The sequence below is a fragment of the Bidens hawaiensis genome, unplaced genomic scaffold (assembly GCF_021521415.1).
Source record: "Bidens hawaiensis isolate Kalapana, Puna unplaced genomic scaffold, B.hawaiensis_p1.1 tig00419448_1, whole genome shotgun sequence".
Taxonomy (NCBI): Eukaryota; Viridiplantae; Streptophyta; class Magnoliopsida; order Asterales; family Asteraceae; genus Bidens; species Bidens hawaiensis.
Window position 1 is genome coordinate 35399 of NW_027504865.1, and position 72089 is coordinate 107487.

At 35.8% G+C, this 72089-nt stretch overlaps 6 protein-coding genes and 3 pseudogenes across 6 annotated transcripts in view; 4 read left to right on the top strand and 5 right to left on the bottom strand.

Annotated features, from left to right (window-relative positions):
- Positions 1-971, top strand: part of LOC143608897 (eukaryotic translation initiation factor 3 subunit I-like) — a 2783-nt gene extending 1812 nt beyond the window's left edge. The window contains exons 4-8 of the mRNA XM_077083805.1: positions 1-86; positions 186-275; positions 377-463; positions 543-622; positions 730-971. The exon at positions 1-86 is cut by the window's left edge and continues 34 nt beyond it. Of these exons, the coding sequence (XP_076939920.1) occupies positions 1-86; positions 186-275; positions 377-463; positions 543-622; positions 730-808 (422 nt within the window). The 3' untranslated portion in view covers positions 809-971. The remainder of the gene's footprint in view (positions 87-185; positions 276-376; positions 464-542; positions 623-729) is intronic.
- Positions 972-23852: 22881 nt separating this feature from the next.
- LOC143608905 (endoglucanase 9-like) lies at positions 23853-26118 on the bottom strand. Its single transcript, XM_077083811.1, has 6 exons — positions 25909-26118; positions 25298-25801; positions 25068-25217; positions 24869-24980; positions 24347-24510; positions 23853-24256 (listed from the first exon to the last, which is right to left on the bottom strand). The coding sequence occupies exons 2-6, from the start codon at positions 25742-25744 to the stop codon at positions 23933-23935; spliced, it is 1197 nt and encodes a 398-aa protein (XP_076939926.1). The 5' UTR covers positions 25745-25801; positions 25909-26118; the 3' UTR covers positions 23853-23932.
- Positions 26119-37109: 10991 nt separating this feature from the next.
- On the bottom strand, positions 37110-39193 carry LOC143608908 (mannan endo-1,4-beta-mannosidase 5-like; annotated as a pseudogene).
- Positions 39194-42083: 2890 nt separating this feature from the next.
- LOC143608898 (uncharacterized) lies at positions 42084-43367 on the bottom strand. Its single transcript, XM_077083806.1, has one exon. It carries the CDS (start codon positions 43365-43367, stop codon positions 42084-42086), a length of 1284 nt encoding a protein of 427 aa, XP_076939921.1.
- An 18-nt stretch (positions 43368-43385) lies between these two features.
- Positions 43386-44164, bottom strand: LOC143608899 (uncharacterized). The gene is made up of 2 exons (XM_077083807.1): positions 44103-44164; positions 43386-44019 (listed from the first exon to the last, which is right to left on the bottom strand). The coding sequence occupies exons 1-2, from the start codon at positions 44162-44164 to the stop codon at positions 43386-43388; spliced, it is 696 nt and encodes a 231-aa protein (XP_076939922.1).
- Positions 44165-45829: 1665 nt separating this feature from the next.
- On the top strand, positions 45830-47592 carry LOC143608900 (mannan endo-1,4-beta-mannosidase 5-like; annotated as a pseudogene).
- Positions 47593-51064: 3472 nt separating this feature from the next.
- Positions 51065-52401, top strand: LOC143608901 (mannan endo-1,4-beta-mannosidase 5-like; annotated as a pseudogene).
- An 8306-nt stretch (positions 52402-60707) lies between these two features.
- On the bottom strand, positions 60708-62902 carry LOC143608904 (mannan endo-1,4-beta-mannosidase 5-like). Its single transcript, XM_077083809.1, has 5 exons — positions 62361-62902; positions 62092-62286; positions 61885-62007; positions 61575-61777; positions 60708-61472 (listed from the first exon to the last, which is right to left on the bottom strand). Exons 1-5 carry the CDS (start codon positions 62748-62750, stop codon positions 61028-61030), a joined length of 1356 nt encoding a protein of 451 aa, XP_076939924.1. The 5' UTR covers positions 62751-62902; the 3' UTR covers positions 60708-61027.
- A 6316-nt stretch (positions 62903-69218) lies between these two features.
- Positions 69219-71132, top strand: LOC143608903 (mannan endo-1,4-beta-mannosidase 5-like). Its single transcript, XM_077083808.1, has 5 exons — positions 69219-69743; positions 69818-70012; positions 70096-70212; positions 70303-70505; positions 70610-71132. Exons 1-5 carry the CDS (start codon positions 69354-69356, stop codon positions 71130-71132), a joined length of 1428 nt encoding a protein of 475 aa, XP_076939923.1. The 5' UTR covers positions 69219-69353.
- The last annotated feature ends 957 nt before the right edge of the window (positions 71133-72089 follow it).

Genomic DNA, 72089 nt, shown 5'->3' on the forward strand with positions numbered 1-72089 from the left:
TTGGTCACAAGAAGACGATTACATCACTTGCCAAATCAACCGATGGCTCACACTTTCTCACAGGGTCACTAGATAAGTCAGCGAAGGTAATGTTGTCTATGTGACTGTTATATTTGTTTCTACTTAATGATATTTTATCATATAAATGAATCGTGTTTTTATTTCCATCATTTGTAAATTCTTAGCTCTGGGACAGTAGAACGTTGACATTGATCAAGACATATGTTACTGAACGGCCAGTCAATGCTGTTGCAATGTCTCCACTTCTTAATCATGTAAGTTTAATTGTACAATCTCCTTTCCATATATTTTGAAATTTTCATCATACAGGAGATTTTGCAATTAATTTGATTGGAACGCTTTTGGTACGTTATAGGTGGTGCTTGGAGGTGGTCAGGATGCATCATCTGTTACCACAACTGATCATCGTGCTGGGAAGTTTGAAGCCAAATTTTATGACAAGGTAAAATATTATTTGTACAATCTTGTCTTTTAACTGAGTTAACTCTTAGTAATCATCTACTGGTAATTGTGGCAAATAGATTCTACAAGAGGAGATTGGAGGCGTGAAAGGACATTTTGGTCCTATAAATGCTTTGGCATTCAATCCCGATGGTAAAAGGTACATTTTTTTTCTTCTTTTTTAACCAACTAAATTTTGAAAAAAATCATTTCTTTCGTCGGAATTGTTTTGTGTTACCAATCTTTTGTGGTTTGAATGCATTGTAGTTTTTCTAGCGGAGGTGAAGATGGGTATGTGAGGTTGCATCATTTTGATCCAGATTACTTCAAGATCCCGTCAATTTGATTCAACATCAAAAGACTTTAAAACTTGAGGCAGAATCATTTTCTTTAAAACTTATAGTGTAGGATTTGAGTTGTGATTCTTATGTTCGTTATTTTTCTTGTAATGTGATCATGATTTTCTAATTGATTTTTGTTGTCAATTTTGGAAGTAAAACTATCTTGTTATTCAATGATGTAAAGTTATATTATTCTAATTAGGTGCTTTACATTTACATAAACAAAGAAACTTAACAAAGCTATGTTTATATTTATATAAAATATTACTCACTCCGTCCCAATTTAAATGTCCAATTTTGACTTTTCAAGTATTTCTTTTGCAACTTTGACCGTAAATATTTTTGTTCGTGTCATATAATACTTGATGAAAATTATATCAATGTAAAATACATTTAAAACTCAATCCATTCATATAATTTTCATCAAGAATTATATGACACGAACAAAAATACTTATGGTCAAAGTTGTAAAAGAAAGACTTGAAAAGTCAAACTAGGACATTTAAATTGGGACGGAGGGAGTATGAATTATTAAACACAATTCTGCATGATTTTGGGTTTTAGTTTTCTATTACAAACAAAACCATCCATGTCATAATACTTTTAAACAAGTTTTCAAATTCTGGATCAAAATTCCTTAGGTTCTAACAATTGATATGATCATTACAAGACCTTTCAGCAAAAAGAATGACCAACTGATCTGCACTTGACCACAAAAAACAACTGAAGGGCAATGTAATAAAACAAAAAACTAATGTACAAACCGAGCTTCTTCATAGAAACAAAGTAGTGTTTCTTCTTCCTGCTACAATCTTTACTTCCATCACTTTTCTTCTTCTTCCTCTCCTTCAAATTCTCATTGTTTCCTTCATGAGCACCAGAACTCCTGTTAAAATTCAAAATATTATCGGCTTGTAAGATCAACATATACATGATTATAAACAGTATACACCATCATACACAATACAGATTACCGTAAATCATCAACATATTCGCTGCTTGTAGCCTCACAATTATTTTGTTTCCGTTTCTTTTTCCTGTTCCTGTTCCGCTTTATCTTCTTTTCAGTAGCTTGTCTACTACATTAGAAGAAAAAAATATATAATACAAAAACAAAAAATATAATCATTTTTCTAAACTGATTTTAACAACAAAATCAATACCTTTTCTTTTCAAGAAGTCTACCAAACGCTGAATGTGTTTTCACAGCGATCGTTTTCTCTTAATCTTCGTTGCCATCCTTTCTGATTTCAATATTCAAACTAAATTTATATGTTCAAGCATATACATATTCCACTATTATAACTAATTACCGGCAATAGAAGCATACCCTGTTTTCTGGTCAAGAGTTATGATCTTTTTGTTTCTAGAATATTTTAGCAGACGTTTCCCACCTTTAATGTTTTCTTCAGTACGTTCAATGCCTGTGTTTTGAGCGTCGATAGACTCTTTAACGGGATCTGACAAAATACATTGTTACTACACAATTAGGAAATCTTAAAAAAGAGCATATAATAAATTAATAATCAGACTTATAGTATCTTAAATGTCACAACTTTTAGTAAATCAAAGAGCATACCTGTTACAATAAAATCAATATCATCTTTGTGCAAATCATGATCGCTAACAAGTAACAAATAACAATCATATCAAACTAACCGCTTTACAAAAGACCAATTCGTGTTCTTAGAAAAGTCACATAGAACGCTGATGAGCATCGCGGCCAGGAGCGACTAAATAACCCGCAAGATACACGCCTCGTGGGCCCATGACAGAGAAAACAACATCATGGGATTCCTCAAATTCAAGGTCTAGCTGACAGCAAGTCAACTCTTTTACCGACAACGAACAGATAGCTATCGTAGGCTTATCACCTACCGAACATTTTACTACGCTCCTAGCTGGCGAATTACGCGTAGCATCTCCAAGTGTAGCCTGTTGGCAGCAGCCCATTAATCAAAATAAAAATATATTAATAATAAATAAAAAAATACCCATAAATCTTTTAACTCATTTTGCACAAAATATATATATATATATATATATATATATATATATATGGGATTGATTTGTACCTGAGTAATACGAAGTCTATTTGGAACATTGTGATCATCATGGTGAAGAGTGTAAGGTTCACTGGGCTTCAAATAAACCACTAATCAATCGTAAAAGATTATGAACAAGATTACAATTATAAAGACGATAAATGATCAAGATTACATACCCCAGAACGCCATTTGAGTAATGGTTGCAGAACCCGTTTGAAGGCAGATTCAATTTCAGGGGTGAATTTGAAATGAGTGTGTTTTGGCGGCAAGAAATATAAAGGTTGAATAAGCTGTCAAATCCAAAGTACAAACTACAGGAGTTGAGAGGAGTACAGATTCATTGCCTGTTGTGTTTTTCATGAATTTGGAAATACTCGAAAAGGCATGAATGAGTCGGGCCGGGCCGGGTCGGGTCAGCCTGTTCATTTACGGTGTTCAACGAATCGAATTTCGAATATTCGAATTTTTTCTAATCGAATTATTCGAATTTTGAAATTTTGAAGTTGTATTCGAATTTGAAATAGATTCGACGAATTCGATTCGATTTGAATTCAGAATAGCTCATTCGAAATTCGATTCGAAAATGAAGTGCGAATCGAATTCGAATCGGTTCGAATTCATTTAAAAAATATATTTTAATTTCAAAGCCACTATAAATTTGAGTTTTTTAACAACAAAAAGTACAAGTCTATAAAATAAATAAATCATTTAAAGTTATAACATCCTAAGTATTCAAAATTGTAACGCCCAATTACATTAATTATTAACCGAAATGATGAACTTTCTATTTATAATCTCTATAATTCAAAAGATTTATTTAGTTTATCTTTTCAAAAGTATGTATATATATAATAAAAACAAAATGTATAATTTGAATTCGAATTTCGAATCGAATACGAATTTATGATTATAAATTCGTATTCGATTCGAAATTCGATTACTAAAATCGAGTTCGAACTGAACCGAATTCGAATGACTGAAAATCGAATTCGAACCGTCAAATTCGAATGCGAGCCGAATTGAATTTCGAGTTATTCGAGTCCGATTCGAATACTGAACACCCCTACTCTTGAGTCTTTTGAGGCAACCGATGTTTAAGAGAAAATATAATTAAGCTGTAGAAATTAAATAATAATATTTTTTAAAAACACACACACACATATATATATATATATATATATATATATATATTATCAAATTAAATTGTTTATAAGTTCAAATTATATTTCCAAATTGAATACCTCATACGAATATGTGGCGTCGTGGTGTATTCTCACGCAATTTTTTCGTAATCACGAAAATGATTCACATGGTGATTTTATAAGTTGTGATTATATTTTTTAATGGAATAACGAATTTTAACAAAAGATGATAAGATATTTCATTATGAATGACATATAAACAGTACCTCATATATAAAACTAGCATGAATAAATCACACTTTTGAATTATAGTTTCGGAAGAGAGAGATGAAAACTCAATGGAGGTTGAACGAATATGTGAGAATAAAAATATTATTCATTGATAATTTCTTCTATCTTAGACCTATAAATATCATTCATTGAAAATTACCGCATTTGTCTCCTACACTCAAAAGTGTATATAAATTGATTTAATAAAAAATGGAGATCTAATATCATTAAAGATGTGGATATTTTGATTATATTGACATAAATAGTGACATATTTTTAATATTTATTATTTGATTAAAGGATTGATTGATTTGATTTCACTTACATAAATATATTTTCATAAAAGTAAAAGAATAGTTTGAGCGAGAAATTTAGGCTAGTAATGAATCCTCAAGTGACATGTGTCTCAGTTATTTTCCATTATTAATTAAAATAGTTAGAATAGCATATGTAGGAGGGGTTAATTCTCATGTTTATATACCTTCTTAGTTTACTTCTTATGGTTTTAATCTTAGTTTTATATGATAATGTATAGGTATATACTAGACTTATTGCTTTCACAAATTCCAAAGTCAACGTTCACTTACGCTAGTTGTTTTAACACTTAAATGGAAAGTGATTTTACAAGGTTTTTGATCGAAGTGATTACTAAGAATTACACATAGAATCGGACCAATTATCACTTATTTAGTTTCAGTCAGTCCAGTGTTGGTTGTCGATTATTTAATTGGGTAACGACCAAAATGCATAAACAATGTTTGGTTATATTAGTTGGAGCGACACTAAAATGCGGAAAATAATGTATCGTGCAAAAGTTTAAACAATGCTTAGACCATCCACGATGACAAATGTTTGTTTTGTTGTTTTCGGGATGTTTACCTAGCACTTAGCCAAGTAATTCCTATTCTTCTTTTCTTTTGCCATCCTCATAAGTTGTGTGTAGTGGTTTAAGTTAAAGGAATATGTTAAAGTGTCACGTAAATAATGGAGCCTTTAACTAGCATTTACTAACTCACCCTTAACAATGGTGTAGTGGTTTTAACTTAACACCCCTCCCATAACAAAAAAAGGTTATAACCTTTCTTTCTTTCATTCTTTCTCCTTCATGCTCGTTAAGAGCTTGGTGAAGAAAGGGCTAGCACCCCTCCATGGTAGTCATGTAGTCGTTTTAGCCCCCGAACACGGTGACATGGCCACACCTTGGTGCCCCACTAATAACCACTACATAGAGCCTCAAATCTTTATCTCACTATAAGCTATAATTTCTCCTTCCATCCTCTCACATTGTTGTTTTTATCCATTCTTGACATTGAACTTTATCAGGCAATGTGTAATGGGGCGAAGAGGGGCGAGAATTTGGAAGACCCCCCCCCCCCCTATGATATTGGGGAGAAAAGGGGTGGGGGGCGGTGAGATATTGTCGCCGGCTTGAAGAAGAAAATAATAATATAATAATAATTTGATCGTTGGATAACGGCTAAATTAAAAAAAATTAAATTAAAAACTTAATATAAATATCAAACCAATTAAACCATTTTCACCATACCATACACAAACTCAAACATAAAAATACCAATAATTTTCATCATTTAATACTTCTTCAAACTCAATGGGTTTCCCGGATTCCACGAATTCTGCCCAGATTTGGGATCAATTAATTAATGAGAGTCAAAGAATTCATCAGATTCATCGACGAGTGACGGAAGAGCATTTAGAGGTCACGAACGCGGTTCTAGCCGTCGCCAATAACATAGTGTCCGGCTCTACTAGCTATTCGCCACCACGTAGACGGTCATATATCCTTCAGGATCGTAAGCAAGCGAACGATCATTTGATCAACGACTACTTCAACGACACACCTACATATAACGACGCTATGTTTCGACGTCGTTTTCGGATGTCCAAGCGTTTATTTTTGCGCATCGTTGAAGATATGGAGCGGGAGTATGAGTATTTTCAACAGAAACCCGACGCAAGAGGATATTTAGGATTCTCCGCCATCCAGAAGTGTACTTCGGTTGTACGAATCCTCGCATACGGCAACACGACTGACATCAATGACGAGTATTTAAAGATGGCTGAGAAAACAACGAGAGATGCGTTGGAGAATTTTTGCATCGGTAAAATTTAGATTATTTGTATTAATTATTGTTTTTAATATAAATAATTTTTAATAATTTATTTGTATAGGAATAATACAATTGTATTCTCGTCGTTATATGAGGATTCCTACTTCAAAAGACCTGACTCGCATATACGATATACACGAAAGCAAACATTCTTTTCCAGGCATGATTGGGAGTATAGATTGCATGCATTGGGAGTGGGCCAACTGTCCAACCGCATGGCGAGGTCAATACACTCGTGGTGACCATGGAGTGCCAACGGTTAGTCTTCAAGCCATTTGTTCACACGACCTCTGGATTTGGTCAGCCTACTTCGGCTCAGTCGGGTCCAACAACGACATAAACGTTCTCAACGCGTCACCCGTGCTAGAGTATTACATCAGCCGTAGCATACCGGTCTTATCGTTTTATGCCAACGATACCTTCTATCGTCACGGATACTATTTTGGATATGGGATATATCCAGAGTACTCGATCATCGTTAAGACGTTTCAAGACCCAATTGAAGAAAAAAGAGAATATTTTAAGAAGAAGCAAGAGTCCGCGAGAAAGGATATCGAGAGGTGTTTTGGGGTTCTAAAAAAACGTTGGCATTATGTCACACCCGGCCCTGAGCGGCGGAATCAGCCGGGCGCGCGCGAGTGGGGATTGATAATTAAGCACGGGCCATTGCAAACATTCAAAGATTTTCATTGCGCATGAAATGTTTAATACAAATACATTACATTGTTTAAAAATTACATAAAAACATCCAAGTACAAAAACTGTTGAAGATTTCCACGCCATATCCCCTTGCGCGGTGGGAACAACCACGCGCATCGAAGGGATAGAACTAAAATCTTCCAAAAAGCTAGTTTTAGATGTTCAGCGTGAGGTGCTCTAAGTGTGACTCCATGCGCTATCTAGTTATCTCCTGAAAGACACGTAAAAATATTTGAATCAGTATAAACTGAGTGAGTTCACAAGTTTTAGTAACTTGATAAATCGCATTGCATCATAGTCTTGATAAAATCATATTGAAACACATTTATGATTTCATGTCTAAACATATACTTGATAATCCGTATGAAAACATAGATCTGACACATATTTCTGATAAAAGTCGTTCCGCGGGCTACGCGCGATCATTACTGGAAATGTGCTCGTCCATGCAAGGTGGCGCTGCCACTACGAGCTAAATAATATAATGCCGTCCCGCGGTTTACGCGTGGACTTTTCTGAAAAACCGTGCTCGTCTATGCAAAGAGGCGCTGCCCCTACGAGCTAATCAATAATTCCGTCCCGCGGGTTACACGCGGACGTTGTGCCGGAAAACAAGGCGCTCGTCCATGCAAAGAGGCGCGACCCCTACGAGCGGGCTCAACCCATAGTACTGCCCCATGACCATACTAGGCACTCGTCTATGCAAAGAGGCGCGACCCCTACGAGTGGGTGGATCAAACCAGCAGTCCCTACCCTTAGAGTTCCAATGGTAAAGTGATCACTTACTCGAGTTCTAGCGCACATACATCGAAAACCTTAGATAACCGTTCGCATTGCTCATCATGAAATATAATTTAAACACATAATCGCTTGCATAGCTTGTAAGTATACCATGATAAAACATTATTTAAGTACGTGTCCCTCGCCCCGAAAGCAGTTAAAAAAAAAAACAGTGAAAACAGCGAGAATAGGGGCTGTGAGACTCACCTGTGGTTCTTGTTAAGGGATTAAATCGAGATTCGGGTTTTCTTGGTGTTGGCCTCGGAATTGAAGGTCTAGAATACGATTAAATAACAAGAAGTATATATATTAAGATCAAGAAATAGGAGAATATAAGGGTTGGAAAGTAGATCTCAAGGTTATATTCTCGGCTTACCTAGTAACAGGATCGGAGCTGAAAACAACGGATGCTTGGGAGAGGATTAGTGCAAGTTTGTAGTTCTTTGAAGTGTGTTTTGGGTGATAACTTAGGTTACATATTTATAGGCAAACTCGAGGGAACACAATCCCTTGCTTTAGGGGATTGTAATCTTTTCATATCTAGGGATAATGATGATAAAGTATGGAAATTATTATTATTTATTTAAAAGTGGAGTAGTGGATAAAAGATTTTGATTTGATTTGGTCAGGGCATGCAGGTCTGGGGTTGGTGAGAATAGGGTGGCTGATAGTTGACTTTTCGTGTTACAGTGCTTTTTCAGGTACTTTTGTTAGTGTACAGTAAAAAGTGGAAAATCTCTGAAACACGCTACTGTTTCCTTTTGGGCGGGAGTAATCTCCTTACGCCTGGAGAATAGACAGTGTTCTGTGCGTATTACTTTGTGCGCATAGCTTTCTGCGTGAAGGACATTTCTTTGCTGCGGGTAGGTGCGTAACCTTCTCGCAGTTAGGGACATTGAGTTTCATTTGTAGATTCTCCAGGTGGTCTTGGTATTTCAACATAGTGATCAGTTATGTTGAAGTCAATTCCATCTTAGAGCTTCAGACAAACTAGCTCTCAATGTTCCCGCCATGCGGGGAGGTTAGTTCCCTTCCGCACGCGCATAAACGATTTAGGATGCACCCGCCTTAGCATCATGCGGGATGGTCAACCCATTAGACAACATAACGTTAAGGTACATGAAAACATAAAGCCAAAACATTCGCGCATGGCGCATATAACATATGCCCACGCTGGTTCTTAACATGGCGCGCTCGCGCAGGGCGCACATAACAAATGCACGCGCTGACTATCATGGCGCGCTCGCGCAGGGCGCACATAACAAATGCACGCGCTGACTATCATGGCGCGCTCGCGCAGGGCGCACATAACAAATGCACGCGCTGACTATCATGGCGCGCTCGCGCAAGGCGCATATAACATAATTACCTAATATTTAGGTTGATTACTTGGTTTAAGGGATTGGGAATTTACCGGGTATTTCATGCGCATCTGGTCTTCTCTTTCCCAAGTGAATTCAGGCCCACGCCTCGAGTTTCATTGAACCTTTACTAACTTGATTCTGCTTCTGCGTAACTTTTGTTCTTTCCAACTGGTTACTGCTATCGGTTCTTCTACGAAGTGCAGCTGTTTGTCGATGTGAATCTCTTCCAACGGCAAAATCAACGTTTCGTCAGATAAACACTTTTTGAGGTTGGACACATGAAACGTATCATGAACTCCACTGAGTTCGGCGGGTAAACGGAGTTTATAAGCAACCGGACCGATCCTTTCCAGGATCTCAAATGGTCCAATGTAGCGCGGATTCAACTTTCCTCGCTTGCCGAAACGGGGGACTCCTTTCCATGGAGAGACTTTCAACAGTACTCTATCCCCTACTTGAAACTCCAATGGTTTTCTTCGCACATCTGCGTAGCTCTTCTGTCTGTCGCGCGCTGTCTTAAGGCGATCCCTTATCTGAAAAATCTTGTCTGTTGTTTCCTGGATCAATTCTGGACCAGTCATTTGCTTGTCACCCACTTCAGCCCAGCACAGTGGGGATCTACACTTGCGCCCATACAAAGCTTCGAACGGCGCAGCCTTGATGCTTGTGTGATAACTGTTGTTGTAAGAAAATTCAACCAATGGGAGATGAGTATCCCAGCTACCTCCGAAATCGATTGCGCACGCGCGTAGCATGTCTTCCAATGTCTGGATTGTTCGCTCGCTTTGCCCATCCGTTTGAGGATGATAAGCTGTACTCATATCAAGGCGAGTACCTAGAGCTCCTTGTAACGATCTCCAAAACCTTGATGTGAACCGACTATCTCTATCAGAAATGATGGACACTGGGACTCCATGTTTTGAAACTACTTCTCGAATATACAATCGGGCTAACTTTTCCATCTTATCGGTTTCCTTGATCGGCAGGAAGTGCGCTGACTTAGTTAGCCGATCCACAATAACCCAGATCGTGTCGTAACCCCCAGGTGTCCTTGGCAGTTTGGTGATGAAGTCCATATAGATTTGTTCCCACTTCCACATGGGAATTTCTGGCTGTTGAAGCAACCCTGATGGTTTCTGGTATTCAGCCTTTACCTTCGAACACGTCAGGCATTTACTGACATACGTCGCGATGGCGCCTTTAAGATTGGGCCACCAATACAGCGTTTTAACATCTTGGTACATCTTGTCTGCGCCAGGATGTACGGAATACCGTGTCTTGTGAGCTTCGTTTAGTACTTGCTCGCGCAATCCTCCCTTGAGAGGGACCCATATGCGGTTAGCGAAATATAGATTGCCGTTCTCTTTAAGTTCCAAACTCTTAATCATACCCCCAAGGCATTCGTTTTTAACAAACTCTGGTTTCAAGGCTTCTTGCTGAGCGTCTCGGATGCGGGTAGAGAGATCTGTGTGAATGGTTAGCCTTAGGGCCTTGACTCGTAGTGTTTTTATTCGCTCCTTCCTACTTAGCGCGTCTGCTACCACATTCGCCTTTCCAGGGTGGTACTTAATTTCACAATCATAATCATTCAACAACTCCACCCATCTTCGTTGCCTCATGTTTAAATCCTTTTGATCAAATATATGCTGAAGGCTCTTGTGATCCGTAAAGATTATACACTTTGTACCATAGAGGTAATGGCGCCAAATCTTTAGCGCGAAGACAACCGCTCCAAGTTCCAGATCATGCGTTGTGTAGTTCTTTTCATTGATCTTGAGTTGGCGCGAGGCATATGCTATGACTTTGTCTCGCTGCATAAGGACACATCCGAGTCCTTGATGTGAAGCGTCGCAGTAAACGACGATGTCGTCCGTCCCTTCGGGCAGAGACAAAATTGGCGCACTACATAATTTTTGTTTCAACATTTGAAACGCTGCTTCCTGATTTTCGTCCCAAACAAACTTCTTGTCTTTCTGAGTTAGCGCGGTCAGAGGTAGAGCTATCTTGGAGAAGTTCTCAATGAAGCGTCGATAGTAGCCAGCTAGTCCTAGGAATTGCCTCACCTCAGTTGGGGTTTTTGGCGCTTCCTAGTTTTCGATGGCCTTGACTTTGGAAGGATCAACGTGTATTCCTTTCTCGTTTACAACGTGACCGAGAAAGTGAACTTCTCTAAGCCAAAACTCGCACTTGGAAAACTTCGCATACAACTTTTCTTTCCTCAACAATTCCAAAATCAATCTCAGGTGTTGCTCATGCTCGGCCTTGGTCCGTGAGTAAATCAGAATATCATCTATAAACACAATCACAAACTTGTCCAAGTATGGTTTGCATACCCGGTTCATCAGATCCATGAATACAGCCGGCGCATTAGTTAGCCCGAAAGGCATCACTAAGAACTCATAATGGCCGTATCTAGTTCGGAAGGCTGTTTTCGGCACATCTTCCTCATGGACCCTAAGTTGGTGGTATCCTGACCGTAGATCTATCTTTGAATAATAACTGGATCCCTGCAACTGGTCAAATAAGTCGTCAATCCTCGGTAAGGGGTACCGATTTTTGACTGTCAGCTTGTTCAGTTCCCTGTAGTCAATACACATTTTGAACGAACCATCCTTCTTCTTAACAAACAGTACTGGAGCTCCCCAAGGTGAAAAGCTTGGGCGTATGAAACCCTTATCCAATAGTTCCTGTAACTGATTGGATAGCTCTTGCATCTCAGATGGAGCTAATCGATAAGGCGCTCGAGCTACTGGCGCAGCTCCTGGGACCAAATCAATACGAAACTCGACTTGTCGCGGCGGCGGTAATCCGGGCAAATCTTCAGGAAAAACTTCTGGAAATTCGCGCACTACTGGTAATTCTTCAATTCTTCGCTCATCTCCTTTCTCTACGACATGCGCCAGGAAGGCGTAGCACCCTTTCCTTAGGCACTTACGCGCCTTTAGGCACGAAATCAGTTTCGTCGCAACTCCCCTTCTTGCCCCTTGAATTACCAAGGTTTCTCCGTTCAACAGTGGGATCCGAACCTGCTTCTCATGGCAAATAACTTCCGCGTGGTTCTCGACTAACCAATCCATACCTACCACAATGTCAAAACTTCCCAAGTCTATTGGCAACAAATTAATATTGAACCCGTGACCTCCCATGACTATTACACATTGTTTAGTTCTTTCGTTCGCGCATAACTGCCTGCCATTGGCTAGTTCTATAGTATAAGGCGTGTCTAGCCTACTGGTTGCTAGGCCTAGGGAGTCTTTAAACTCAGCGGATATAAAACTTAGGTCAGCGCCAGTATCAAATAAGACAGATGCAAAATGTCCGTTAAGCAAAAACGTACCGGTTACCACATTCGGCTCTTCTTTAGCTTCGCCTGCGCCGATCACAGAAGCTCTCCCGCGAGCTTGGTTCCCCTTTTGCGGGCAATCCCGACTAAAATGCCCTGGCTTCCCGCATGCGTAGCAGTTGTCGCTTGCTCCCGCTTCTCTGACACGGCAATTCATCGTCTTGTGCCCTGGTCTGCCACATTTGGCGCATTCGATTCTTGCGCATTCACCCTCGTGGTGATACTTGCATTTGTTGCACCATGGGCGAGGCCCGCTGTATCCTTTTCGTGGTGGCTCCGCGGCCTGAATCGCGTAAGCCCTTACGCTCTCCTGCTTCTTGAACGGTGGCTGCTTGGAGTCGGACCCTCGGTGGTGAGAGTTCCATTTCCTCTTGGGATCAGAGGTTCGCTGCTCGATTCCGCGTGTAGTTAACATACCCGCACGGACCGTATCCCTTGTAAGGGTGATGGCCCGCGCTACCGCCTCATCAAAAGTTGGAGGCGCTGCGGCGTTGAGCGGAACCCTAACAACAGGAGGTAACCCAAAAATATACCTCTCGATCTTCTTTTCCTCCGTGTTTGCCATGTCTGGTACCAATTGGCAAAGCTCGTTGAACCGGTTGTTGTAGGCGTCGATATCCGTTCCTACCATGGTGTGGTTCCAGAATTCCTGTTGTAGACTCTGGATTTCTGCGCGAGAGCAGAACTTTCTCATCATCATTTCCTTCAGTTCCTCCCAGGTCTTGTGGAGAGCAACTTCTCGCCCCAATGTTTTCGTTTGAAGCTTCCACCAAGACGAAGCTGCTTCTTGGAACATGCAGGTCGCGTAAAGGACCTTCTGGTTCTCACTACATCCGCTAATGGAGAGAACTGTCTCCATCTTGTCAATCCAGTTGTAGAGCCCAATGGCCCCTTCGGTACCCTTGAATGGCCAAGGCTTACAGGCCATGAATGTCTTGTAGGAGCATCCTTTGTCCAAGGCTCCTGATTCGGGTTCTGGGGTCTCATTCTGACGACCCTGACTTGATTCGGCCTTGCTGGCCTCATGTGTTGCGATTGCTTGCGCGATTATTTCCGCGAGTTCCTCGGGTGTCATGGTAATTCCTTTGGCTTTAGCTGGAGGCATTCTCGCTTTAAAAGAGTGAAAATATATCAAACTTAGCGCATGTACTCTGAGCACATAATGTTATCATTATTTACTAGACACTGTGTGACCCGTGTTCCTAAGTGTGTGTATAGTTTCTTTTGAAAATATTTTCTTTGAAAAATATTTCATGCGATTTCCCCCAACGGTTATAGTCTAGGTTAAAACTTCTTTTCCGAGTTCGCTATAACCAGTGCTCTGATACCAATCTGTCACACCCGGCCCTGAGCGGCGGAATCAGCCGGGCGCGCGCGAGTGGGGATTGATAATTAAGCACGGGCCATTGCAAACATTCAAAGATTTTCATTGCGCATGAAATGTTTAATACAAATACATTACATTGTTTAAAAATTACATAAAAACATCCAAGTACAAAAACTGTTGAAGATTTCCACGCCATATCCCCTTGCGCGGTGGGAACAACCACGCGCATCGAAGGGATAGAACTAAAATCTTCCAAAAAGCTAGTTTTAGATGTTCAGCGTGAGGTGCTCTAAGTGTGACTCCATGCGCTATCTAGTTATCTCCTGAAAGACACGTAAAAATATTTGAATCAGTATAAACTGAGTGAGTTCACAAGTTTTAGTAACTTGATAAATCGCATTGCATTATAGTCTTGATAAAATCATATTGAAACACATTTATGATTTCATGTCTAAACATATACTTGATAATCCGTATGAAAACATAGATCTGACACATATTTCTGATAAAAGTCGTTCCGCGGGCTACGCGCGATCATTACTGGAAGTGTGCTCGTCCATGCAAAGTGGCGCTGCCACTACGAGCTAAATAATATAACGCCGTCCCGCGGTTTACGCGTGGACTTTTCTGAAAAACCGTGCTCGTCTATGCAAAGAGGCGCTGCCCCTACGAGCTAATCAATAATTCCGTCCCGCGGGTTACGCGCGGACGTTGTGCCGGAAAACAAGGCGCTCGTCCATGCAAAGAGGCGCGACCCCTACGAGCGGGCTCAACTCATAGTACTGCCCCATGACCATACTAGGCACTCGTCTATGCAAAGAGGCGCGACCCCTACGAGTGGGTGGATCAAACCAGCAGTCCCTACCCTTAGAGTTCCAATGGTAAAGTGATCACTTACTCGAGTTCTAGCGCACATACATCGAAAACCTTAGATAACCGTTCGCATTGCTCATCATGAAATATAATTTAAACACATAATCGCTTGCATAGCTTGTAAGTATACCATGATAAAACATTATTTAAGTACGTGTCCCTCGCCCCGAAAGCAGTTAAAAAAAAAAACAGTGAAAACAGCGAGAATAGGGGCTGTGAGACTCACCTGTGGTTCTTGTTAAGGGATTAAATCGAGATTCGGGTTTTCTTGGTGTTGGCCTCGGAATTGAAGGTCTAGAATACGATTAAATAACAAGAAGTATATATATTAAGATCAAGAAATAGGAGAATATAAGGGTTGGAAAGTAGATCTCAAGGTTATATTCTCGGCTTACCTAGTAACAGGATCGGAGCTGAAAACAACGGATGCTTGGGAGAGGATTAGTGCAAGTTTGTAGTTCTTTGAAGTGTGTTTTGGGTGATAACTTAGGTTACATATTTATAGGCAAACTCGAGGGAACACAATCCCTTGCTTTAGGGGATTGTAATCTTTTCATATCTAGGGATAATGATGATAAAGTATGGAAATTATTATTATTTATTTAAAAGTGGAGTAGTGGATAAAAGATTTTGATTTGATTTGGTCAGGGCATGCAGGTCTGGGGTTGGTGAGAATAGGGTGGCTGATAGTTGACTTTTCGTGTTACAGTGCTTTTTCAGGTACTTTTGTTAGTGTACAGTAAAAAGTGGAAAATCTCTGAAACACGCTACTGTTTCCTTTTGGGCGGGAGTAATCTCCTTACGCCTGGAGAATAGACAGTGTTCTGTGCGTATTACTTTGTGCGCATAGCTTTCTGCGTGAAGGACATTTCTTTGCTGCGGGTAGGTGCGTAACCTTCTCGCAGTTAGGGACATTGAGTTTCATTTGTAGATTCTCCAGGTGGTCTTGGTATTTCAACATAGTGATCAGTTATGTTGAAGTCAATTCCATCTTAGAGCTTCAGACAAACTAGCTCTCAATGTTCCCGCCATGCGGGGAGGTTAGTTCCCTTCCGCACGCGCATAAACGATTTAGGATGCACCCGCCTTAGCATCATGCGGGATGGTCAACCCATTAGACAACATAACGTTAAGGTACATGAAAACATAAAGCCAAAACATTCGCGCATGGCGCATATAACATATGCCCACGCTGGTTCTTAACATGGCGCGCTCACGCAGGGCGCACATAACAAATGCACGCGCTGACTATCATGGCGCGCTCGCGCAGGGCGCACATAACAAATGCACGCGCTGACTATCATGGCGCGCTCGCGCAGGGCGCACATAACAAATGCACGCGCTGACTATCATGGCGCGCTCGCGCAAGGCGCATATAACATAATTACCTAATATTTAGGTTGATTACTTGGTTTAAGGGATTGGGAATTTACCGGGTGTCACACATTATGTGAAAAACTCATGTCGTGTATGGTCGTTGGCAAAAATGAGCGATGCCATGTATACGTGTATAACATTGCATAATATGATTTTAGAAGACGGGGGAAACACAATATGTCAACACTATATACCAAGAAGCGTTCCAGAACAGTTCCCTGAATCAACCCAAGACCAACGAACGTATAACATTCACCAGCTCACATCAAGTGATATAAACAACCAACTGAAGGCGGATTTGGTTCAACACTTGTGGGATAATCGCCCCGTTGAGGACGAAGAGGACGAAGAGGACGACGAAGACGAGGACGAAGACGAATAGATTAGTTTTTTTATTTGTATTTTTATATGTATTTTGTTGTGGTGTGTGTTTTTATTATAATTTATTTTTATTATTGGTGTTTTTTTAGTTTTATGTATTTTTGTATTTATTTTTTAATTTTAATACATTTTTATTTAATTATTTAAATAAATTGGTTTTTATTTGTTTAGTTTAATTATAAAATATAAAAAGAAAATAACAAAAAAAATAAAATATTGTGGGCCTAATTTGTAGCCCATACACCATTACACCCCAAAAATAAATTCCAACCCCTTGCTGACTGGGCGCCACGTGTCGCAATTCGCCCCTAGTTGTAGCCCCTCCACTAAGCATAGCCTCACTCCTTCTCTCATCCATCTCACCTCACCTCTCTCTCTCTCTCTCTCTCAACTAACAGAGTGGTTATGCTCTTAGTCTCTTATACAAACCGTTGGTGATACTTGCATAATACTAATAGAATTCCATTAATATTTTGTTTTATTATCATAAACTTACAAAGTTTTGATTGATTTACGGTTTTTGCTTCATTTATCACAAACAAAAGCATGTAATTGCGTGTAAATGTTTGTACATGTACAAAAACAGTCCGCAAAAAAAAAAGACAAAGATGTATAAGCCTATAGGGATCCTTTTGATAGATTGAGTTCCTCAATCTATTCAATTGACCAACACAAGCATAGGCAATTGAGTAATGCGAACGGGTGACGATGTATAAATTCAAGACAAAATGACAAAACTAGTCCTTTATGTTTGCACGGTTTTTCAATAGTTGTCCTTTAGCAAACTTAATGACAAAGAACATTCTTTAAGTTTCAAATCCCTATCACGTTACGTCCTTTATCACTAACGGAGTTAATTTTTTTTCATGTGCCTTGCACATGAGGGTAATTTGGTCAATTTTATCTATTAATTAAAAAACATTTTAATCTCTTTCTTCCTTAAACTCTCCATCCCCTTCTCTCTCTAACAATCTAGCCAACCATCACCACCAACCCTGACTAGACAACCACAACCGCCCCCCCCCCCCCCCCCCTCCACACACCTGCTACCAACCTCACCAACGATGAATGCAAAATTTTCATTACACATGTATTCGATTTCAGTTTCCTCGCATAAACTGTTTCCGATGAATCTAAACTCATTAACAATGATTTCATATCCAATCCCAATTCCAGTTTCAAAACACAAACCGATTCCTACAAGCACGTTGGTAACATAATTTCTAATCTAGATTTAGCTTCGATATCTGATTCATCCCACAAATCAATTATATTAGTGTTTAAAGCACTGATTCTCGCTATAATTATTAGTGTGTATCACTACATATATAATCACAATCGGAATCTGAAACCGAATAAAAAATGGTGGAAATGATTGACAGAGAATTTCACTCACAGGAAGGTGTGAGTGTCGGAGCCGATGGCTGCGAGAACGGAGGGAGGGGTTGGGTTGATGATGGATCTTCATTACGTGGGGTCTGTGAAGGTTGTGGTTTGCTTGAGGTGGTGGTGGCACCAGGGGGAGACTTGAGGAGAGAGAGAGAGAGAGAGAGGAAGGAAGTGTATGTCCTTTAGAGAGAGGTGGGGGAAGACTTGACTATGTCTCCGGCGGATAGTGGTGGTGATGATTAAAACAGAGAGAGAGGAAGGGAGAATGAGAGAGAGGCATACGTATATAAATAATTTTATTTTTTTACCAAAATTTTAAGTTAATTACACAAATAACCCCTAAGGGGTAAAAAGACTAAATTGCCCTCACATGAGTTGCACATGACTGGATTTAACAATAAAAACTAACTCTCGTTAGTGAAAAGGACGAACCATGCAAGGTTTTTTGAACATAAAGGATGTTTTCTATCATTAAGTTTGCTAAAGGACAATCACTGAAAAAACGTAAAAACATAAAGGACGAGTTTTGCCATTTTATCTAAATCCAATTAAAACTCGCAACAGATCCATATATGACTTATACTGTCAAAAGACGAGGTGATACCATCGAAAGATCGTGTAATCCTGTTAAAAAAGGTGTTATACCGTCGAATTCCAATGGAATAAGCATAGATACATGTGTTTCTGCCCATGTTGAGAGATGTGGAGAAATGTAATTAATTTAGTATAACATAATTCACTCGTCAAACACCAAGTTGCCATTCTTGGAAGAACATGACAAAGGGACATATTGGAAAAAGACAATTGATCTAACGGACATTTTGGGATCTTCCTTTAGGAAAACATGCTCCCAAGAAGACATAGGCTAAACGGAAATGTACCACATACGGATCAATTGTGTAGACGTGTAGTTTAGCGATTTTATACGTCAACTGTTCTATAAACATATTACGTAAATTATTATAAGTTGGGATAATTGCATATTTCTCCCTCTCTAGCATTTTAGAGGGATATAATGATATATACAATTGCCCCTTGATGACCGTCGTTTGAGTCATGCAAAAACCTAATTAAACAATATAGAAATAGTAAGGTATCGTATCCACCAGGAGTATGAGGTCAATGTAATCGTGTAAACAATTTATAAGATTATGAAGTATAATTAGTAGTGCTAATCACACAAGCAAATTGTTTTAGTTTAATATCAAGCAAACAAACAAGCAAACAAGTTTCGATCAAATAATAAAAGCAAATCACACCCGAGACTTCAAGTAAGCAACTTATAGTAATCTCATGCAACATAACAGATTAATCACTAACGGTTAACTATAGACTGATCAACTAGACAAAACCTTAGGCATCAATAATCACTATACACACGGCACTGGTTATCAAACAGTCCCTGCCAGTGTGACTCAGTTAAGGGCAATTATATGCTTTATCGTATTTAGCCTAATCAAACAACCCCATGATCAATTATTATAGCAACCGGTAACTAATCGTTCAGATCAACGTAAACCTAAACCGATTGAACACACAAAAATACTAAACATCAATAATCATAGATTAACCATAAACAATTATACATAAATGTTCTTAGTTACATGAGAAAACTGAAATCGTTACAAACTTTACATCCTGGGTATGACTCGGAGAAGACTAACCGAGCATCGTAATCGATAGATCTTCAATTATGATGAGGAAGGCCATTAGGATTGATCAAGAGATGATTGGTAGCCCTGAAATTCACCCAAAATCGCCTAATAACTGCTGGTGGTCGTCAATATTGATTAGGGTTCACAAAATAGAAGATATAGGTCAAAACCCGTTTTTTATGTCCATCGCGATACGTGATGGCCATATGACCATACCATCGCGTATCGAGACCTAGAAAACCTCATATTCAGATTCCTCTCATCGAGAAACCCAAAATTCATATATTATGGCTCCCGTAACTCATTTTCTAGCCAAGGATATGCCCGTTTTACTTCTTGGTTGCGTTTTGTCAACCCATCTTGTTCAGTTTTAGCATCGGCTTATGATTTCTCATCCATACTCTTCCTGAATCCTTGTAACACTTCCCAAGACATCAAATCATGCTACGGTATTCTCGAGATATCATTCCATGCTCGTACAAGTCTCTAATTTAGCATCTTTAATGATCAATGACCTGAAATACAAAAGCACGTATGAAATACCACAGTTCTAACAATATATTCAATAAAACTACATAATTAATACACTAATATATATACAAAATACCCAACCATCTCCCCATTATTTTATTTTTTTTTAAACTTTTTTCTTATTTGGCAAGAGCATTTTGGTCTTTTAACACGACTTAATAGAAAAACTTAACTCAATGTTTGGTCGGCAACTGAATGGGTTACTTTTTTCATACTTGTTGGTATAAGATGTAATTTTTCAAAAACAATGTATTAGATCGAAAACATAGCTAAACCAAATGGACTATGCATGTAATTATTATATATAATAATTAGGAAGTTTGGAACTGCTAAGTATCGATTGGGCCACTTGGTGGCACCGTATTGTTTATTATCATTTTGTTTTTTTTTTTGTGTTTTTTTGTTCCAGTACCGTAACGAACACAACGGACCGAATTTGCGTAGACTCACAGCCTTAACAACCCTGATCTACCCTTTCGGGTTTTACCAATGTCCATGTACCGACTGACGCCACCCATTGGCCCACCTCAATTTTTAATATTTTTACAGTTTTAGCATCGGTATTGTAACGAAAGTAACACTCGGGCATTACAACACCCGGGTTTCAACATTGGGGTTTTACAAGTTGCAGTTGTCTCATGTAATCGTGTTGAGATAAATCTTACATCAGTCGACTCGTATCCTTCTTCCAATCAAAAGTCCTAAAACATCGTTTTGAAATTCAGAAAAATCACTTAACAATGTTAAGTTTTTCTAACGGAGGTCCATTGAGAGAAAAATAGTTGAAAAGCTGAACCGTTGGCAGAGATTTTTAAATGTGAGATTATTACATCGGCTAATACACAAAAGATGAGATTATTTATTTCCAATTTGTCTTTTTTAACCTTTTATTCCATATAAAATAACAACTTATTATTATCTGTTATTTTCATTTTGCATAGGTTTTATAAAACATAAATTTCAACTTTTTTTTATTTTGTGACATAACTCATCCATCCCAAGTTTTTCGTAGTTTCCACTTTCTAAAGTTGTTTGAATGTGTTGGTATTCAGGCCTTTATCACAGATTAAACACACAAACAATTACATATTGATTGATGAAAGCCCTGATCTACTTTTTTCTTATATTAAAAATAGAATACATTAAACAAAACAACGACACACAAGAAATTAAAAACACAACTTTGACTATCACATAACCAAAATCAAGGTTGATTTGGGTTTACAGTCTATTAAGATGTTTCTATGTTAGTTAAGAGATGTGTTTGCAAATGTTTGACAAATTACATAAACCATCTCCCTTTCACTTATTTTCATAGTATGACCGACACCCTGGAGGTGTACTTGGTACCAGGCTGCCTCTTTGTAGAAGATCGAGCACCCTCCTCGTCCTTTAAGAAGCACTTTGCAGATATACTGCAGTTTGAATTTCGACTCCCGGAACCGAGTATTTATAACGATTTTCTTCAGTGTAACAACATTCTCTATCACATAAGCAACACGGTACGTCTCTTACACGACCATGATGCCCCAATACTTGGAAAAGCTTGAGGTATTTATGACACTAAGTAGCAACATTCATTACTTTCCTCCTCCTTTTGATTGGTGTAAAACAAAATAGCTGCAAAATAGAATAACATATTTTTTTTCAATTTCAGTGAGACCATTTTTGGCATAGTTTTTATTTCATTAAATTAAATTCTTGACATCTATACCTCAAATGTAAGACACTCCAAACTTGGACAAGATTTAGCTATTGAATTGAACTCTATATAGTAAAAATTCATCTTCATGAGCTCCGATTGTTGATGTTAGTATCTTGACATTTGGTAACATTGGTAGGAAATCGAACTTTAACATTTCATGCAACAAAAAAAAAAGACATCACTATATATCTGTTAATGATTATAAACACATTTCAAATGAGCTGAAAACCTTGGGATAATATACAAGGAATGAAAAATCGTGCAGAGACGATATCTAGTTGAGTATATTATATTCAGACCCCATAAGCCCTTGACGAAAGAGTTTACCGAGGTTTGGAAAATCAGCTAGATTTAAATCTACTCCTCGGCCCATGTAGCCAAACGATACAAGATCAAAATCAGATAAATGAATGGATTTTAGATACACACATCTATGTGTCTCTAAGTGTTTTAAGTTAATTCTTGCCCACTAACACGAATATTGATCAAGTGTCCAGAGCCATGGATGGATATCGTCTCTAGATAGGGAGAATTTGCTAAAAGTTATTGAAAAATTTCTTCCGTCACATAAACATTCTTCAAAATAAAAGTTGTTTTAGAGACACCATCTCCACAACTGTAAAAAGACAATCAATTGGTTAGAACCCAAGCCCTAAAACATTTAGGCCCAAACTAAAAAAAATGTTTACATAAACAACCTTTGCTCTTTGGATCCACATCAATTAATCAAGCCCATTGGTATGTGTGAATACATGTGTACGTTCAAGTCACTTATGGAGAGAAGTTGAAAGAAATTGAAGAAAACACACAAAACATGTGTTATATAGTTTCTTTAATGAATGTAAGTGGAAAGAAAAAGAAACGAAAACCTTTTAATAAATTTTCCTAAAATAGAAGAATTTGAAAAGAAAGTTATGTAAAATCATGATACTTTTGTGCTAAAATGTTAATTTTAGAAGTCCAATAGCCAACCAATAATTAAACCAAAGTTCAAGGTTTAAATTGTAATTATGAAAACATGGCTTGACGGACCACTAGCATTTTCCTGACACGGTCCGCTAGGAATCAAATTGGGTGGATAACGACTCACTAAAGCATGACTCGTATAAATGACTCATCACACCCGACATACCGCCAGCGGCTGGATATACATTGAATCTACACAATTTAACACTGATAGTAAAAAATGAAAGTTGGGATTGTCGCAAGTTAAATTAACACTAATATGAATATTGACTAATAATTTGGATTAGTAAAATTATATTTTACAAAAACAAAAACTATTACAAATTTACTACACTTGGGCTTTAGGTGAAACCTTGGACACAAATGATGTCCCCATAAATCACAATCCTTACGGAAACTACTTTATGCCTTCAACCACCGGACGTTATGCTTTAATTAATCAATCTACACAACTTTGCTTGTACAAACATTAATCATTCCTTTGCATAATGATCCAAAGTCAAGAGTCCCTGCCCAAATCTCACGCCAATGAATTAACTAAACATTAAACAAAATAGAAAGCACTTTCTATAATCATTTCTAAAATGTGACAGTCAAATGATTATATTTTTTAAAAGTAACTAAAGTTCGCTTGCCACACCAGTAAACTTGTACGTCATGAGTAGCGTACTTCATCGAAGTCTAATTTATGCAGGGTCGTCTCCGAGAATTTAAATACTTCGGCCGAGTCAAAATAAAGAGGCCCGTAGGCCTTAACGAAAATTTTGTATTCGCTAGCGTACATGGATAAAACTTTTATCGATCGATTTATTATAAGCAGATGTCATTCTAAGCATGTAATTATCTCATAAACCATTGCAAATAACCTTATTTTTGACACCAAATTATAACATATAAATGTAATATGTATAAAAAAATGTTTGTTCCCCCGAAACTTATGTGTCCCGGTCGATGGTGCGGCTCGCACGTCCTCCGAGCCTCCCATGAATTTATGTTTTTTAGTTAAAACAAAGTTACAAAACCATGAGTTTTGCAACTTAAAAGACTTGTATTCATCACCTTCATTTTGAGGTGGCAATTAACTTAAACTTTAATACAACAAACACATAATGCATGCAGTGTGAGATTCTAAATCTATAATCTAAGGAGTTTATCTCCCAGATAAGAATGCCAAAGGCCCAACTATAGCTCCATTGATGTATGTAGCTGGTTCCGAGTGACTATAATCGGTTCGTTCATCCGGGAAGAAATCATTGTTGTTTGGACCACCAACTATTGCACCTACTAGTATGTTTGGGTTCGGGTTAGAAGTATAATAGAATTGTTGGAAACCGCCTTCACATCCAAATGATTGCGGGTGAGTTGTTATTGAGGGTAGTGATGATCCTCTGTGGTGAATTCTTCTTGGGAAGTTTGTACCATATCCTACCATATATGACATCTTCATTGGGTTATCTCCTAATATATAGTCCACCTGTCAAAAATTTAACAAGCATTTATATATATTTATTTGTAACTTTACGCGCCAAAATATATAATAAACCAATAAAATCAAGAAAGGTACCTGTTTTCTTGCAAGATTAATAAGGGTATTTGGGGTGACTAATATGTTGCCACAATTGAAGGTACTTTTGGCTGCTTTCATGTATTTGGCATAGGTGGTGAGCAAGTTGGTTATGGATGTCACATATTGGAGATTATTATCAGGCAGTTTGAACATTAGCCCCCCTGCAACAACATCATAATATGTAAATATTAATACGTTAATACAAAGAAATCACGAAAGTAGCCATTTTTTCAGTGTGTCTTTAATTGCGTATGTTGTTTTACTCGCCTAAACCTTGTATATTTTCATTCTTTACACGAATAATTATTCATACATGAATCTATAAATATTGTCACATTAGTCATTATTGATATAAAAAAAATGATGACGAGTAAAATTAGATACGTGACTTAATCACATATCTCATGACTAAATGACTAATTTGTTTTTGGCGTGACGGCTATACAAACTATACAGGTATAACACACTATTTTCATGATTTCCTATAGAGTAGTACTCTGATTTTTGAACAAATTGCACCTTTAGTATATTGTGTAGTGGAATAAGGAGAATTGGGTAGAATCCTGCACATGAAATCTTGAGCTTGTTGTTTATATGGCTCATATGACTTATCATTTGCCACCAAACTCCACTGATCAATATAAACCAATAGGTGTCAATAGCAGAAGAATTAAAGCCTCAAATTCCTAAAAATAAATTGATAATTATTACAACTTACCCTTGATAGAAGAACTCGAGCACCCGCAAGTTTGTCGTCCCAGCTGAATATATCCGTCGAATCATGAGCACCTAACGATTCAATAAAATTGCGGTACGATACATCTTTTGTCGCCCGTAGCAACCATGCAGCCCCCCACAACAATTCATCCTGACAAAAAATAATAATTTTTTGTTATAAATCATAATAAAAGTTATGTATTTGAAGTTAATAATGAAACAAAAGATTACCTTATATCCTGAATAAGAACAATAAAAAGGACAAACCGCGGAACCAAGCGAATCGCTATAAGAACCCCTATACTGTGCAGCAAATTGAAACACAGACTTGGCTGTTCTTAAAAGCAACTTAGAATATTTAGAATCCACTTTTCTAAACACTAATGAAGCAGCCGCCAAAGCGGCGGCTGTTTCAGCCGCAACATCTGACCCTGGTTTGTTCGGGGAGACAGAGTAGATGGTTCGGACCGTGTCCATATCCTCTGGTCTCTCCCAACACTTATGGTCCACATTCGGGTCTCCAACGCCAACATAAAGTACACCCGGGGTCGCTGTCGCACACTTAATGAGGTAGTCTGTGGCCCACCTGATCGCGACTCTCACGTTTTCTAGCTGTGGGCCCAACGGCTTCGAGTTCTCCAATGCACTCCATGACAACATAGTAGTTGTGTAGGCCATCGGGAAGTTAAACTTGACATTGTCACCAGCATCATAGTACCCTCCAACTAAATTCACCTGCACATGTTATATAATTTTTATTTTTTAGCACACGCGCGCGCGCGCGCACACATATATATATATATATATAATATAAACTCGAGTTTGACATTTTGTATACATACACGTGCTTGGGAGCCATCAGAGAGGCCAGAAACGGAGCGCCAACGAAGATTCTGGGACTGGGTCAAGGGCAGTCTGCCGGACCGCTGACCTTGGAAAAACAATATGGATTTCGCAAGGGCGTCTTTGTAATTTTGGGTGGCTTGAGCAGCATTGGTATAAAGCAAGAATGCTAAGAAGAAAGCCTGAAAGAAGGTAGGTCCCTTAGGAGAATCCATATATAAATGTGGTGTTTAGATGGTTTGGTTAGTGTGATTCTTGTTTGAATAATGTGGAAGTCTTTTTATAGGGGGTTTATCATGCCAATAACTATTTAGTGTTACGCAAATTATGGCTTTTCTTGTAAAGCTTAGGTTTTTTTTCTTGTCCAAGTAATGTTTTAAGACTTTTTTAGCATCATAAGTTAAGGGTTATTTGCTTTTCACTGAAGAAACTATTACCTTCTCTTGGATACAGTTACATGGTTTTTAAAAGTAAACTGGTGAGTATGAAGTAAACATGACTCTCGATTTATGGATTCACATGTCGACACTATTGGGACAAGAGTGGTGTTTTCACGAATGACCGACTAGCGGACTGGCTACAACTTTGTATGGTGGTCCAAGTAAAAGTTGAAGAGGTTAAAGCCGGATTTAGGATTTCCAGGCCGCTAAAAGGACCTCACGGACACAATGACAGCTTAGTCATACGCCCTTCCTCTTCTCATAACTATTCGACGAGGTCTAGGAATTATAGACAAATCTTGGGATGGCGAATCCAATAGTGTCCGCTTGATGGGTATGACCAATATTATGGGTGGTTTCAAACACTGTTAAAAATGTTTAAAAAACAAGTGATGATCAATATCTCACACTCAAATATTTTAAAGTTGGATTCTAAAAATGATACTTTTATCTAATATACTCTTTGCTTTTATTAATTTGGTTAGGGACATCACACATTTTAAGTCACATTTAATATATTAGTTATCAACAAAAGTTTATAAAAAGCCAACCAATCTACCCTTTAAGAACTAGTAAGTTGACCCGTCCGGTGGACGGGAATATCAACTTAGAAATGTGATTACATTAATTAATTTAGTAACAAATGTGACGGTTTGGTTACTTTACAACACATGGTTACTTTACAACACATTTTGGGAGTTACGGCTTCACTAGAATAGCAAATAAAATATAATTGTATTGCTTCAACATGATGCACAATGCTTACCTTCTTTTAGAGTTTAAAATTAAATTATTTCAATGAAGGCAATAGGTGCAAACATTGTGCATGAAAACGTAATAAAGGTTATAAGTAACGTTCGTGTTGCATGTAAGCTTTGTTTTAGGTATTAATGGTATTTTGTAAAAAAAATAATGCATCCCCTCATATCATGTTTAAACCTTAATATATAATATAGATATGAAACAATTATCATAGAAATTTATAAAATCTTGAATGGAAAAGCAAACCCAAATTATAGCATGCTAACAAACGGTATATGTTCCCTTATTTTGTGGGAGATCATAGGTTATATGTAAAATGGGGTTGGTGGGTGTTAGGAATAACAAAAAGATTTATTATTTGAATGTTGCACACTTGCATATATAAATCTATAACCGCATAACATGTGATTAATTTTGATATAATAAACAATTGACATGGTCAATAGCACACATTTTAATATGCCCATGTTTGTGCCCCCAATTTTCTCAAAGTAGTTAACGCTTTAAAAGTTGTTGATATAAATTACAACAGTTAGAATGCAAATCTATTAATTGGTTCTACAACAGCAATTAAATCAGTTCATTGATCTCCTTCAAGACACTTGTTTCATCTTGATTTAAAAGTGTGTGAGCATGACAAAATCTTTCTTTATCGTTGTTGAAAATCCTGAGGATCCACTTTTGGTACTTTATAATAATTTCATAAATCTTAAATATTTTTTATTTACTAATATGTTAAATATTTTATTATGTCATTGCAACCCATATTATTATTGCAGGAACTACCAACAAAGTGGGTAGGAATTTAATGTGGCAGTTTCATAAATTTCCTCGTACCATCAACATTGAGCATGACACCCTCTATTATTATTTCTGAGCTAACAATTTCTATAACATCCTCCCATTTCCATTTATCAAGTGCCTTGTAGCGTTTGTTGATTCTGTTAGCCTTGACAACCTAAGACAAAATATATTAATCAACTACTAAATAATTTCAACAAACACAACTATCAAATAGGTACCTCCTTGTTAAACTCGAGGTCAACGTCCTTTTTGCAAACACAACAATACGAAGGGATGTTATCCAAGGAGTCCAACTCGTTGGAAGAAGAATATGTTTCCTGTAATTTGTATAATAGAAAATATGCTAGCAGTTGATTTTGGTAGCCTAACTAACAAATAAGCTACTTATATTATAACCTTTTGAAGAAGGGACGGTTCAATTTCAACCTTGACAGCTTGCTGCAGCTAAAACCACAAAACAAAACAGTTAGAAAATCCTTGTAAAACCAACATTAACAATTACATTTTGCATCCTAACAATTAACGAAACCAAAAAAACATCAAAGTACATGTGGATACTGTTTGGGAGCTTCAACGGAAATTTCCTGTATTCAAACACATTGCTAGGTTAGCAAACTTCATATGTCACAAGTTTATATTATTGTAATAGCAAAATAACAAAAACAAACCAAAATAAGTTAACATGCCTACCTTCACGGGAATGTCATCAACAATATTATCGGTTTCAAGAATAGACGAAAACTACAAGTAAAAAGGGATAAATGGTTAGACGATTAGATCCTACAATCTTAGAAAAAAAGAAATTAATTGGCGTACCTCCTCGTCATAGAGAGTTGTGTGATGATTATATTCTTTATCCATGATAATATTCACTTAACAATAAAATAAACAATGCATTTGTGGTATTTAGAATTCAATATATAGAGTCATAGCCACTACCATAATAGTTAAAACTCCACTTCCCAACTTTGTAGGAGATATTGGACATGTTGTGTGAGAAGAACAGTTGAAAATCAAAACTAAAACTGTAATATGGTTGCATGCATAACGAAAGCTTAAAATTTTATATAACTATGTTAAGTAGTGGGTGGTTACCCATGTAAATAGGTTAGTGGGGTAGTTAGTATGTGATGAAAGATAACCAATTTTATATAACTATGTTAAGTAGTGGGTGGTTACCCATGTAAATGGGTTTGTGGGGTAGTTAGTATGTGATTAAAGATAACCGTTTTTAATCCATCCTTATCAAACAACCTATATTCAATCTTGGATCTTATCGGACGGCCAACATTAGTTTCCACTCTCCAGTAACCTATTATTATAATTTTAGAAGTTACTAATTTTCACATGCCAAATTACCCACCCAATTTCATTTAGTATATTGAAATGGTAAAACTGGTGATTAGGACAGGTTGGTTATTTGATGAGCTTTATCAATCCAATCTCGTATCAGTTTGTTAAACCGTTTTTCACATTAAGAGCATGTACTTACTATTAGGGGTGTTCTTTGGGTTTCAAAGTTTTAAATCTTGACCCGAATTCTAACTCAAATCTCTCACGGGTTTTTTGGGTTCATGTAATTTAGGTTTGGGTTTTTTTGGTTAGATTAATCGGGTTTCGAGTATACTAGAAAACAAAAAAAGAACAAGAAGATTTAAAAACTACAATGCTAAAATTAAAATTTAAAACAACATATTCTTCTTTACTCATAACGTAAATATTAAATAATAAACCAACAGCGACTGATGAAACAATTCAAAAGAAGAATATAACAAACTCCAACCATAATCCTCTTTAATTAAACATGATTTGGTTTACTGTTGCTATTAGTCATAAACTAAAAACATGAATTGACAATAGATAGTCGATACATAATATGTGGATGACAATCGTCGATTAGGGTCATATTATGAGAACTTTAGTGGTTATTATATTTGGTTTTAATACTAAAAGTTTATTCAGGTCTTTCAAGTTGACCCAAAACCCATAAATCAGACCCAAGAAACAACCCGAATTACTTCGGTTTGGGTTAGTCTTTTCTCGGGTTTAAGTTTTTCAAGTAGAGTTAGATCAGGTACAAGTTTTCTTGAGTTGGGTTTCGGGTAAAAGTGACTAGCCTAGTTAATAATCCACTTCTTTTATGAGGTTTCTTGTACGCTGTGTAACTTGTTTATAGTCTCAGGTTATTAACAATTACTCATTGAATGAGGTTTCTTGTACGTCCTGTAACTTGTTTATAATCTCAAGTTATTAACAATTACTCATTGAAATTCCTATTGCCAAAAACCAATCTTAACTCGCCCCAAATTGAAGTATCATAAATTTTATATTTGTAATACTTATAAAAACCAATCACTCATGGGAATTAAACCCATGATCTTTGGTTCAATTGGTTAGCGCTTTAGTCATTGCATATAAAAGTCATGTTATAGGCTTTTTTTTAAAACAATATATATACTTTTTAACATTATGGGTCTTTTAGGATACTAGGTCTAGGTTGGTCGCCTTCTCTTTATGCTTATCCTGAAACTAAGTCGTCATGACTTGTCAACTTAAGTTCTTTCGTATTTAAAACTTGAATTACCAACAATGGTTTTGCACTATTCCCGTTATCCGTCTTATTTTTTTAGATTTCGGGATTTTCCACCTGATTTCCGGTAGATTCTTATCCTCAGGTAAAATCCCTTTAGAGGTTGCTTATCAACTTCCTTTGTGTTGAAAACAGTTTTAACGTTCTATCAACCAATACTTTGACAAAAGTTTGTTTTTAATAGTTTTAAAGACTTTTGATACGATTAGAAAAACTTGGAACTAAAACAACCTTAATTATTAATGTCTTTCACAATGTTAGTCAAGTTAAATAGATAACATTTTTTTTCCCAAACGAACAAAAGTTATCAACCATTTTGTATTAAAATATTGGTTTTTAATACTTCTAACTTTCACCTGCTCGGCTGATGGATGATAACACTCATAACTTTTGATTTGTTATCCACCACTCCCAACTTTCACTCTATTTGTTTATAGAACTCCCAAACTTAACGAACCCTAACTCCGTTAGTTTTCTTGATGAAGTGGAATTTTTAATTAATAAAAAGTAAATTGTTGGTCCGACACTATCTTCTTTCTTCAACATAAAACCTTAACAACCTCCATTTGTGGCGACCTTGAGCGGCCTTGTGTTTTCTAACAATGGATATGGTGCTGAAGTATACAAAGACGATGGAGATCATGTAGATTGTGCACCGGTGGAGAGACGATAAAAATGGTGCTCGCCGGAAACCTACAACTCGTTTTTCCGGTGAGCAGACGATTGCAAAAGGTTGTTGGGTGCGACGCTGGTGGCAGGGGAGAGTGGAGGTTGTCGTTGTGGCGGTGGGGGTGAAAGGATGGATATGATGCTCGCCGGAAACCCACAACTTGTTTTTCCGGCAAGCAAAGGATTCTGACGACACTGATGGGTGGTGGTGGGTGAAGATTGTGGTCGCTTTGGGCGGTGGAGTGGTGGCGGTGAAAGGTGAACGATGGAATGATGGCGAGTTTTGAATTGTTGAGGTTGTATGAATATGTAATATGCTGAAGAAAGTGGGACCCACAATCTACTTTTCATTAATAATTTTTTCCACATCGGCAAAAAAAAACTAACAAAGTTAGGGTTCGTTAAGTTCGAGAGTGCCAGAAACAGATATGGTAAAAGTTGGGAGTGATGGGTAAAAAATCGCCAGTTAGAAATGTTGCCATCCAGCTGATGTAAGTTAGAAATATTAAAAACTAATATCCCATTTTTTATTACTAAAGTTGTTAAGACGTGAAATACTATACCCACTATATTGTAACATGTAGTCTTAAAAAAAGAAACAAAAAGAAGAAGAATTGCAAATTATATTTTTATCTTTAAAGTGGGGAGCACTAACTACTTCATTTAATCCGGATGTTTGCCGTTGGGTGATAACATTAACAAAGAGAATATTCATGCTTAAAAAGGGGTGGCGCTGATGTCGCTCTTTAAAGTTAACTACCTAAGATGGCGCAAAGATATCGGCGCCCATTTTTTTAAAAAATTATTATATATTTCTTATCGAGAAAACAAATAAACTTTTGAGCATCATAAAATATACATTTCTGGTTTCAATATCATTTAATCTTATGCTCACTTTTACGTTAGTTCATATATGTCCATAGTGACTAACACCCAAGATATTTTATTTCACTAAGAGGAGGAAGTGAGGTTTCAAGTTTAACACGATCTTAATTGGATTTTATAGCAGTGGGTCTTTATGCGGCTGGTTTTTCGAAACATGAGATGGTAAGCTTGGGCTACCCAGCTTTGTCTGTGATTGCAAGTGTATGTGATCACATTTTGCCAGTTACCCTGGGTAGTCGGGGCTTTATTCGTTGGTTGTTTCAAAAAGAAAAAAACAAAAAAAAAATTCAATGATCCTGTTAACTTAATGTTTGAATTGTCGGTTCGAATTAGGTCATGTCACATAAATGATAGTAACTTGTCTTTGTAATCGGTAAAACTAAAACATACACTTAAGATTTTAGGGGTAATCATGACCTTAAAAAGGTAATGGACCGTACAACACTCATTTTTAAAAGTAACGAAATACTTAAATTGAATTCGACAATCCTTCTTTTATCTTCACTTTGTTTTCAAATAAAAGTATAGATTGATCTTTTGTAAGTAAGTTCAAAAATATTAGGACAACGTTTAAAAACTGCAATGCTCGGTAAAAACTGTAATATATGTTACACATAAAAACGAAAAACTGTAGTATACATAACACATAAAAACATAAAATTGTTGGGTCATCTAAACCGCAACCTATACAATAGGTCTTCCATGGATGCTTGAACATAGATATACCCGGACACATGCGGAGAAATACATTTATGATCACCTCTATTTTGAAATAATAAACGTGGGCGGCTATACATTCAAACGCTATAAACTAAGGTATATCATTATTATAAAAATTAAAATAGAAATATATGTGGCGTGTAATGTTATTTAGGAGAATTAACTTTTCAAGTCTCCATTAATTTTTTCCCAAGCTTTATGACCAAGTTTTTGATCCTTCTTGTTTCCCCTTTTTCACAAAATCTCAAGGATACCTTACCAAACAATGCACATCTTTTCATGCCATCAACAATGGCAAATTGTCTTAATAAAGCCTAATGCACAATTATATTCTAAGTACTATTTAATCAAAGGTTTATTATAAAGTTTGATTTAGACAATAAGAAGAATCACACTTTCATTGCAAAACAAATTTTTGACAAATGTATTGCAACCGAGTGAACCGACTAAGTCTATAGATAAATCTGTTGTGACACTGACACACATATTAAGTCATCTCATTAGATATTTTTAATTTAAGTTAAGTCATTTCATTAGATATTTTTAACTTGTACGATTTCACTTACGTACCATATTTTTGATTACACACATTGTGAAAAGTGAAATATATCAACTATTCATCTTTAACTTTGAATTAAAATGCGTGCAAGCGATAGTAGTTTTCTAGTTATTAATAGTTGTTCTTATATTGAAATGACATATGTTAGTCTATCCAAAATGCATGGAATGAAGAAATTGCTTACACGTTTGTAGAAGATTATAACACCGAAGAAAACGTAAAAGTGAAAATAGTCAAATACTGTTAGTTACTTGTATGTAGTCCAATCAATTACTTGCTTACATTGTGAATTAGACCTAACATTTTATAAACCATAATTATCTAGTGGAACCTTATCTCAACTCTCAAGTTTTTTCAATGATCAACATTGACTTGGTACCGTTCATGTATTTAGACTCATGAGATGAGATGTATTAATTTTTCTTTACTTATCATGAGATTAGATTAGTGGTCTAGTGGTATGACGTTTGCACTCCAAAAGTAAGATGGCATGTTTAAATAAGTGGACGGTTTGAAGGATTTTAGATGGAAAAATTTGTCGCTACAAATAAATAGTAAAAATAAAACTTAATAGAGGTGACAAACTTACCCATTTAACAAACAATTGTAACACTTGCCCGATGTTGTTAATGACTGAAGTAGTTAGCTCGTGTTGTTAACCGATTGAAGCACTTAGCCGGTGCTGTTAACAATTGATTGAAGCACTTAATAAATACCGAATAATAATAGCCACGTATGAAAAGTTGGATGGAGAAAATAATATTCACTTTTCACTATTAATACAATGATGAAAAATTCTCTTGAAATTGAGATTTTGAGGGTTTGTTTTTTGTTTTTTTAACGGTTATGAATAAAGTCCGACTATCCGGAATAACATAATGAAAAATGGGACCTTATACGCCCCTGATTGCAGACGGTGTTGTGTAGCTCAAGCCCATCATCTTCTGTTCTTAGGAAAACCCATCACCTGAATGCCCACTGCGTTAAAACTTAGTTAGGATTGGATTCGAATTGAAGACCTTGCGGCCTCAAGTAGAAATCTATACTCTCCTTCGAATGCAATTTGAGCTAAAGCTCATTAACAATTTCAAGGGTTATTTAGGTCATTTATGCTAACCATTCTAAAAAGAAGGTATTGTTAGAAGGCAATCAATACCTAACGAAATGGATATGACGGACTGACGGTAACTTTTGAGAAGTCCCCTTTTAATTCTGGTCATAAATTGAGTTGCCTTTGTCACATTAGTTTAGTTTTTCAATATAGATTGGCGCAAAATCCATGACAAATTATTATAGGCGGTGTTATAAATATATAGGTTGCGTAAATTTATTATTGATCTGTTAGGACTGGGCTTCTTTGGGCCCAGTTCAATACGGGATTCGTTAACCTTTAAATGGGCTAGAATGGAAAAGTCATGCCCTCACAAATGTAAATCGTCAACGTCTTTGATATTTTACTTTTACCACATTCATTAGGAGCAAACATGAAATTTTAGCATATTTAAAAGTACATGTAGAAAATGACCATACTCTTCATCTCACAGGATCATCATCAGTAAATAATAAAATGATAATGATATTTATAAATATACTAAATTAAATATCCGTGTATACACGGGTCGGGTAAACTATATTAACAAAGGATAAAAACAATGTGAAATTATTATACTAATTTGGTATAAGATGCATGAATATGAATATGTATTATAGAGTTGAATAAAATAACTTTTTATAAAATAAAAAAAAAGAAAAAGAAATTTAGATGGTAAATTTTCATTAATCTCTAAAAATTCTTCAAATACAACATTTGTAGTTACTCTATTCATTGAATATTAGAAGATTGACTCTATATTTAGTTTTAATCTAGAAAGTGTGACATAAATCTCTAAAAACTTTCTTTGTATATAATGTTTAAAATTTATTTAAGTAAATTTTCTTACTAACAGCACACGATTGTTACTAATAAATCATTTAATAATAAATTTGATTTGATATAGAGATTTATATTTTTAAGAAAAATAGTGCTTAAAAAAAAGATTGATACAACTCATACAAATACTTAAATAAAGAACACACGAAGTTTAAATAAATATATTATAAAGTCATATAAATTAATATTTGTGTTTAACATTCAAAAATATATATACAAGCAAAACACCGGATAGCAATAGTTTAAAAACCACGCTAATTCACAAAAAATGAAAAGTACTTTAAAACATAAAAAACATTATCTTAAATATAAAAAACAGCTTCACTTTTTCAAAGCAACAAAATATCTCAAACAACATGAAATCATTATAGGTTTTGGATATCGGTGATCGTCAGATATTTTGGTCATACTCACATGTATTTTTCCTGAAAGGTATTTTTCAAGATTTGATGCACATGACCATGTAAAATCGCATGTCCGACAATGAAAATTACTGTTGTTGGATGGTTGTCCAAAACTTATAACATTTAAACATTTGTTTTTATGTGAAACAAACTAATTTTAATAAAAAAAACATAGGATAGTAAAATTATATAAAAATTAGTTTATAAGATTTGAGTATGTTATTATTATAATTTTTCTGAAATATAATAGAAGTTATAATTATAGTCGAAAAGTTAAAAATTTTAAAAATCATGAAAGGCTTTCAAGAATTAAAGTGTTAAATGTAGTTTATAGTCTAAATAAAAAAAAAAGGAGTAAGTATAAATTTAAAGCATTCACTTTTTAATATGAATTATTAAGACTAATATTTTTTTTATAAGTCATTAAATGGTAAAAAGAACAATGAAATGTTATATTAAAATTTTAAACAAATGTTGTAGAAGGACATCATTAAGAAACATTTTTTTTTGTTAAAATTAAATATTGTAGGAAAAAACATGTTAGAATTCTAGTGATTTAATATGATACATGGATAAGTTATTAAGTTGTTGAAGGTTTTAAATGTTTTATTTAATAAAATAATTAAGAGTTAAATATAAAAAGATAGGGGTGACACTTGACAAAATATTAGACCAATTAAAAAATATATGATTGAACCATCATTTTTATTTATTATAATAATAGATTAAATCATTTTGCGATGCATTGCTACACAAAGCACAAATGTATTCTTTTGGATTATAATCGAGGTAAAATTATATTGTGTAGCAACATGATTTTATAATAATAGTAATAATAATAATAATAATAATAATAATTTATTATTATTATTATTATTATTATAATTATTATTATTATTATTATTATTATTATAATTATTATTATTATTATTATTATTACTTTAAGACCCATTTACGACATGCAATTTAATTGATATATAAAAATACATGTCGTGTATTTCATGCGTAGCAACAGGACTTTGTTGTTGCCGTTATTATTAGTATTCTTATAGTATTTATATTATTTATAGACAAAAATACTTGGCGATGCACCTCCAACACACAACAACTAATCTAGAAATATACATATGGCATATCTAATGCGTCGCAAATCACTAAAACACATATTTTTGTGACAAAATTTGTATAAAGTTGTTATCTAGTTATCCTTTTGAAAGTTTTATACTTTTAAATTTCCGCTGGACATATAAACAGATTATATTTTGGCATAACTTTTAAGAAACATATATAGACGTGTATCCCATTATAGATTTTATAAGAAAAGGTAAGTTTATTAAATTGTAAAACTTGTAATTAGTGCCCCCGTTACCGAGAAACAACACAATATGTAATTAATCACGGTGAACACGCGTTTCACCCAAATAATAAGTGTAACAATAACGAATAAAGATCATAAGCGACTGTTGGATTCGGCCTCAAGGACTTGTCTAATTTCTCAAGCCTTTTCTATGACGAAGGTTTGCCACAGATGAAGGTCCTCTAGCTTGATCAAACTTAAATTCAGGGGCATGATTTTTAGCAACATGATTTTGAGGTCCATTTGTTAACAAGTGTACTGATAGAGTGCCCATGGCATGAGATTGCTGCGAAATGATGCCATGAGTGGACGGGTTTTCAGACAAGATAATTCTGTATCCATCATCATAGGAGCTCATCCCGTCCGCCAAAAGCTGCCACACTAAACCACCACCAACCGTCCCTCCACTCTTTGCCTCCATATAAATGTTTCTATAAACGGCATTCATGTACGAGTCTCTTTTGTTAATGTTGATGTTGTAATCTGGATCTTTGCTTGCCTTTCCAAACTCAGCTATCACCAATGGCTTCTTCAGGACAGTTCTTGAATCTTCGTAGTGACTTGACATCCATTGTTGCATAAATGCCATTTGTAAATCCTCACTTTGTCCAGACAACCTACAATTAATTGAGTAAGACATAAGGTAAATTTACCCTTATGTAATTGCATATGTGGAGAATTAGTTAATTGTCGCGTGTACTTATTAATAATTACCATTGATCTGGATAGGCATGTATTGTGGCGAAATCGATTTCCTTAACAAGATTGCTACTGATGAAATCAGTTCCAACTTGGTAACCAGGGTTCATTTGTTTTCATTCGGGCATCGTGTCTCCATAAAACCCTTCCATTCCAACCTCCAACAAATGATGTTGATCTAATGATTTAACAAATGCAGCCATTTCTTGTACCCAATCCTAAACAGAAAGATATGTTCAGATTCATATATTTAACCATTCATGAAACTAAAATAACTACAATATTCACTCACATTAACCATTCGTCCCGAGTAATCTACTTGGCAACGAGGCTCGTTTATGAGTTCCCATGCCATGATTGTAGTGTCATTGCTGTAAGGGATTTTAGTGATTGTATTGATTCTTGTAATAACTCTCTGCAGTCATAATTATATATATAAGTCACTACAAAAACATATTTGGATCTTTTATTGAACATAAACTTTAATTTTGTTCTTACTTCAACATGGTTCTTGTAATACCCTTTGACTGCAGGGTTTGTGTAGAAATCATCATCGCTAATGTTATGAACACCCGAGCTTCTAGCCCACTCAACATATTGCGGTCTCCCTCCGAAGTCTTTGTAATTGTTAACAAAACTCAATATCAACCGAAGACCGTATTTTCTTGCTTCCGAGACCACAAAATCCAATCCCTGTATACAAATTAAAATCCACATCTTTCATTAGTAAAGAAGTCTCTCTATACTAATACTATGCTAACAACATAAAATATGTTTGGTACCTGAAATGCACGTTCATTGTATACTCCTGGTGAAATTTGCAAAGCTTTATCATCAGAACCATCTGCGAAAGCCCATGTGCGACACACCGAAAGACCAGCATCTGCAGCGTCATGTAGGACTTGGCTTACTTTGTTCCTCTCACTCGGATCAGTGGCTACATTCATCATCCAATACGCGTTAAACCCATTAAATAGAAAAGGCTTTCCGTTGATAACAAAGTTAGCTCCATTAATCTGAACAAAGCCAGCTTCTTCACCCACGTTAAGTTTAGCTTCACAAATACATGAACTAAAAAGAGACAAGCATAGAATAGAAGCAAGAACAATAACACTTTGTGAAAGATGACTAGCTTTGATGTGAGTAGCCATTGTTATTGTTGGTGTAGGATTTGAATGCATGATATATTCGGAAACGATGGTATTTATAATTGGTTTGGATAAGGAAGTTTGCTAAATATAGAAGTAAAATTATTTAACATATTGGAAGAAACTGAAGAGAACACTACTTGAGCCGTATTTTGGTACCTAAAGTTAGCCACTATGGTAGTTATAATAAAAATATAAATACATAACTTATGGACACACAAAGAACCAACAGAGGGTTATGGAGCGTTAGAATTTGATTTTTGTAAGTAACTCAGATGTGAATTTTATTGTACTGTTTAATTTGATAGCAGACAACAGTCATGTGCTTTTGAGGCTTCAAAAGGAGTTTTGTTGGATAACAAGGGTGACGGATCACGGAAGTAGAGATTATGCAATATGGAGTATCTAACATTGTTTACGTTCAACCATGTTAGTTTACTTTTGGTTTAAAACTATAGTTTATATTGATTATTAGATTAGAATCTCATGTATTACACAAATTGACATAAATAGTACCTATGGTGGTTGTAATAAATAGTACCTATGCGACAAGCAAGTAACAAACATTGCAACATTGGTGCATGGATCTATATTGATTTCGATGCTTCATTCTTGAAGAAACCATGAACACCAATAAGAAGGAAATTCACCACTGTGGAATAATCCAGTTTTGAACATAGACATTGGAAATCCCAAAACTTAACCATCACCTACATGCTGCCATTGGACCGGATGGCCATTACAAAACACTTGTTAGTTAATCGGTACGTTTGATTGAAAAGTGCGCTAGATGAGTTGAAGAAACGCATAAACTTATTTGTTTTTATTTTTTATTTCAAAAAATAGAAAATAAATGATGCATCGTCATGTTTTCCAAACAATATGGGTGAATTTGTATGTTAGGGTACGTTTACTCTTTTCACTTGTGCATTTAGTAACTGCCACACAATTGAATGACGTGCCTAGATTACATGCCCATTGAAAAGTAAAACAGAGAAAAAAGTTTAAAGTGCTTTTGGTTTTAAAAAAATTAATGGAATTTACTTATGCATCTGCGGATCCAATCATCTCCAACACGTCACTGTTGATTTGACATGTTATTAGATCAGTTCCTCGATTTCAGATAAAGCACACCTAAAATCCATTAACACTTTTGTAAGACATCTGCTGACACCCGCTTTATTTTTGTAAAACCTACTAGTTTGAAAAAAAAATAATACTTGAGTTTCTTCATATGTAGCGGTTAACAAATGCACAAGGGAGAAAGTTGAAACGTACCTAACATGCAAATTGAGGCATAATACATCTCCCATATTATTTGGAAAACTCCACAATTCATATGTCATCCATTTTCTATTTTTAGAAATGAAAGAACTAAATAAGTTTACGCTTTTCCTCACCTCACGTTTCACTTTTCAATTAGCAACGTAAGAGTTAACTAACAAACGACCCCTTTATGTATTTGATATAACAAAATAAAATACATTAACTAGTAATTATTAAACAAATAAGATTTATTATACAGATTATAATTAACCGGCTTTCATATTTTAAATAAGCTCTTGAACAGAAATCCAGACTAGCAACGACTCCTTTTGTGACATTAGACCATGTGTAGTAATAATGCTCAACCGCTGGGCATTTTGCATCATATGGCGAGTTTTTTATTATTATTTTTTTTTATTTTTTTTTTGAAAGAAGAGGGTGTAGTCATAACTTTCCATCATTGGCATTTTGTGCCATGTGATGCTCAATCACTTTTATTTTTTATTTTATGTTTTTTTAAATAATATGCATTAAATAATAAAATATCAAATTAAAAGAAATACATTAAAATAAAAAATACATTTAATTTAAAAATAAAAACCACATTAAAATAAAATAAAAAATAATTAAATTTAAAAAAAAATTACAATAATAATAATACGACTAAATGATGTATTATCGAAAGTATTATTTTGCCGAATTGCTTTTAGAGATTGGACTCTCGGGTCGTCTTCGGATAACTCGTTTGTTAAAACCTCGATGTCGTTGTCCAATTCCTTCCTTTTTAGTACTTCGACGGTGTCTAAATTTACTTGAAGACGTTGATCTCCAAGTTCTTGTATACTTTTGAGTCGAATGTTCATTTCTTTAAAATGACTTTTCATTTCGGCATTCGAACCCATTAACGACGACGACACGATCCCTTTCCCTTGCTTCTTCTACCCGTCGATCGAGGGATCTTGGCAACATCCGCATAGGGATTCTCGTCTTCATTATCGCTTAAGTTGAAGTTTCGAGCATCGGACCCCGGCGATTCTGGATTAACCGAAGACGATGTTTTAGACCTTTTGTTAGGCCTAAAACTTTCGGTGCTGGCGGGCCCAACAGGGGCCCAATTAGGGTGAAGCCTCAGTTGGTCTTCCAACAGTTCATGTAATTAAAGTTCCCCGACTTCTGTTGAAACTCTACCAACGCCTTTCCCATGATATATGCGTTAGAGACACCGCTACCCCACGTTCGAACCATCTGAGAGTGAACCGAATGGTAACCAATGCATTTGGAGTTTATATCGGTCCATTTCAACATTACAGAATCTTTTTTCCGACGCGATTCCCCACCAAGTTCATGGAACAAATCTTTAATTTTGTTCCAAAAGACGCCCATTTCTTGATAGTTCGCTAAAAAAAATATTACACGTTTAATGTTTATTCTAAGAAATTAAAAAAGACATATAGTTTTTAAAAACTTACAACACTCGGGATCTCCCGATATCACGCACCACGCCCGAGCAAGTAGTTCACACTCGTCGGATTTCCACGGTATAGTTATCTTTTTTGTCCGAGGTTCGCCGGGGGGTTTCTTTGCGTGTTTTTTCCCACGCCCGCTTCCACTTTGGCTCGAACCGCAACGAGTCTCCGGGACGGGTTGTGGCTCCGAGTTGATTTGCGTCCCCGGCACCGTCTCTTCGTCGGGTTGGGACCCTGAACCCAGTGGCGGATCCAGGAATTTTTTTTGGGTGGTGCACTACTTTTATATGTTTCAATTTCACCGAGTCGGGTATATAAAATTCCGGGTCGGTTTGAGGTTCGGGTCAGTTCGATGGTTCGGGAAAAGTTCATTACATAATAAAAATACGATAAAATAATAAAAGAGACACCGTCATTAGAAATTAAAAAACACATAATATCAATACAATAGTCTTTATGAATTAAAAAAAAATGCTTATAGTTGTTCCCTACGAGTCTTCATCTTTTGAAATCGTTGCATTACTTCTTCAACCGAAACTTGTTGGAGGAATTCCCTTTCAATGTAACAAATGCAAGAATCGTTCATGTATTCATCACCCATCCTATTACGCAAATCCGTTTTCACATTCTTCATTGAAGAAAAACATCTTTCAACATTTGCCGTTGCAACCGGCAAAACCAATGATAACTTTATTAAACGATACACTAACGGATAATCAATGTGTAATCTTGTTTTCACCATCATTTTAGCAAGATCACCTACGCCACTCAAGTTGGCAAACCGCTTATCTTCTTTTACGTTAGTAATGTAGTGGCCAAGTTCATATACAAGCTTATCCTTTTCATCAAAATCAAAATCACATAGATACATCTCGGCCAAGTTTATCAAGTTTACTTTACTAAAGGCACTAAAATTACAAGACGGGCTCAAAGAACTCATATTAGTAAGCAATTTAGTGGTTACCTCATTAAAGCGGCTTCCAAGCTCTTGAATTTGCATATCGAGAACAGTGTTGAAATTATTAACCACATAATGATGACGATTGGTGATACCGGTCTTCTTTCTTTTAAATCTCGGGTCAACATACTCGGTTTCCATATCAACCACTTCAATTTCATATTTTTCACAAAAGGATGTGACATGTTCCAAAAGTGAGTCAAAACCTTCAAGTCGATACCATTTTAGGCCTTCATCAGTTAACTTAACTAGCTTAACTGCATTCAACATATCTTGATCTTTTCTTTGAAGCGCTTGACACAATGTGTTAGTAACACCTAAGATGTATTTCATCAAATGTAAATAAAATACAAAATTAAAAGTTTTTATGAATTCTTGAAGCCCACGTGATTCATTTTGGTAATTTGAAAACTCTCCCGATTTTTCTATATATTCAAGCACGTCAATAACACTAGGATATAAAGTAAGCAAACGGAGAATTGTTTTTTCATGAGAACTCCAACGTGTATCCCCAGCTCTTGCAAGTGACAATTCTTGATTCTTTCCACTTCCGGTTTCAACTTCCGAATTCAATCCCAAACTTTCTCTTTGACTTTCTCTTAACAAATCTATTCTTTTACAGGATCCACCAACAACATTTACTAAATTTGATAATTCTTTATAAAGTCTGTAAATCTCATAATGTTTGGTTGCAAGGCCCACAACAACATGTTGAAGTTGGTGAGCAAAACAATGAACATAATACGCCGAAGAATTTTCTTTCAAAATTAAAGCTTTCAAACTATTAAACTCACCGGACATGTTGCTTGCACCGTCATATCATTGGCCTCTTACCCTACCAATACTCAAGTTGTGGCGAGCAAATAGGTCATCAATTGCAGCTTTAAGAGATAACGCGGTTGTTTCCATAACATGAACAAGGCCAATAAATCGCTCCTTCACAAATCCTAATTTATCAACATATCTTAAAACCACGGCCATTTGTTCTTTTTTAGAAATATCTCTCGATTCATCAACTAATATGGAAAAGATATCATCATTAAGTTCTTCAAATATCCTCTTTAATACTTCTTCTGCAAAACAATTACAAAGTTCTTTCTGGATTGATGGAGACGTCATTTGATTATTCCCGGGAGCATTACCCAATATAACCTTACCAATTTCTTCACTTAGTTCTCCAAACACTTTTAAGAACTCAATAAAATTTTCCCTGTAAAGAGATTCTTCAGACTCATCATGACCATGAAAAGCTAATGAACCATTCAACAATGCTTTGGTAAGTCTAGCCGAAGCATGTAATCGGATTCTATATTGTTTTTTATGTAGATCTGTTCCCTTATCAATGGCCACAGGTATAGACTGAGCTTGGTTAAGTAAGTCTTTCCCCTTTTTACGTGCTTTGTTGTGAAAACTATTGATTTTTCCAACATGATTGCTAAATTTCTCCCGACACCTATTCCAACATCGCAATCCTTCACTTAGAAATGCATCATTTTGTCCACTTTCCTTAAACAAGTAACAATGCAAACAATACACTTTATCCGCTTTGACACTATATTCCAACCAATTTCCAAATTCACTAGTGTACCATTCCTCATTAAAGCGTCTTAATTTACCACCAAAATTTGTTAGAGGACAATCATGCCCGGTTGGTTGACATGGACCTCTAAGTAGATATGCCCGTCTAATTTCATCTTTTTGACTTGGGTGATAAGATGAAATTGGTTGCCTTTCGGAAGGATCCCATGGTAGATCATCCAAATTTATTTTTAATGGTTTACTACTTGAAGATGATGATCCAAGGTTCGATGGTTCACTTTGATAATATTTCTTCATATTCAAAATACCTACAAATCAACAATTTCAAACTAACAAATTTAAAACTAAGAAACTAACAAAAACTAACAAACTAACAAATTAAAACCAATAATCTAACAAACTAAAACTAAATTTAACAAATAGCTTAACAATTAAGTAGTTAACACTTAACAATTATGAACAGTTAACATTTAACAATGAATTATTACCTTCAAAGTGGGAGGATTCGAGACTTCGAGTAAGAGTAAGCAGTGGCAGGAGGACGGGGATCAAAGACGGGCTGAGTGGCTGATAGAGTGATAGACTGATAGAGTGAGTGGCTGATAGACTGATATACTGGTTGGTCAGGGGTTGTGCGGGGTAGGCGGGCAGCGGGAGTGGCTGAGGGAGGCTGCTGGCGCCGGCGGACTGCGGTGGACGGTGGTCAGTGGCTTACGGTGGTCATATACGGCGACGGACGACGGTGGACGACTGCTGTTGCCTGTTTGCGAAGAGAGGCGCTGCTTTGCTTATGTTTGTTATAAAAAACCCTAACATCAGTTAGGGTAACTTAGTAAGAAACAAACAAAAAAAAAACTATAGAAACAGGATTAGAACCTGCGACCTCCGGGTTACAAAACCCACAAACTACCATCCGAGCAAGCACTTTATATGTTTTTAAGATGGTTCCTGTATAATTTATAGGGTGGTTCCTTTATTATTTTCTATATATAAATACACTATAATTTCGAAACTCGGGTGGTTCCGCGGAACCACCCGTTACTACCGTAGATCCGCCCCTGCCTGAACCAACCATCATATTCATGGTTGAGTTTTGGAAACCGGAAATCATATTTGGGTTAGGGACTCCGAAACCTAGATATTCATGAATACCAACAAATTGTATAAACTGATATAAAGGTGATATAAGAGACAAACTGGTAATCCTAGTTCATATAAACTTAATTGTTAAGTTCACCTTAAAAGCACATATGAGGGTTGGTCTTCTTGCAAAACCGATTATGTATACAACTATTTTTGTGAGAGAATTTAGTTCTAATTTATACGCATCTATCAATTTGACCAATCATTTAAGATTGATCTATGCATTTTATACCTTATCAATCGTCTTCTGTCACCCTTTCTATGTAACAAAATTAAGTTCGAATCCTCTAAAGCACATGAGTTTGGTTTTATCAAACTAAACTAACATTAAACTTCACATCTGAGTTAACTTAAAGAATCCAAATTCTAACCTCCATAACCCTATGTTGGTTATTTACGTGTCCCGTAAGTTATGAATTTATATATTTAAAATAACCACCATAGTGGCCATCTTCAACCAAAATACGGCTCAGTTGATGCTCTCTTCAGTTTCTTCCAATATATTAACTAATTTTACTTCTATATTTAGCAAACTTCCTTATCCAAACCCAATTATAAATACCATCGTTTCCGAACATCTCATGCATTCAAATCCTACATCAACAACAACAACAATGGCTACTCACATCAAAGCTAATAGTCATCTTTCACAAAGTGTTATTGTTCTTGCTTCTATTCTATGCTTGTCTCTTTTTAGTTCATGCATCTGTGAAGCTAAACTTAACGTGGGTGAAGAAGCTGGCTTTGTTCAAATCAGTGGAGCTAACTTTGTTATCAACGGAACGCCTTTTCTATTCAATGGGTTTAATGCGTATTGGATGATGAATGTAACCACTGATCCTAGCGAGAGGAACAAAGTAAGCCAAGTCCTACATGACGCTGCAGATGCTGGTCTTTCGGTGTGTCGCACATGGGCTTTTGCAGATGGTGCTGATGATAAAGCTTTACAAATTTCACCGGGAGTATACAATGAACGTGCATTTCAGGTACCAAACATCTTGTATTTTGTTAGCATAGTATTAGTATAGAGAGAATTTTGTACTAATGAAAGATGTGGATTTAATATATACACAGGGATTGGATTTCGTGGTCGCAGAAGCAAGAAAATACGGTCTTCGGTTGATATTAAGTTTCGTTAACAATTACAAAGACTTCGGAGGAAGACCGCAATATGTTGATTGGGCTAGAAGCTCGGGTGTTCAGAACATTAGCGATGATGATTTCTACACAAACCCTACAGTCAAAGGGTATTACAAGAACCATGTTGAAGTAAGAATAAAATTAAAGTTTATGTTTAATGAAAGAGCCAAATATGTTTTTGTAGTGACTTATATATATATAACTATGACTGCAGAGAGTTATTACTAGAATCAATACAATCACTAAAATCCCTTACAGTGAAGACACTACAATCATGGCATGGGAACTCATAAACGAGCCTCGTTGCCAAGTAGATTACTCGGGAAGAATGGTTAATGTGAGTGAATATTGTAGTTATTTTAGTTGCATGAATGGTTAAATATATGAATCTGAACTTATGTATTTGTTTAGGATTGGGTTCAAGAAATGGCTGTGTTTGTTAAGTCATTGGATCAACATCATTTGTTGGAGGTTGGGATGGAAGGGTTTTATGGAGACACAATGCCCGAACGAAAACAAATGAACCCTGGTTACCAAGTTGGAACTGATTTCATCAGTAGCAATCTTGTTAAGGAAATCGATTTCGCCACAATACATGCATATCCAGATCAATGGTAATTAATAAATACAACTGATAATTATCCATATATATATGCAATAGAAGGAGGGTAAATTTACCTTATGTTTTACTTAACTGTAGGTTGTCTGGACAAAGTGAGGATTTGCAAATGGCATTTATGCAACAATGGATGTCAAGTCACTACGAAGATTCAAGAATTGTCCTAAAGAAGCCATTGGTGATAGCCGAGTTTGGAAAGGCAAGCAAAGATCCAGATTATAACATCAACGTTAACAAAAGAGATCCGTACATGAATGCCGTTTATAGAAACATTTATATGGAGGCAAAGAGTGGAGGGACGGTTGGTGGTGGACTGGTGGTTTAGTGTGGCAGCTGTTGGCCGACGGGATGAGTTCCTACGATGATGGATACGGAATTATCTTGTCGGAAACTCCGTCTACTGATGGCATCATTTCGCAGCAATCTCATGCCATGGGCACTCTATCAGTACACTTGTTAACAAATGGACCTCAAAATCATGTTGCTAAAAGTCATGCCCCTGAATTTAAGTTTGATCAAGCTAGAGGTCCGTCATATGTGGCAAACCTTCGTCATAGAAAAGGATTGAGAAAGGCAGGTCCTTGATTGAGCCTGCCGATCAAGATCCACTTATGATTTTTTTCATTACAATTCTGTTTTAATTCGTATCATCTAGCCCTGAAGTTTGGTTATCCTAATCTGAAAGATTGATCTATATATAATATTGGCTTTTAAATTTTAAACCTTGTAGCATCTAGCTTTTCTCTTCAGTTATATAATTCTAGGTACTTGCCTTTTGAAAAAGAAACGAAAGTATTATGATTATCTTTGTTTCGATAGACAACAACAGACTAATCAATCATGTTATAGGAGACTTGTATATTCAATGGCTGATTTTGAACATTTAATTAGACTGCGCCGGAAGTAATGGGATCAAAATTGTTTTTCCCTGTTTTTAAGTTTATGGTCGGCGATGCAGTTCTGGTTGGGTCAAACAATAAAAACTCCAAATTTGATCATTTAAATTACCTTTCTTACATATAAAAATCATTTTTTTAAAGAACAAAGACAATTAGATACAAGGGGAAAGATGAGTACCTGAAAAAAATAAAAAGAATAACAACTCAGCCAATGCGACCTTTAAGCTCTTTTAACTCTTTTGCTCTTTTAACTCTTTTGTTTGTTACACGTATGAATCAAAACTTTCAGCAAGTTTATTTTCGACACAAATAGTCTAGCAAGGCTGGACTCAATGCATATAATGTATTTTATTTTAACTTTTTCGCCAAAAATACACTATTGAGCGAAAAAGCTGGTTGGGTTGCGTCCTGGTCTGACCCGTGAAAAGATTCGCAGTTGCAGATATTACCTCCCGTCATTGTGCTATCTGTAGTGGATAATTAGTGCCCAAAGATGATGATTTTAGTCACTTAAGTGACACAAATGAAGTTTGGGCTATCAAATTGGTTTAAAACAGAATTCCTCTCGATCCCAATCTAGAATATTGTTGCGAATCCTTTTCCTGTTTGATGGCTCAAAAATAATGCTCAGGGTGAACATCTATGAAATCTGTTAATTTCATGTTTAATAAATCTTCAATGTGTAATAACTCCAAATAATATATTTATCATAAAACCTAATTAACATATTTTAATTGATTAAATTGAATACATAAAGGGGTTAGTCCTTTTGGTAGAGACACATGCTTTTTAAAGAGGAGATTCTAGGTTCAAACCTGGTCAAAGACGTCTAATATTGGTATAGAGTAGACATATGAACTTGTTATTAAAATAAAAGAATACATAAAGGGGACGTTTATTAGTTAATCGGTACGTTTGGTTGAAAAACTGAAATATGGGTTTAGGAAATGCATAAACTTATTTAGTTTTCTTTCTTTTTTTTTTCTAACACAAACTTATTTTTATTTCTAAAAATAGAAAACGAATGACACATGCATTGTCGCGTTTTCCAAATAATATGGGAGATGTATTATGACTTATGAGTGAATTTGTATATTAGGGTACGTTTTGTCTTTTTCACGTGTGCATTTGCTAACTTGAATGATCTAAACTCTAAAGTCTAGAATATTACACACTGGATGGGAAAAAAATTGTTAATTTTGGTTTGCGATTTAATGAAAAAGGAGTTTCATTTCTTGGTATGTTTAGTTTCACAACTTATTGGAATCAAAATCTCATTTACATATGTGGCAGTTAACAAATGCACAAGTTGAAAAGTCGAAGCGTACCTAACATGCAAATTGTTGCATAATGCATCTCCCATATTATTTGGAAAACTCCACAATTCATATGCATCGAATTTTTTTTTTTCCATTTTTAGAGAAAAGAAAAAAAAGCAAAGAAAGTTTATGCTTTTCCTCCACTCACGTTTCACTTTTCAACTAGCTACTTACCGGTTAACTAACAAACGACACCTTTATGTATTCAATATAATTAAATAACATACATTAAGTTGGAATTTTTATATAAATAACATTTCCATATAATTTTATAGTTCAATCCTTTTGCGACATTTGAGTAGCTAAACACGTCATTTTGTCACTAAATGCCCGATTAGTCTCTGTGGTTATGATTTATGAAACAAAGTTAATACTTGAATAAATTAATTTATAATTACTAATTGTAAATACTAAAACAAAGGTGATAATAGGAGGATAAGTTGTAATAATAGTTCATATGAACGTTATGTTAAGCTCACCTCAAAAGCACATATAAGCGTTGGTCTTCTTGCAAAAACAATGTATTTCATGTTTTATACATGATAGATCTAGCCCTTAAATTCTCATAATATTCCATCACTAGTTTCTCTCAATTGTATATAATAATTATTATATGTGTCTATTTCATTATGATTTTTAGATTTGATATCTTATCAACCGTCTTCTGTCAACCATGTCACCCAACAAAATTGAGTTCGAATCCTTCAAAGCACATGAGTTTCGTCTTATCAAATAAAGCAAACAATAAAATTCACATCTATTCTAACTTACAAAATCCGAAATCTAGCGCATCTTAACTTATGTTAGTTATTTGCTTGTGCTTATATATTTATTATAACCACCATAGTGGCCAACTTCAAGCAACATACGGCTCCATTGGTGCTCTCTTCAGTTTTTTCCAATGTCTTACTTCTATATTTAGAAAACTTTCCTTATCCAAAATTGATTATAAATACTCTATCCGTTCCATTAAAAGTAGGGTCGGCCCAATCTTTTTAGAGGCCTAAAGCAAATAAAAAATTTGAGGCCTTTCACGAGTTATTTTGTTACCAATCTGTTATTTTATTTTGTCAAATATAGATTATACTAAATTTTAATAGCATAAATATTTATGCATAATACGCGTGTAAATATTTAAACATTTAACCGTTGAAACCTACAATCTATATTTAGACATATGTTATAAACATCAAAAGATATATATAAAAAAGTTTAAATATTGATAAAAAGTACTAATTATAAACAACGTAAATAATAGATATGTGCAATAGACTATTAGATTAAAAAAGAAAGGAAGAATAAAAAAGAGAAAAGATTTTAATAAAAAAAATTGAAAACACATAGATTAATAGAGAAAAAAAATGAGTGGTTGACATTCAATTGTGTGGTTTCAATCCAACTCGTTCGATTGATCTGGCTTTCTACTCCTATCGATCTCTCTACAAGTTGGCACAAACCTAGGTTCTAAATTCTTTCAAAATATGGAGGCCTTCTCAAATTAGAGGCCTCAAGCCTTTGCTTCACTTGATTATATGGTAGGGCCGGTACTGATTAAAAGTGTCCACATTTCCTTTTTTATTTATCTCGTTACAAATGTTCACTTTCAAAATTTATTAGCCAATTTCCAAGTTTACCCTTAAACACACACAACTAATATTAATAAATAATATCGATGACCCACTTTTCAAGGGCATTATTGTCATTTGATAAGCAAAGAAGACAATAATTTAATCTACCTTAAACTTTATGTTTTTTTCAAACTAAGACAGTTTAACCGGGACGGATGGAGTACCATCTTTCACAGCATCTCATGCATTCAAATCAAATCCTCCACCAACAATGCCTACCTCTAGTCATGATCTTTCACAAAGTGTTATAACTGTTCTTGCTTCTTTTCCATGCTTGTCTCTTTTTGGTTCATGTATTAACGTGGGTGAAGAAGCTGGCTTTGTTCAAATGATCAATGGAGCTAACTTTGTTATCGACGGGACGCCTTTTCTATTCAATGGGTTTAATGCGTACTGGATGATGAATGTAGCCACCGATCCGAGTGAGAGGAACAAAGTAAGCCAAGTCCTACACGATGCTGCAGATGCTGGTCTTTTGATGTGTTGTACATGGGCTTTTGCAGATGGTAAAGCTTTACAAATTTCACCAGGAGTACGTATACAATGAACGTGTATTTCAGGTACCGGCCATCTTTAATTATGTTAGCACAGTATAGAAAGGCTTTTTACTAACGAATGATGTGGTTCTTAATTTATACACAGGGATAGGATTTTGTGGTCTCTGAAGCAAGAAAATACGGTCTTCGGTTGATATTTAGTTTCATTAACAATTACAAATTAAAGACTTCGGAGGGAGACCGCAATATGTTGATTGGGCTAGAAGCTCGGGTGTTCAGAACATTAGTGATGATGATTTCTACACAAACCCTATAGTCAAAGGATATTACAAGAATCATGTTGAATTATCAATAAAATTAAAGTTTATGTTTAATGAAAGAGCCAAATATGTTTTTGTAGTGACTTATATTATAACTATGATTGCAGAGAGTTATTACAAGAATCAATACAATCACTAAAATCCCTTACAGCGATGACACTACAATCATGACATGGGAACTCATCAATGAGCCCCGTTGCAAAGTAGATTACTCCGGACAAATGGTCAATGTGAGTGAATATCATAGTTATTTTGGCTGCATGAATGGTTAGTTATGTACCTAGATCAATATGAATCTGAACTAATGTTTTTGTTTAGGATTAGGTACAAGAAATGGCTGTGTTTGTTAAGTCACTGGATCAACATCATTTGTTGGAGGTTAGGATGGAAGGGTTTTATGGAGACACCATGCCTGAACGAAAACAAATGAACCCTGGTTACCAAGTTGGAACTGATTCATTAGCAGCAATCTTGTTAAGGAAATTGATTTCGCCACTATACAACACGCCTATCCTGATTAGTGGTAATTATTAATAAGTACAAATGATAATTAACCTGTTATCCGTATATGCAATTGAAATAGGGTAAATTTACCTTATGTCTTACTTAATAACTGTAGGTTGTCTGGACAAAGTGAGGATTTACAAATGGCATTTATGCAACAATGGATGTCAAGTCACTACGAAGATTCAAGAACTAAAGAAACTATTGGTGATAGCGGAGTTTGGTAAAGCAAGCAAATATCCAGATTATAACATTAACATTAAAAAAAGAGATTCATACATGAATGTTGTTTATAGAAACATTTACACGGAGGCAAAGAGTACGTGGAGGGACGGTTGGTGGTGGTATAGTGTGACAGCTCTTGGCAGACGGGATGAGTTCCTATGATGATGGGTACAGAATTATCTTGTCAGAAAATCCGTCCACTAATGGCATCATTTCGCAACAATCTCATGCCATGGGCACTCTATCACACTTGTTAATTAATGGACCTCAAAATCATGTTGCTATAAATCATGCTCCTAAAGTTGAGTCTGACCAAGTTAGTGGTCCTTCATCTGTGGAAAATCATCGTCATCGAAAAGGATTGAGAAAGGCAGGTCCTTGATATTCTGTTGATCAAGATTCACTTATGAATTTTTTTCCTTACAGTTGTATACTTGGCATTGAGTTCGATTTCTATCAACATCATATGTTTTTAATTAATTACCAAAATAGATAATGAAGTGGAAATTGTTAAATAAAAAACTTGTACACCCATCTTATATGGAGGACCTAATTGAATGATATGTGAATAATAGGTCTTCTTTTAACTTTAATTAAACCAAAATAAACAATGAAGTGGAATTTGTTAAATTGGAAACTTGTATACTTGACATCCTATGTGGAAGGTCTAGCTGAATGATATGTGGATAATAGGTCTTCTTTTAATAGTATCGATAGAAGTTAGATTAGATTTAGCTATTAGTGTTGGGGATTCGGGTATTGCAACACAATACTGCAAGAGAAATAATAAACGAAGATGAACACGCGAGATTTACGTGGTTCGGTCGGCTGACCTACGTTCACGGGCTGCAACCAGGATACTTTTATTATTGCCTTCTGCCTCACTCGTGATGAGGAATTACAAGTATAAGACTAAATATATATAGATACAAGATTAGGGTTTTCTACTTGTTCATCAAGAAACTAATATGGCTTTAATTAAAACAAAGTGGGCCAACCCATTTGATCTTCTAATTTCCTGCTCCATAGTACTCATAAACCGGACCCAAAACAATCGAGCCTCCACATTAAACCCAAAAATCTCCCACTTGGAGGCTTGATAATCTTCAAACTGCCTACCGATGATTGCTTGTACCTATTGCAATATTCCTCGTCTTCCTGGTTGCATCTGCCTTCTTATCAGTTAACCTGAACGCCCGTTGAAGCCCCCTGAGCTCCAACACATCAGTCATGGCTACAACTGCCACAGATTTGTTCTCTGTCCCTACCGGCTCCCACTTACACGAACTGCCGAATCCTGGAATACCTTGAGAACAAACAACACTCTCCATATTAAGCAGGTAATCTTCTGGAGAGACTTTAACTGCTGAAATACTGGTTCTCTAGCTAAAGCTTTCACTGGCTGACTGCCAGTGCTCCCACTGCCACGAAAACCTCTGACTGGTTTTTCTGAACCTCTTCTAGCACGTTCAACCTGAATCTGACCTATGGCTCTGGATTTATCTCATGCAAAACAAACATTCTTCTGCCCACTAGACTCTATGAACCGGACTTTGGTATTCTTCTGAACTGGGTCGGTCACTCCCTCAAACGATAAACTGACGATATACAATGAACCCCTCTCTCTTCCTCGAGCGATGACAAGATTTCCCTTCACAACTTTCCACTGCTCATTCCTAAATTTAACCTCATGTCCCTGTTCATTCAACTGCCCGACAGAAATCAACTTTTTCTTTAAGCTTGGAATCACTCTGACATCCTTCAAGGTCTATGAACCGGCTGAAGTAACTAAATTCATGTCTCCCATGCCCGTAACATCAAGAACATCATTGTTCGCCAGTCTAACCTTACCAAAATCACATTCCTTCAAATTATGCAATGCTACACTGTTGTGGGGAGCATGAAATGAAGCACCAGAATCCATGACCCAGGAATCAACATTATACTCAACACTAAGAACTAAAAACTCATCCTCTGAGTGTTCTTCTGCAGTGTTGACGTCTTTCTTTTCATTCTTATCATTCGGACACTGATTCCTAAAGTGTTCCACTTCATTGCAGTTCCAACATACCACATCCTTCCGAGTCCTAGACTGACTCCTTTACTTCTTCCCACTCCCACTACCTCTGTTATTTTTCCTTCCTCTGCCACCATACATTAAATCACTTGATGATTCACCTGAATTTCTTCGCCTAACGTCTCCGTCTAAAATAAGATCCCGAATCCCATCAAAAGTGAACTCACTGGTTGAACTAGTAATCGTTGTAACTGTTCCTGACCAGCTATCTGGCAAGGACGATAACAGTAGTAGAGCCTGAACCTCTTCCTCGAATTTGATACTAATTGACCCAAGTCTTGACAAAATCGAGTTTAATTTGTTGATGTGTACTGTGTGACATTCGTCAAATTCGGGTTTTTGATTTCTTTTTCGCGTTTTATTTTAATAAATTATACTTCAAACCCGTATTGTATTGTAAACCCGACCCGGTAATTATATAAATCTTTTAAGTCGATCTTTAAATCTTCCACTTACTTAGTTCATCAAATCCGTCATGTAGATGTGTACTAATCGTAGTTCATTCAACATAAAAAAATTAGTTTATAAATTGTAAGGGGTAATTTTTGCCATTTTCGAATCTACATTAACTTTTCTAAAGCTTAATACCCTTTTGTAAAATATTTAGAACTTGAGGGGCCAAAGTTAAACATCTATAACCCACCTATATAAACAAAAAAAAAACCTAACCCTAACTTTATACATTCAGCCGCCACCCCCCCCCCCCCCCTTAGCCGATTTCCGGCGACCCGATTCCGGCCACCTCGGAATTCCGACGAGAAGCCTCCAGCCACCTCCCCTATTCCCTTCTCGTTCTCCGGTAACCACCTCTCCTCCTCTCCCTCGGTTTTCATTTTCTGGCGGCTCTATCCCTCTCTACTCGTTTTTCCGGTGACCGGAAAACCGGCCACCGGTGTACCGCCGTGCACCGCCTCTCCTCTCGCTAACCCCGTCTCTCTCTATCTGCTCTATCTCTCCGCCTCTCTCTGTCTCTCTCTTTATCTCTCTATCTCTCTCTGTCTCTATCTCTCTCACACTGGTGCGTATTTCCGGCGCGCCTCCGGCGGCCGGAATGGAATCCGGCGACAGGTAGGAAGACTGGTGGTGGTGACCCACCACATATCAGACAGCCTATATCTCCGACGACCCTACTCGGCTTCGACAATTGCTTTCGGTCAAACATCATATGGTAAGGGATTTAGAGTTTTAATCGTCCTTATATATAACTCATAATCGGTAATCAAGTCACAAATCTGGTCCCCCCTTAAACCGACTTTGGAGAGTGTTGGAATCATTTTTATTTATCTCCTAACTTATTATTAGTATGATTATTATTCGTAGTATTATTATTATTATTTTCTTTAACAAAAGAAATTTTATTTTTCTTCTTATTATTATTATTATAATTACTTTCATAAATTATAGATTATTATTACTATAATTATTATTATCATTATTAGTATGATTATTAAGTAATACTATAAATTCTATTATACAAATATTATCTACTTGTTTTATCGAACCGAAACCCATGTCAGGCCTAGTTGTCGTTTAAAGTCATTGTCCCTCGAATTATATCTTTTTATCACTAATACTTCTATTATTAAAATGTTATAAGTATTAGTTATTATTAATATGGCACATATAATTAGTATAATAATAATAATAATTATTATTATTAAATCTTATAAATCTATTAATAACATATTCAACAATAAAGTAATAATTATTATATTTATTATTACTACTACTACTACTACTACTAGTTTCAATAATAATTCTCAATTTGCAGTATTATTATATATTATATTCACCATTATCTTATATATCTAGATATATATAACATGTTCTAAAGTTATTATTATCATAACTATCCTTATTATTAATAATATCATTTTATTTTAAATTATACATTAAGTGCGAGTCCCTAATCATTAACAAACTAACCGGTAACCCGATTTCAACCTAACCTCCTCGTTCAATGTTTCTAATATAATTTCATTATGGTTTCAAGTTCAATAATATATATTACATTAATTATTTTAGCTAAGGTTTTTATCGTTTCAAGTCGGATATGTTCGTTTACCGTTCGAGCTTCATTTATTTATCTATTTATTTCTCGGTTCATCAATCGAAGTGAGTACTTTCATACCCCTTTTTTTTCATCTTTCGTTTTGGGGTGACATTTCATACTTATTAAACTAAATGCTTTATTTACTTGAATCTTAAACCCACAAACATGATTGTATACTTTACCTGAATAAATGCTTGATTTGGTGTTCTATGCTTATATGATTATGTGCTTATGTGTTTATCGCTTTTGGATGGTGGAACTATAAATCCTATACCATTTGGCAACCCCTCATGGCAAGGTGTCGTTAACGTAATGCAATTAACGATAACTATAAAATCCTAGAATAGCTAGGTGGTGCTAATGTGTTTAGCAATTGTCATAAAATCCTAGATATCTAGGTGGTGCTAATGTGTTTAGCAATTGTCATAAAATCCTAGATAGCTAGGTGGTGCTAATGTGTTTAGCAATTGTCAATTTATCCAACTCTAGTGCTTTTATTCATTGTTTTGTATACAAGTTTTGTGGCTTTTATTACTATATACTTATATGCTCAAACTTATTAATTGCTCACCAACCTTTGTGTTGACAAACTTTATTTTATGAAATGTTACAGGTTTGACTTTTGTTTGACTCGAGGACTTGATGAGAAACGTTACCAAGACTATTAGGGTATTAGTAAAACGAACAATATAAATGTTACTTGTATTAAATTTGTTTGTGTGAACGAGAGGTGTTGATTATTGATTTATGAAATAAATGAGTTGATTAAATATTATCACTTTAAATAGTGTCTTGTGTATTTGTCCAATCACGTTGCACCCCGGCATGTTCCGCCTTTGGTCGGGGTGTGACAGATTGGTATCAGAGCCACAAGACTATAAGATAGGTGGTTAGACGTAACGGCCTAGTATAGTCTTTACTTTAGGGTCCTTATACGTGTTGCCTATACGTGTTTACCCTACTTGATTGTTCAATGCACTTGTTTATTTATATACTTATTTATTTTATCAAATCATAAATATACATATACACACTTTCATAGTATTCCAAGGTATCTTTGCCTTAAAACGCAAAAACATTAGTTTTTATTGTGTTTTATGGATCACGAGCTTAACTTGGATCCCGTTGTTTCAAATCTCCTTAAAGATTGTCTCATATGAGATAACCATTTTAAGTAGTCGAATGCGAGCGTTCCGCCCGCCATCCAAATTTTCAGTGTTAAAACAATAGAACTACGGTGATTTCGAAAGAATAAAACAAGGCCAGTGTTATTTTTTTTTTTTTCTTCTTTGGATGATTCAACACAACAAAAACTTTGTTGACTTTTTATTTTATTTAACTTGGCGTGGTGGCTGTGTGTTCACAAAAGAGAACAACCTTTTTACTTATTTTCTTTATTGTCTCTTCTGGTTGATGGACCCAAGAAATAGTGGTGGGGTTGACTACTGTATAGATCGAATAATCAAAGTTGAATTAATCGTTAACTGCCAAAAAATATATAAAACGTAACTCATGTTCGATCCACATAATTACTCTAGCGATTGTGTTTCCCCTGTGTGTAACCGTAACCTGACTCTGATACCACTTGTTAGGGATTCGGGTATTGCAACACACACAAATACAAATAATACTGCAAGAGAAATAATAAACGAAGATGAACACGCGAGATTTACGTGATTCGGTCGGCTGACCTACGTCCACGGACTGCAACCAGGATACTTTTATTATTGCCTTCTGCCTCACTCGTGATGAGGAATTACAAGTACAAGACTAAATATATATAGATACAAGATTAGGGTTTTTTACTTGTTCATCAAGAAACTAATATGGGTTTTAATTAAACAAAGTGGGTCAACCCAGTTGATCTTCTAATTCTTGCTCCATAGTACTCTTAAACCGGACCCAAAATAATTGAGCCTCCACATTAAACCCAACAATTAGAACATTAGTTAAAAATATGAACGCGTATTATTCCAACAAAAACATGTAATTAAGCTATCGAAGTTCATCAAAAACCCGTATGTATCTAGACAACAAAATATAGAACATTCACGAATGAAATGTAAAATTCCCAATTCAACATGTTAAAAGTTTACATCCATGTATACTTATTCTACTTTTTAGTTTAATAATTCTTGTTCTAATTATGTCTTTTATTTGGTTTATGGGCTTGTGGATGATCTTGTGTGTCTTGGCTCATGGATGGGCTTACAAGTGAGGGCTTATGGGTACATCTAACTCGTTCTCTTCATCAACATTTGGGCATTCCTCTTCAAGCTATGCTTCTTTCACTACTGGCTCCTCTTGATGATTTGTTATTATTGCAATAATTTCTCACGGTTTTATCTCATTTGTCTTCTTCATCTTATAATTTGTGTCCATGGTTATAGTTTTGATTATTGGAAATAAAAGAAACCTTTAATTACCTGTTTATAACTTGGTATAAGAGCTGATGTGCTCCTAAATAGACGGTTTCTTATTTCGATAACAAACCTTGCTGACAGGAAAAAGCGAGTAGTGGTTCGCCGATATTCTTTATTTCCAATTAGGTATGTTATTCCCTATTATATTTGTTGTTTTGATTGGAGGTTGTGTTTCGTCAAGTTTGTGGCTGTTTCAATTGCTCTGTCAATTCATTTTTATTCAAGGTTTAATCAAGTAAAATAAATGGTCGCTAACCTAGCTACTATAATTGATTCGACAAAAATGGTCACAGTTTATATTAATGAAAAATGAAAATAAATTATGGTTACAAAAATGTCACCACTACTTTAATACGAAACCTCTAAACACTTTTCATGATATTTTTAGCTTATAGTAGTCATTGTTGATATATAGAAGATTTGAATGCATGATCATATACGTACGTACGAGATATTGTTGGGATACGAAAGTATTTATAAACGGTTTTAGATAAGGAAGTTTACTATATATAGAAGTAAAAGATATTCGAAGAGAGCAGGAAGTGAGACGTATTGCTAGAAGATGAACGAACATGGTGGTGGTTATTATATAATGAAGAAAATAAATAATAATTTATGGGACAAGCAAATAACTGGAGCGTCAGATTTTGGATTCTGTTACTTCGGTACATTACTTACTTTTCTATTTTATTAATTATCTGATTTGATTACGTTCAATATATGTATGAAGTATAGGTGATGCGGGAGCCAAAGTCCCGAGTCCAGGGGGATCATTCCGACTGTTTTACCAAATTAAAAATCTACTATATATATTAGGAAAGCTAAACGAGACCCTAGTTAGCGTGAGTCTTATTGAAAGGGCCTCCTCCTGCCGGTTGTAGCTTCTGATCCAGATGCTAAACGGTTTGTATTCACAGGTTGAAAGATCGGGTTTGACACAAACATCAAAATCTTAACTGAACACACAAACTCGAACATGACTCATGTGGTGGCTATGGGAGAGTGAAATAAATCAATGGCTTTAGGCCCTTATTATTTTAGGGCACTCAAATTTTAAAAAGCAGTAAATTTTGGTTTTGAGATTGTTTGGCGATAAGGTTTGTGGTCTATAACTACGTACACATATGTACATATAACTGACATGAGAATCACATAATCGAAAACAATTTATCTTATGAAATTGACCTCAATTTTATCATGCGCAGCACTTTAGACCTCTAGTGAGATTGAGATGACATATAGTTTACGACTCAGCTGATTAATTAGACCATGAGCTAAATAGGCCAAGAATCCTTAAATGATACCGAGATGAGAAATATTTAACGAGACAACTGAGCTTTATAACACGTGAATATTCAAAACGTAAAATACAAGATTAATTTTGGACCCTTTGCGAATGTTTGTACTCTTGATGAATATAATAGTTAGCGAGACAACGTTACTATAAGTACACATACCAAAGATCGATCTGTTATTTACACGAATTACTAGGAAGTAATGCCAAGCCGTGTCAGCTGTAGGCATATGTGATTTGCCGTTGTAACGTAGGATGAAACATGCCTATATATAGAACGTTTAGATATTGTTAGCAGTATATATGATCATGATGTTCGGAACTTTGATTCTCTCTTTATCAAATAAAATGTGTTATGTGTCGTTAGCCATGTTCATTAGCGCTTCACTCACATAGTTGTTTCATGATTCTAAGTTAGTCAATAGTCGTAAGGCGTCGTGAAGTATCAAGACAGGCTCAAGGTTAAAGCTAACATTGAGCATATTGTAGCTCCTAGACTTACTAAACCTTGTATCACACAGCTTCCTTATGAAGAATCTCGATCCATTTCATAAAATTAAGATTTAAAACAATGTATTTAATAACAATTCAATTCATATAACGTATTGAGGCATCTGGAAACTCCAAAATGACTTGGTTTTCAACCAAAACAAGCCGTTTAAAAAACGTAATTGTGGGGATTAGAAGCTAAAGTTTTATATAGATCAAGCACATATATCAAGAAATTAGATCGAAAGTTTAAAATCCATAAGTAGGCCCACAAAGTCATTTTTACAAACTCTCAAGGCACCGATAGACGATCTTCAACCTGATCAAATTCGATTTCATGAGAATGGTCTATAGGCACTGTTTGAGGTCCGGTTCTTAACAACTGTGATAGAGTGGTCATGGCATGAGATTGCTGCGAAATGAGACCATCGGTGGATGGGCTTTCAGATAAGATGATTTCGTATCCATCACCGTAGGAACCCATTCCATCCGCCATAAGTTGCCACACTAAACCACCGCCAACCGTCCCTCCAGTCCTTGCCTCCATGTAAATGTTTCTATAAACAGCACTCATGTATGAATCTCTTTTGTTAATATTAAAATCTGGATCTTTGCTAGACTTTCCAAATTCTGCTATCACCAGCGGCTTCTTTAAGACAGTTCTTGAATCTTCGTAATGACTCGACATCCATCTTTGCATAAATGTCATTTGTGAATCCTTGGTTTGTCCAGAAAACCTTCAAAGAAGAAAGAACTCGATATTTTTATTGAATGTACGTAGCGCAATCTAGCTACTTGTATTTGTAGATAGAACAATTAACTGATAATAATATTATTACCATTGATCAGGATAGGCATGTATAGTGGTGAAATCGATTTCTCTAACAAGATTGTTGCTGATGAAATCAGTTCCAACTTGGTAACCCGGGTTTATTTGTTTTCGTTCGGGCATTGCGTCTCCGTAAAACCCTTCCATCCCAACCTCCAACAAATGATGTTGATCTAACGACTTAACAAAAGCAGCCATTTCTTGTACCCAATCCTAAACAGAAAGATAAGTTCAGATTCATATATTTAGAGCTTAAATCGTGGTCCTAAATGATCTTTAAAGAATCATTTGACTAAAAAAAAAATACAATATTCACTCACATTAACCATTCGTCCCGAGTAATCTACTTGGCAACGGGGTTCGTTTATGAGTTCCCATGCCATGATTGTGGTGTCATCCTTATAAGGGATTTTGGTGATCGTATTGACTCTTGTGATAACTCTCTGCAATCAAAATTATACCTCTTAAGTCATTATGAATTCATATTTGGATCATACATTAAACATTAATTTTAATTTTTTACTTACTTCAACATGGTTCTTGTAATACCCTTTAACTACAGGATTTGTATAGAAATCGTCATCGCTTTTGACATGAGCACCCGAGCTTCTAGCCCACTCAACGTATTGCGGTCTTCCTCCAAAGTCTTTGTAATTGTTAATAAAACTTAATATCAACTTTAGACCGTATTTTCTTGCTTGTGCCACCACGAAATCCAATCCCTATGTATAAATTAATAATCGCTTGTAAAAAAGTCTTTCTATACCATACTAACAAAATAAACAATTGCCGATACCTGAAATACACGTTCATCATATACTCCTGGTGAAATTTGTAAAGCTTTATCATTAGAACCGTCTTCAAACGCCCATGTGCGACAAACAAATAGACCAGCATCAGCTGCGTCTTGTAGGACTTGGGTCACTTTGTACCTCTCACTCGGATCAGAGGCTACATTCATCATCCAATATGCATTAAAACCGTTGAAAAGAAAAGGTGAACCGTTGAGAACAAAGTTAGTTCCTTTGGTTCGAACAAAGCCGCCTCCTTTACCCACGTGAAGCCTAGCTTCACATGCACAACCACAAAATGACATGTATAGAACAAAAGCAAGGAAAATAACACTCCATGAAAGCCGGCCAGATTCGACGTAAGTAGCCATTGTTGGTCGAATATTTGAATGCATGAGATGGTTGGAAACGTTGGTATTTATGCATGAAAGTTTGCTAAAAATAGAAGTGAAAAAGAAATTGGAAGAAATAGAAGAGCCAGGAATTGTGCCGCATTTTCTTGAACTAGAAGATGGCCACTGCAGTGGTTGTAATAAAAAATACTTATTGAACAAGCAAGTGACCAACATTGGCGTATGGGTCATTAGATTTTGTTTGTGAAAAGTAATAGAGGTGTGTATATAATGTATTGTTTGTTTCGGTTTCTGCAAGCAGATCAGACACTCAGACGTATGTGCTTAATTTTGAGGTTAACTTAACAATTACAAGTGATCCTATGACTTTTATCCTTTTCTCAGTATTTAACTATTTACTTAATTTTTCTTAATTCTCATGGTAACTGTAACTAAATCTATGTTAATGAAGGTTGGCTCAAATTTTCGGACGAAACGGGCGAATTTAAACTATTACGCAAAAAAATTGGTGGGTGCGGGGGAGAACCCGGGCCACTATATGAGTTGTGCCCCTGATAATAACCTATTTTGTAATGCCACAAAATAAAAAATAAAATAGTAAAATTGCAAAATTAACAGTTCGTATTTACGTACTATGGAACTGGAATCTATTTTGTTGATACAAGTGCATGGATGGGATATTTGTAATCGGTAATCGAACTACATTTAAATTTCTACTTCTTTGATATTTGCCTCCCTACTTTAGTCTGCTATGTTTTTAAGTCAAAAAGTATATATGGAACCCCTTTTTTAAAGTAAATGTTATACTAAACTTCATTAGATAGTTTCCATTGAATATATGGTATTTGCACCGACAAAGATCTTTTAGTAAAAAAAAAAGACACCAAATGTCTTTAGCGGCTGATTTATGATTGTTAAATCGCAAATAACTATTTTTATAGTAGTGACTTGTGAGCTAAAAAAGATAAGGAATTAAGGATTTTAACGCGAAGGTTCAATACGGGAGTTTATTTAAGTTTTTGTTTTTAATCGTTTTGCTATTGTATGATGATTTATTTTATTTTTTAACGTAATGTTGTTTTAATTTAATACATATATATTAGTTTGTTATTATATTTTTTAGTGTTTGGTTTTTTTCAATTAAGATGTGTAGGTTTTTTAGATTTTTAACGAACAAACATAAACGAAAACGAGCATGTTGATTTTTTTAAATGAACAAACGTGAACACAAATATTTGTCTAATGAAAAAGGAGGCGTTGATGTAGTTGACGGTGGTGGGTAGTATCGGAAGTTAACCGGCAATGGAGATGATAGACCAACAACGAAGAACAAGTAAATGAGAAAAATTAAATTAGGGTTTGATGATGAAAGTGTTAACCAATAAATGAGATATTATAACCCATTTGAGGTCTATTAGGGTTTGGTAAGACCCATAACTCGTGGAAATTATTTTCTTTTATTAAGGGGTTATTTTACTAATAAATGAGAGGTTATAACCCGTTTAAGTGTTATCCGGGTTTGGTGAGACCCATACCTATGAATTCGGGTTAAATGCATGAGAAGCCTACATTTAGAAATCAAGCAATCTGGTGGCTCTAGAGAATGTGGGGAACAACCTGAGAGCGACACGTAGGATTTCATGGTATACAATTATATAGATAGTTAGATTATCATTATATATAGAGATATTGGTTTTTAATACTTCAAACTTTCACTCATTGGTAGATATCACTCCCAACTTTCACTTTATCTCTCACCACCCCCAACTTTCACCTTATTTTCTTCTATCACTCCCGAACCAACGGAGCACTAACTCCGTTAGTTTTTTTGATGACGTGGCTTTTTTTGTTGACTTGGCATTTGTTTAAATGATGTGGAATTTCTTATGTGTCAAATATAAACCATGTCATCATCATATTCCATCACAACTCTTCCCCACTATACCTACCAAATCCCAAACCCTACCTTCATCAATCACAACCTTTAGTCTCTCAACCGCCGTAGTCATCTCCATCACTGCCACTCCTACGGCAATAACTTCTTCCATTACAACGACATCGACTCGTCATATGGACTCATTGAAATCGCCGTCAGTGCCCTCTCTCCAAATTTCTCGATTCTGATTCAATTTGTGAGAAGAGGATGATGGAGAACCAGAAGAAAGCGTCTGTGTATGGATGATGAACATGATAAGCTCCTTCGGAATCACTATGGCGAACAAGAAACTCATATCCGCTCACGCCTGTACCTTCACAGTTGGTTACTTACTTGCTCCGATCTCGTTTATAATTTGCAATACGATGCAGATCTGAAACCTATTGGAGAATGGTATATGAGCATTTATAAACTAATTGTGTAAAACTGACTTTAATATTATCAAACTTGTATGAAACAGGGTCGGTTTTTTGGAAAGGAAGTGGTTGTTTCCATCAGAGTGGTGGCTGCGGCGGAGATGATGGCGGTGACGGAGGCGACAGAAAGAGCAGAAGGTTGTGGAGCAATGGTAGGAGGGTTGTGGTGGACTGGTGGAGTATAGTGATACTGTGTTTTTTTTTTTTTGACACAGAAATTCCACAATATTTATACAAATGCCAAGTCAACAAAAAAAAGCCACGTCATCAAAAAAACTAACGGATATGTAATTTATAATGGTGTCCTGACTTAACCAACAAGTAACACCAGATATAATAAAACTCCCAAATTAATATGCCGCCGCATCACGGTGGGTACAAACCTAGTTAACACATATTTTTAGGATGAACTCCCAAATTATTATAATTAATAAATTAATTTAAAAGTCAATTGCAATAATATATAATACAATAACACTAATTATGGATATGTAATTTATAATGGTGTCCTGACTTAACCAACAAGTAACACCAGATATAATAAAACTCCAATTATAACCCTATAAACCAATTACAACATTAGTAAATTCCATGAGCCTAAATAGCAATCTTGTCACATCCTAATTTCCAACATGAATCAATCTTCACATTTCATCGAACTTGTTTCTACCTTGTAGGAGCTTTCGTAAGAATGTTGGCACATTGTTCCTTGCCACTAATATGCGCTCCACCGTTAACTCGTTTTGTTCCACAGGCTCTCGTATATAGTGAATCCGGGACTTTATGTGTTTTCTTTGAGTATAGCATACCGGGATTTAAACTAAAGAAATTGCTGGTGAGTTATCAATCTTTAACACCACTTCTTGAAACCCCCCCCCCCCCCTAGATAATTCTAGTAGTGTTTCTTTCATCATCTTCGTCAATATTAGGGTTACTATTGTTGTACCCAATCAACACCTTTGATCCGACTTGTTTATACTTGATCCTTTTTTTCCCAACATCTTGTTAAATAAACTGAATAATTTGTTTAATTGTTGCCAAGTGATACTTCTTTGGAGTTTACATGTGTCTATTTTCCAACCAAAAATGGCATGTCCGGTCGAGTGTGTAACAAATAACGAAGACATGACCAGTAGGGCTCCTTTATAATAAAACACATGACCAGTAGTGTTTCTTTCATCATCTTCGTCAATATTAGGGTTACTATTGTTGTACCCAATCAACACCTTTGATCCGACTTGTTTATACTTGATCCTTTTTTTCCCAACATCTTGTTAAATAAACTGAATAATTTGTTTAATTGTTGCCAAGTGATACTTCTTTGGAGTTTACATGTGTCTATTTTCCAACCAAAAATGGCATGTCCGGTCGAGTGTGTAACAAATAACGAAGACACATGACCAACTTCTAGTACTTTGTTGCATATGCATCAACATCATCCTTGGCTTTAGACAAATTCACATACATGTAACAGCACATGTACTACCGCACCATAATTTTGTCTGCTTTGGCCGGGACGTATCACCATCGCCTCACGGATTTGCTTTTGGTTGCCAGGCCGGTGATCACCCATCCTCATACTACTCCCACATGTGCACGCTTAACTCTGGAATTCTCCTCTCATCCACTGCCATTAAGCGCCTAAAACACGTTAAGATGGTGAAGGTATCCATCTCCTTATAAGGAAGTCTTAGTTCTCCTTCCCAACTGATGTGGGATGTTACAATCCACCCCCTTAGGGGTCCAACGTCCTCACGGGACCTGGCACCACCGGTCTAGCTCTAGCTCTGATACCATCTATAACATCCTAGCTACCACCGCACCATAATATTGTCCGTTTTGGCCGAGACGTACCGCCATCTCCTCATGGATTTGCTTTTGGTTGCCCAGGTGGTCACCCATCCTCATACTACTCCCACTTGTGCACACTTGACTGTCGAATTCTCCTCTCATCCACTACCATTAAGCGCCCAAAACGTGTTATGATGGGGAAGGTATTCACCTCCTTATAAAGAAGTCTTAGTTCTCCTTCCCAAACGATGTGGGATGTCACAATACAATCCATGGGTATACATGGTTTAAATAGCACTCCTCGATCCCTGCTTCTTTCAATAACCATTGAGCATAAGCACTTGGATGGATTTGAATCTCATTCTCCAACAGTGAGACTTCTATTATGAGATAGTAAGTAAGCTTACCAAAACAAGACATTTCAAACTTCTTAGACATCACTAAAAGTTTGAAATGATTTATGTTATAGGAAAAGATCAAAACGTTTCGTACCGAACGAGGTGATAAGTTTACCTCACATGAGTTCAATCGATTTTCTAACATGAAAGGCATTCAAAGATATTTAACGATGTACATGGTGGTTAATTGCAACACGGAGACAAACCTTACTAGAGATGACATGGAGAATGTTAAAGCAATGGGCGTTCCAAATTACCTATAGGGTTAAGTAATCCAACACACAATGTATATCAAGAATCGGATTCCTAGTCGTGCCTTGAGGAAGATGACGCCATACGAGATCAATGTTAAAAGAAAAAAAAACAAACATTGCTCATCTCAAAGTATTTGGTTGTGGTGTATGCAAAGATAGAGGGAACTAACGTGAAGAAGCTTGACAACCAATTGAGGAGTTAGGTGCATATTAGAATCAAGACTGAGTATAAAGCTTACTGGTTACTCGATCCAAAAATCCAAAAGATTATGATAGCTCATGATGTGGTTTTTTGACGAGGAAAAGACATCTAGTAGTGCTAATGTTCATTCTCAAAGAAACACCATTGGAACTAATTTTTATTATTTTTATATTTTAAATAACAATATAAAAGTAGACAATATGAATGAAATACGACTATTCACATATTCGACTTGAAGTATAATGTTATATTCTAAAATGCAACGAAATGTCTGCTGAAGGTCACATATATTTAAATAAGGCAAATTGGATCTTAATAATCCCAACTAATTGCTATTGGTTGATGATAATCCCAATTTAGTTTATTGCCACCGATGATAGCCCCCCTATAAAAAAAACTTAACATCATTAAGTTTTTTTTTAATTTAAAACTGATTTTTAGGGTTTTTGATCGGAAGGAGGAAACGAGTCGATTGATGTAAAAATTAGCTCCAAACGGCTTGATTAGTACTTTAAATCGGGTGTTTGAACTTCAAATTAACAAACATTAAGCTGTTTGGAGCATCATTTTAAGTTATGTTTTACATCAATCGACTCGTATCCTCCTTTCGATCAAAAACCTTAATAAATCAATTTGAAATTCGGAAAAAAACTAAACGCCTTTTAGTTTTTTTTAATAGGACCATTGAGAGCCAATATTATTAAATTGGGGACCACCGGTGACAATAAACGAAGTTGATTATTATCGGCTATTAAAAGTTAGTTGGGATTATTAAATTTAATTTGCCTTTATTAATCATTGGCAAATAATGGTCCCAACTAATGACGTTAGGATTCAACCAAAAGCGTTTTTACAGCGATTAGCGACTAATAGCGTTAGGATTTTGTTAGTCGTGATTTTTTGGAAGCAAATATACTGAAAGATGGAATCGTCAACAGCATTTCGTTAACTGATATTGTTATTTACCGATAATCATTGGTTAAGATTACTTTTAAATCCAAATTTCGAATCTACTTCCATTGTTTTTGTAACTTCACTTTTTAAATCCTTTCCTTTTTTTTCTTTCCCGCTCAAACCACTATAATTATAGTTATTTGAAATTTTAACGATCATAAATCAGTCACAAAAGACAGTAAATTACTTTTCTAAGAAAATCAATGTTGGTTGCAAACACCCATATATTTTAGAAAAGCACATAATAAAGAAGTTTATATTATCACATTTACTTTAGAAAGAGGCTCCATGTTTTTTTGACTTAAAACCATAATAGACTAAAGTAGGGAGATAATATCAAAGAAGTAATGAGTTAAAAACATAACATTTACTTTAGATATCGAAACAAACAATACAATAATTAAGCACATAAATGACTTTACACAAACAAAAATCTAAAGACACCACACAAAAACTGTCTGATAGGTCGAAGATTTAGCGACGACATAGGTTGGACCCATACGCCAATGTTGGTTATTTGTTTGTCAAATAAGTATTTTTTTATTACAAACACCGTGGTTGCCAACTTCTAGCTCAAGAAAATGCGGCACAATTCCTGGCTCTTCTATTTCTTCCAATTTCCTTTTCACTTTCTATTTTTAGCAAACTTTCATGCTTATAAACCAGCATAAATACCAACGTTTCTTACCATCTCATGCAATCAAATATTCGACCAACAATGGCTACTTACGTCGAATCTGGCCGGCTTTCATGGAGGGTTATTTTCCTTGCTTTTGTTCTATACATGTCATTTTGTGGTTGTGCATGTGAAGCTAGGGTTCACGGGGGTAAAGGAGGCGGCTTTGTTCGAACCAAAGGAACTAACTTTGTTCTCAACGGTTCACCTTTTCTTTTCAACGGTTTTAATGCATATTGGATGATGAATGTAGCCTCTGATCCGAGTGAGAGGTACAAAGTGACCAAAGTCCTACAAGACGCAGCTGATGCTGGTCTATCGGTATGTCGCACATGGGCGTTTGGGGACGGTTCTAATGATAAAGCCTTACAAATTTCACCAGGAGTATATGATGAACGTGTATTTCAGGTATCGACAATTGTTTATTTTGTTAGTATAGTATAGAAAGACTTTTTTGCAAACGATTATTAATTTATACACAGGGATTGGATTTTGTGGTGGCACAAGCAAGAAAATACGGTCTGAAGTTGACATTAAGTTTTGTTAACAATTACAAAGACTTTGGAGGAAGACCACAATACGTTGAGTGGGCTAGAAGCTCGGGTGCTCATGTCAAAAGCGATGACGATTTCTACACGAATCCTATAGTTAAAGGGTATTACAAGAACCATGTTGAAGTAAGTACAAAATTAAAGTTAATGTTCAATGTATGATCCAAATATGAATTCATAATGACTTAGAGGTATAATTTTGATTGCAGAGAGTTATTACCAGAGTCAATACGATCACTAGAATTCCTTACAAGGATGACACCACGATCATGGCATGGGAACTCATAAACGAACCCCGTTGCCAAGTAGATTACTCGGGACGAATGGTTAATGAGAGTGAATATTGCAATTTCTTTAGTCAAATGATTCTTTAAAGATCTTTAAATATATGAATCTGAACTTATGTTTCTCTTTAGGCTTGGGTACAAGAAATGGCTGCCTTTGTTAAATCGTTAGATCAACATCATTTGTTGGAGGTTGGGATGGAAGGGTTTTACGGAGACACGATGCCCGAACGAAAACAAATAAACCCGGGTTACCAAGTTGGAACTGATTTCATCAGCAACAATCTTGTTAGAGAAATCGATTTCACCACTATACATGCCTATCCTGATCAATGGTAATAATATTATTATCAGTTAATATTGTTCTATCTATAAATACAAGTAGCTAGATTGCGCTACGTACATTCAATAAAAATATCGAGTTCTTTCTTCTTTGAAGGTTTTCTGGACAAACCGACGATTCACAAATGGCATTTATGCAAAGATGGATGTTGAGTCATTACGAAGATTCAAGAACTGTCTTAAAGAAGCCGGTGGTGATAGCAGAATTTGGAAAGTCTAGCAAAGATCCGGATTTTAATATCAACAAAAGAGATTCATACATGAAGGCTGTTTATAGAAACATTTACATGGAGGCAAGGACTGGAGGGACGGTTGGCGGTGGTTTAGTGTGGCAACTTATGGCGGATGGAATGGGTTCCTACGGTGATGGATATGAAATCATCTTGTCTGAAAACCCATCCACCGATGGCCTCATTTCGCAGCAATCTCATGCTATGACCACTCTATCGCAGTTGCTAAGAACCGGACCTCAAAATGTGCCTATAGACCATGCTCATGAAATCGAATTTGACCAGGTTGAAGAGCATTTATCGGTGTCGGTGTCGGTGTCACACCTTCTTCATCATCCTCCTGCAAAGCATGCTCACAGTCGAAAAGGTTTAAGAAAAGCAGTACCTTGAGAGTTTGTAGAATTGAAGTTGTGATTCCACACGTATACGTCTAATTTTTGAATTTTGATCTAACTAATACGTACGTTATCGTTGATTGTATTATTATTTAATACATTTTTAAGTTTAATTTGATTATGAAGAATCTTCCTAAAAAAAATTATCAGTTCATAACCAGCGGGGCTTGCTCCAATGGTCAGGAACATGATGGATGATCCGGGTGTCCCGGGTTCGAATCCTGATTCCGACCGGACTTTTTCTGAGCATTAAAAACCTGTCGTGCTTCGAGCGGGGTGAGCAAACTGGGTTTTACCGGGAACGCCAAGCCAAACTTGGACGCCAGCGTGGATCCCTATCATGTCAACATAGCTGGCCTGAGTGGGGCGGTGGAGCGCGACTTGGTCGCACAGTGCTAGTTACACTGTGAAAGTCACCGTTCGAAAAAAAATGTACTTCATATAAATTACAAATTAGAAATAATATGTATTACCAAATTTTATCAACTTTAGGTGAGTAATATGTTGTTCATATTATCTTACCAATTGTTTGAGATTGATAACAAATTAACAACCCTATTATCTTTCCATAATTGAAAACTAATCTCAACATAATTAGAAAAATGATATATATCAAAATCATTGGATCCACCTAAAGTTGATTGCATTTGGTAATAAACATGTATTCCTTTAATTTAAAAACTTTCAAAGGTAATTTATACCAACTAGATAATTATTTCATTAATTCTTAGAACGTGAAGCCTAATTATCAGTCAACCTCATAACAAATGCCAAGTCTGTTCAAATTCAAGCTAATGATACATATTCAAGCAACTCCAATAAATACGCAAGATTTCTATAGCCATTCCCAACCTAAACGCAATAAACGTGTATGAGAGACACAAATACTTCATGAATAGATGATAAAGTCAAGAGCATATATAACAAGACTTAAAGCATCCACAAATCTTGA

Coding starts and splice junctions, on each gene's coding strand:
- LOC143608905 (XM_077083811.1), bottom strand. CDS start 25,744: ATGGCCTACACAACTACTATGTTGTCATGGAGTGCATTGGAGAACTCG. Junction 24,511..24,868: donor CACTACACAATATACTAAAG/GTGCAATTTGTT, acceptor ATGTTGTTGCAG/GGGGGCTAATGTTCAAACTG. Junction 24,257..24,346: donor TTAATCTTGCAAGAAAACAG/GTACCTTTCTTG, acceptor AATTTTTGACAG/GTGGACTATATATTAGGAGA.
- LOC143608903 (XM_077083808.1), top strand. CDS start 69,354: ATGCAATCAAATATTCGACCAACAATGGCTACTTACGTCGAATCTGGC. Junction 69,744..69,817: donor ATGATGAACGTGTATTTCAG/GTATCGACAATT, acceptor ATTTATACACAG/GGATTGGATTTTGTGGTGGC. Junction 70,013..70,095: donor ATTACAAGAACCATGTTGAA/GTAAGTACAAAA, acceptor TTTTGATTGCAG/AGAGTTATTACCAGAGTCAA.
- LOC143608899 (XM_077083807.1), bottom strand. CDS start 44,164: ATGAGGAATGGTACACTAGTGAATTTGGAAATTGGTTGGAATATAGTG. Junction 44,020..44,102: donor ATAGTGTCAAAGCGGATAAA/GTGTATTGTTTG, acceptor ATGTTGGAATAG/GTGTCGGGAGAAATTTAGCA.
- LOC143608898 (XM_077083806.1), bottom strand. CDS start 43,367: ATGTCCGGTGAGTTTAATAGTTTGAAAGCTTTAATTTTGAAAGAAAAT.
- LOC143608904 (XM_077083809.1), bottom strand. CDS start 62,750: ATGCATTCAAATATTCGACCAACAATGGCTACTTACGTCGAATCTGGC. Junction 62,287..62,360: donor ATGATGAACGTGTATTTCAG/GTATCGGCAATT, acceptor ATTTATACATAG/GGATTGGATTTCGTGGTGGC. Junction 61,778..61,884: donor ACTCGGGACGAATGGTTAAT/GTGAGTGAATAT, acceptor CTTTCTGTTTAG/GATTGGGTACAAGAAATGGC.